The sequence below is a fragment of the Phyllobates terribilis genome, unplaced genomic scaffold, assembly GCF_046119375.1.
Source record: "Phyllobates terribilis strain yellow unplaced genomic scaffold, ASM4611937v1 Scaffold_6__1_contigs__length_29720123, whole genome shotgun sequence".
Taxonomy (NCBI): Eukaryota; Metazoa; Chordata; class Amphibia; order Anura; family Dendrobatidae; genus Phyllobates; species Phyllobates terribilis.
The window spans coordinates 14,089,594-14,161,682 of NW_027362766.1; positions in this window are offsets into that span (position 1 = coordinate 14,089,594).

The window sequence follows — 72,089 nt, forward strand, 5'->3', positions numbered from 1 at the left end:
GTCACACATCTACAGTACCTCTGAAAAAATATTTGGGCTTCTAGCTGTGTGTGGGACTTGTTGTATTAGTCCATCTATACTGACCTCCATCAGGTTGCAAACTGAATATATTTTTTTCTGCATCTACCTCTGAAAAAATATTTGGCCTTCTAGTAGTGTGTCGGACTTTCTCTATTAGTCCATCTATACTGACCTCCATCAGGTTGCAAATTAAAAATAATTTTTATCTGCATCTACAGTACCTCTGAAAAAATATTTGGGCTTCTAGCTGTGTGCGGGACTTGTTGTATTAGTCCATCTATACTGACCTCCATCAGGTTGCAAACTGAATATATTTTTTTCTGCATCTAGCTCTGAAAAAATATTTGGCCTTCTAGCAGTGTGTGGGACTTTCTCTATTAGTCCATCTATACTGACCTCCATCAGGTTGCAAATTAAAAATAATTTATATCTGCATCTAGCTCTGAAAAAATATTTGGCCTTCTAGCAGTGTGTGGGACTTTCTCTATTAGTCCATCTATACTGACCTTCATCAGGTTGCAAATTAAAAATAATTTTTATCTGCATCTACCTCTGAAAAAATATTTGGGCTTCTAGCTGTGTGTGGGACTTGTTCTATTAGTCCATCTATACTGACCTCCATCAGGTTGCAAACTGAATATAATTTTTTTCTGCATCTACCTCTGAAAAAATATTTGGGCTTCTAGCTGTGTGTGGGACTTTCTCTATTAGTCCATCTATACGGACCTCCATCAGGTTGCAAATCAAAAATAATTTTTTGTCTGCATCTAGCTCTGAAAAAATATTTGGCCTTCTAGCAGTGTGTGGGACTTGGTCTATTAGTCCATCTATACAGACCTCCATCAGGTTGCAAACTGAATATATTTTTTTTCTGCATCTACCTCTGAAAAAATATTGGGCTTCTAGCTGTGTGTGGGACTTGTTCTATTAATCCATCTATACAGACCTCCATCAGGTTGCAAACTGAATATATTTTTTTCTGCATCTACCTCTGAAAAAATATTTGGGCTTCTAGCTGTGTGTGGGACTTGTTCTATTAATCCATCTATACTGACCTCCATCAGGTTGCAAACTGAATATAATTTTTTTCTGCATCTAGCTCTGAAAAAATATTTGGCCTTCTAGCAGTGTGTGGGACTTTCTCTATTAGTCCATCTATACTGACCTCCATCAGGTTGCAAATTAAAAATAATTTATATCTGCATCTACCTCTGAAAAATTATTTGGGCTTCTAGCTGTGTGTGGGACTTGTTCTATTAGTCCATCTATACTGACCTCCATCAGGTTGCAAATTGAATATAATTTTTTTCTGCATCTAGCTCTGAAAACATATTTCGGCTACTAGCAGTGTGTGGGACTTGGTCTATTAGTCCATCTATACTGACCTCCATCAGGTTGCAAATTGAATATAATTTTTTTCTGCATCTAGCTCTGAAAAAATATTTGGCCTTCTAGCAGTGTGTGGGACTTTCTCTATTAGTCCATCTATACTGACCTCCATCAGGTTGCAAATTAAAAATAATTTTTATCTGCATCTAGCTCTGAAAAAATATTTGGCCTTCTAGCAGTGTGTGGGATTTTCTCTATTAGTCCATTTATACTGACCTTCATCAGGTTGCAAATTAAAAATAATTTTTATCTGCATCTACCTCTGAAAAAATATTTGGGCTTCTAGCTGTGTGTGGGACTTGTTCTATTAGTCCATCTATACTGACCTCCATCAGGTTGCAAACTGAATATAATTTTTTTCTGCATCTACCTCTGAAAAAATATTTTGGGCTTCTAGATGTGTGTGGGACTTTCTCTATTAGTCCATCTATACGGACCTCCATCAGGTTGCAAATCAAAAATAATTTTTTGTCTGCATCTAGCTCTGAAAAAATATTTGGCCTTCTAGCAGTGTATGGGATTTGTTCTATTAGTCCATCTATACAGACCTCCATCAGGTTGCAAACTGAATATATTTTTTTTCTGCATCTACCTCTGAAAAAATATTGGGCTTCTAGCTGTGTGTGGGACTTGTTCTATTAATCCATCTATACAGACCTCCATCAGGTTGCAAACTGAATATAACTTTTTTCTGCATCTACCTCTGAAAAAATATTTGGGCTTCTAGCAGTGTGTGGGTCTTGTTCTATTAGTCCATCTATACTGACCTCCATCAGGTTGCAAACTGAATATAATTTTTTTCTGCATCTAGCTCTGAAAAAATATTTGGCCTTCTAGCAGTGTGTGGGACTTTCTCTATTAGTCCATCTATACTGACCTCCATCAGGTTGCAAATTAAAAATAATTTTTATCTGCATCTACCTCTGAAAAAATATTTGGGCTTCTAGCTGTGTGTGGGACTTGTTCTATTAGTCCATCTATACTGACCTCCATCAGGTTGCAAACTGAATATAATTTTTTTCTGCATCTACCTCTGAAAATATATTTGGGCTTCTAGCTGTGTGTGGGACTTTCTCTATTAGTCCATCTATACGGACCTCCATCAGGTTGCAAATCAAAAATAATTTTTTGTCTGCATCTAGCTCTGAAAAAATATTTGGCCTTCTAGCAGTGTGTGGGATTTGTTCTATTAGTCCATCTATACAGACCTCCATCAGGTTGCAAACTGAATATATTTTTTTTCTGCATCTACCTCTGAAAAAATATTGGGCTTCTAGCTGTGTGTGGGACTTGTTCTATTAATGCATCTATACAGACCTCCATCAGGTTGCAAACTGAATATAACTTTTTTCTGCATCTACCTCTGAAAAAATATTTGGGCTTCTAGCTGTGTGTGGGACTTGTTCTATTAGTCCATCTATACTGACCTCCATCAGGTTGCAAACTGAATATAATTTTTTTCTGCATCTAGCTCTGAAAAAATATTTGGCCTTCTAGCAGTGTGTGGGACTTTCTCTATTAGTCCATCTATACTGACCTCCATCAGGTTGCAAATTAAAAAAAATTTATATCTGCATCTACCTCTGAAAAATTATTTGGGCTTCTAGCTGTGTGTGGGACTTGTTCTATTAGTCCATCTATACTGACCTCCATCAGGTTGCAAACTGAATATATTTTTTTTCTGCATCTGCCTCTGAAAAAATATTGGGCTTCTAGCTGTGTGTGGGACTTGTTCTATTAATCCATCTATACAGACCTCCATCAGGTTGCAAACTGAATATAATTTTTTTCTGCATCTAGCTCTGAAAAAATATTTGGCCTTCTAGCAGTGTGTGGGACTTTCTCTATTAGTCCATCTATACTGACCTCCATCAGGTTGCAAATTAAAAATAATTTTTATCTGCATCTACCTCTGAAAAAATATTTGGGCTTCTAGCTGTGTGTGGGACTTGTTCTATTAGTCCATCTATACTGACCTCCATCAGGTTGCAAACTGAATATAATTTTTTTCTGCATCTAGCTCTGAAAAAATATTTGGCCTTCTAGCAGTATGTGGGACTTTCTCTATTAGTCCATCTATACTGACCTCCATCAGGTTGCGAATTAAAAATAATTTTTATCTGCATCTACCTCTGAAAAAATATTTGGGCTTCTAGCAGTGTGAGGGACTTGTTCTATTAGTCCATCTATACTGACCTCCATCAGGTTGCAAACTGAATATAATTTTTTTCTGCATCTAGCTCTGAAAAAATATTTGGCCTTCTAGCAGTGTGTGGGACTTGTTCTATTAATCCATCTATACAGACCTCCATCAGGTTGCAAACTGAATATAATTTTTTTCTGCATCTACCTCTGAAAAAATATTTGGGCTTCTAGCTGTGTGTGGCACTTTCTCTATTAGTCCATCTATACTGAGCTCCATCAGGTTGCAAATTAAAAATAATTTTTTGTCTGCATCTAACTCTGAAAAAATATTTGGGCTTCTAGCTGTTTGTGGGACTTGTTCTATTAGTCCATCTATACTGACCTCCATCAGGTTGCAAACTGAATATATTTTTTTTCTGCATCTGCCTCTGAAAAAATATTGGGCTTCTAGCTGTGTGTGGGACTTGTTCTATTAATCCATCTATACAGACCTCCATCAGGTTGCAAACTGAATATAATTTTTTTCTGCATCTAGCTCTGAAAAAATATTTGGCCTTCTAGCAGTGTGTGGGACTTTCTCTATTAGTCCATCTATACTGACCTCCATCAGGTTGCAAATTAAAAATAATTTTTATCTGCATCTACCTCTGAAAAAATATTTGGGCTTCTAGCTGTGTGTGGGACTTGTTCTATTAGTCCATCTATACTGACCTCCATCAGGTTGCAAACTGAATATAATTTTTTTCGGCATCTAGCTCTGAAAAAATATTTGGCCTTCTAGCAGTGTGTGGGACTTTCTCTATTAGTCCATCTATACTGACCTCCATCAGGTTGCAAATTAAAAATAATTTTTATCTGCATCTACCTCTGAAAAAATATTTGGGCTTCTAGCAGTGTGAGGGACTTGTTCTATTAGTCCATCTATACTGACCTCCATCAGGTTGCAAACTGAATATAATTTTTTTCTGCATCTAGCTCTGAAAAAATATTTGGCCTTCTAGCAGTGTGTGGGACTTGTTCTATTAATCCATCTATACAGACCTCCATCAGGTTGCAAACTGAATATTATTTTTTTCTGCATCTAGCTCTGAAAAAATATTTGGCCTTCTAGCAGTGTGTGGGACTTTCTCTATTAGTCCATCTATACTGACCTCCATCAGGTTGCAAATTAAAAATAATTTTTATCTGCATCCAGCTCTGAAAAAATATTTGGCCTTCTAGCAGTGTGTGGGACTTTCTCTATTAGTCCATCTATACTGACCTTCATCAGGTTGCAAATTAAAAATAATTTTTATCTGCATCTACCTCTGAAAAAATATTTGGGCTTCTAGCTGTGTGTGGGACTTGTTCTATTAGTCCATCTATACTGACCTCCATCAGGTTGCAAACTGAATATAATTTTTTTCTGCATCTACCTCTGAAAATATATTTGGGCTTCTAGCTGTGTGTGGGACTTTCTCTATTAGTCCATCTATACGGACCTCCATCAGGTTGCAAATCAAAAATAATTTTTTGTCTGCATCTTGCTCTGAAAAAATATTTGGCCTTCTAGCAGTGTGTGGGATTTGTTCTATTAGTCCATCTATACAGACCTCCATCAGGTTGCAAACTGAATATATTTTTTTTCTGCATCTACCTCTGAAAAAATATTGGGCTTCTAGCTGTGTGTGGGACTTGTTCTATTAATGCATCTATACAGACCTCCATCAGGTTGCAAACTGAATATAACTTTTTTCTGCATCTACCTCTGAAAAAATATTTGGGCTTCTAGCTGTGTGTGGGACTTGTTCTATTAGTCCATCTATACTGACCTCCATCAGGTTGCAAACTGAATATAATTTTTTTCTGCATCTAGCTCTGAAAAAATATTTGGCCTTCTAGCAGTGTGTGGGACTTTCTCTATTAGTCCATCTATACTGACCTCCATCAGGTTGCAAATTAAAAAAAATTTATATCTGCATCTACCTCTGAAAAATTATTTGGGCTTCTAGCTGTGTGTGGGACTTGTTCTATTAGTCCATCTATACTGACCTCCATCAGGTTGCAAACTGAATATATTTTTTTTCTGCATCTGCCTCTGAAAAAATATTGGGCTTCTAGCTGTGTGTGGGACTTGTTCTATTAATCCATCTATACAGACCTCCATCAGGTTGCAAACTGAATATAATTTTTTTCTGCATCTAGCTCTGAAAAAATATTTGGCCTTCTAGCAGTGTGTGGGACTTTCTCTATTAGTCCATCTATACTGACCTCCATCAGGTTGCAAATTAAAAATAATTTTTATCTGCATCTACCTCTGAAAAAATATTTGGGCTTCTAGCTGTGTGTGGGACTTGTTCTATTAGTCCATCTATACTGACCTCCATCAGGTTGCAAACTGAATATAATTTTTTTCTGCATCTAGCTCTGAAAAAATATTTGGCCTTCTAGCAGTGTGTGGGACTTTCTCTATTAGTCCATCTATACTGACCTCCATCAGGTTGCAAATTAAAAATAATTTTTATCTGCATCTACCTCTGAAAAAATATTTGGGCTTCTAGCAGTGTGAGGGACTTGTTCTATTAGTCCATCTATACTGACCTCCATCAGGTTGCAAACTGAATATAATTTTTTTCTGCATCTAGCTCTGAAAAAATATTTGGCCTTCTAGCAGTGTGTGGGACTTGTTCTATTAATCCATCTATACAGACCTCCATCAGGTTGCAAACTGAATATAATTTTTTTCTGCATCTACCTCTGAAAAAATATTTGGGCTTCTAGCTGTGTGTGGGACTTTCTCTATTAGTCCATCTATACTGACCTCCATCAGGTTGCAAATTAAAAATAATTTTTTGTCTGCATCTAACTCTGAAAAAATATTTGGGCTTCTAGCTGTTTGTGGGACTTGTTCTATTAGTCCATCTATACTGACCTCCATCAGGTTGCAAACTGAATATATTTTTTTTCTGCATCTGCCTCTGAAAAAATATTGGGCTTCTAGCTGTGTGTGGGACTTGTTCTATTAATCCATCTATACAGACCTCCATCAGGTTGCAAACTGAATATAATTTTTTTCTGCATCTAGCTCTGAAAAAATATTTGGCCTTCTAGCAGTGTGTGGGCCTTTCTCTATTAGTCCATCTATACTGACCTCCATCAGGTTGCAAATTAAAAATAATTTTTATCTGCATCTACCTCTGAAAAAATATTTGGGCTTCTAGCTGTGTGTGGGACTTGTTCTATTAGTCCATCTATACTGACCTCCATCAGGTTGCAAACTGAATATAATTTTTTTCTGCATCTAGCTCTGAAAAAATATTTGGCCTTCTAGCAGTGTGTGGGACTTTCTCTATTAGTCCATCTATACTGACCTCCATCAGGTTGCAAATTAAAAATAATTTTTATCTGCATCTACCTCTGAAAAAATATTTGGGCTTCTAGCAGTGTGAGGGACTTGTTCTATTAGTCCATCTATACTGACCTCCATCAGGTTGCAAACTGAATATAATTTTTTTCTGCATCTAGCTCTGAAAAAATATTTGGCCTTCTAGCAGTGTGTGGGACTTGTTCTATTAATCCATCTATACAGACCTCCATCAGGTTGCAAACTGAATATAATTTTTTTCTGCATCTTCCTCTGAAAAAATATTTGGGCTTCTAGCTGTGTGTGGGACTTTCTCTATTAGTCCATCTATACTGACCTCCATCAGGTTGCAAATTAAAAATAATTTTTTGTCTGCATCTAACTCTGAAAAAATATTTGGGCTTCTAGCTGTTTGTGGGACTTGTTCTATTAGTCCATCTATACTGACCTCCATCAGGTTGCTAACTGAATATAATTTTTTTCTGCATCTAGCTCTGAAAAAATATTTGGCCTTCTAGCAGTGTGTGGGACTTTCTCTATTAGTCCATCTATACTGACCTCCATCAGGTTGCAAATTAAAAATAATTTTTATCTGCATCCAGCTCTGAAAAAATATTTGGCCTTCTAGCAGTGTGTGGGACTTTCTCTATTAGTCCATCTATACTGACCTCCATCAGGTTGCAAATTAAAAATAATTTTTATCTGCATCCAGCTCTGAAAAAATATTTGGCCTTCTAGCAGTGTGTGGGACTTTCTCTATTAGTCCATCTATACTGACCTCCATCAGGTTGCAAATTAAAAATAATTTTTTGTCTGCATCTAGCTCTGAAAAAATATTTGGCCTTCTAGCAGTGTGTGGGACTTTCTCTATTAGTCCATCTATACTGACCTCCATCAGGTTGCAAACTGAATATAATTTTTTTCTGCATCTACCTCTGAAAAAATAATTGGGCTTCTAGCTGTGTGTGGGACTTGTTCTATTAGTCCATCTATACTGACCTCCATCAGGTTGCAAACTGAATATATTTTTTTTCTGCATCTACCTCTGAAAAATATTGGGCTTCTAGCAGTGTGTGGGACTTGTTCTATTAGTCCATCTATACTGACCTCCATCAGGTTGCAAACTGAATATAATTTTTTTATGCCTCTAGCTCTGAAAAAATATTTGGCCTTCTAGCAGTGTGTGGGACTTTCTCTATTAGTCCATCTATACTGACCTCCATCAGGTTGCAAATTAAAAATAATTTTTATCTGCATTTACCTTTGAAAAAATATTTGGGCTTCTAGCTGTGTGTGGGACTTGTTCTATTAGTCCATCTATACTGACCTCCATCAGGTTGCAAACTGAATATAATTTTTTTCTGCATCTAGCTCTGAAAAAATATTTGGCCTTCTAGCAGTGTGTGGGACTTGTTCTATTAGTCCATCTATACTGACCTCCATCAGGTTGCAAACTGAATATAATTTTTTTCTGCATCTAGCTCTGAAAAAATATTTGGCCTTCTAGCAGTGTGTGGGACTTGGTCTATTAGTTCATCTATACTGACCTCCATCAGGTTGCAAATTAAAAATAATTTTTATCTGCATCTAGCTCTGAAAAAATATTTGGGCTTCTAGCAGTGTGTGGGACTCATTGTATTAGGCCATCTATACCAAGCTCCACCAGCTTTGAAATTAATAATAATTTTTAGCTGCATCTAGCCCTGAAAATAATTTTTCCCAATAGTGGTAGCAATAGAAATATGGGGCGCGCGCCTGGCTAACAAAAATATACGCTTCATAACACAAAACACCAGCCTAGCGCACTGCATTAATAAGATGGCATCATCGTCTCTCCCAGTGCTAGGCCTACTACGCAGGCTAGCATTACTGTGCCTAAAACACAATGTATGGGTCCGCGCTAGCCACTATGCTGAGGGGTATAAAGCTGCTGCTAACGCTTTATAACAATTCAATTGGCAGATTTTCACAGAGCTCTTCCACAACGCCCACCCATCGGGCAACAGTTGCCCACCCTCCCTATGGGATCTAGTGGCGAATAGTTGATGCCATTAATCAGAGCGTCAGTTGCCCCGTCAACGTGGCAAGCATACGGTAAGACAATGGAAGAGTGGACACGACTAGCAGCAGGCAGACGGGTTGACCAATGTGAACAAGCCAGATCACAAGTCACCATAGAATTTCTCCACCAGCTAATGATGAGGGGCATATCAGGGGCGTCAGCGCAGCGGTGTCTGACCGGAGTAGCATTTCACTTCCAACTACTGAATTGGGGAGATGTGACAAAGATTCATCATCAGACAATCCATAAAAGGGTGGAAAAGGGGTCAGTCAAGTCAGGAATGTAGACGTCCCGTCCCGTGTCACTAAAACTGATTTCTCACATCTTATCCCTAACACCATTAACATGACACTCACAATTTGAAGCAACACTAATGTCTACTGCATTTGTGATCGCCTTCTTCGGGGCGCTATGTATAAGCGAATTAGTCCCTCAATCCAAAATTACCACCAGTGGAGGCTTATTACACCAGGACGTAGTCATAGCCAATAATGCAATACGTCTACGCATACACCAATCGAAAACGGTTCCAGCGGGCAGGGGTACTTGGGTACTTCTACAACCCACAAACGGTACACTGAGTCGGGTAACAATAGTAAAAACATATCTAACCATCAGATCACAAAGTAATTTCTTCCTATCACACATTGATGGAACGCCATTATCAAGATACCTGTTCCAAGCTATATTTAATAAATGCATAACATCGGCAGGGAACCACCCCAAAGATTACGGGACACACTCATTCCGCATAGGTGCGGCCACGGAAGCAGCAAGAGCAGGACTGTCAGAAACGGAAGTTCTGAGGATAGGGAGATGGCGATCCACGTGTTTGGCGAGATACATAAGACCGGACTTGTTATCCTAACGTGGTTTGTTTCTTTTACAGGTGACGCTAAGCCAACAGTGTGAGTGATAGGCCACTCGTATATATATTGGGCACAAAAAAGGGCGAAAGTCCGCCCAGGTGGGAGGAAATTAGAGTTTCATAACACATATTTCAACTGGAGAGGTATTAGAGGCCTGCTATGGCCACAGGTACTAATGGAGGTAATCAAGGTAGGGAGAGAGGCAAGAGGTCCGGTCATCTTAGTTATACAGGCCGGGGGAAACAACCTAGGTCATCACAAGAGCGCATAACTAATGGCAATAATGAAACTAGACACTGAGCGCTTCAGAGAATTTTTCACAAAATTAGCTATAGTATGGTCAGAGATTGTGCTGATAGCGGTATGGCAAGGTGCGCGAAACATCACGGCCATCGAATGGACAAGGCGGGTAATAAATATTCGGATGGCAAAATTTAGAAGAGACAGAGGCGGTGTAGTGATACGACACCGACAACTGGAAGGAGATAAAGCAGGCCTCATACGGCCCGACGGTGTTCACTTAATAGATATTGGACTGGACATATTCCTGTCAGGACTCCAGGACGGAGTGGAACAAGCGTTAAGAGTGATGGGTGGGGGTCAGAGTCCTGCATATGAGTACGCTGGATCCTCCGTGGCCTGGAAATAGAAAGGACATGTTGGAGAGTTACACTTGTTGGCCAACTTGCCGGAGTGGGGACCCAGGGCATGCTGCAACAAGCTGAATTATTTTAGAAATAAAATGCCTTTCTAATGGAATGAGTATAAAGAGTTAATAAAGCTGTGACCGATCCTCACCCATCCAGTTGTAAGAGTTACATTATTGTATTGTCCATGAAAGGGGGGCGGTAGGGGGGCTGAGCGTCTGGGTTTGGTTGGGGGTCCCCACAGTCTGCCTAGGCTAGATTCATTTAAAAATTCTTATTAGATACACAGGCGGTGCAGCTTGCTTCGCAGCTGGGCTACTACGCCCAAAGTATTGCCTAGGCTAGAAGCAGTTAAAAATTCTACGCTGACTAGCAGACACTGAAGATTTGGAGCAGACCTCTGAGTAAACAGCTCTTCAGACTCAACCATCTGTGTTACCCCAAGCCATAGTGTATGTAGTTTCTTACAGTTAAAAGGGGGGGGTGCGACCCAACCCACCTGGAATTGACGATGCCAACGTCACGTAAGACACAGCAAGGGGACTCCCAAAATTGTGGCACAGACACCACTTAACCCTAGAACGCATACCTGTGGCCTCGCAGGCCCGCCCAGTTAATTGTTTTCTATTTTCTGCAAGATTACTTTAGTTAGAATTTTGAAACTCTAGGTATTCTTCATGTATATAGTTGTTTGTCATTTGAGTTTGAGTTATTCCATGTTATTTGCACACGGGCCTAAAGGGCCCCAGGTATGTGAAAGTGTAGATTTTTATGGTCATGCGTTCTAGGGTTAAGTGGCATCAATTACCCCACTGTTGCTTAAAACGGTTGGTGAGGTGATTTTACCAAATCCCCAAGCTTTTAGTCTCCCAAGGATGACACAGGGGTAGAAATGTCCTTGCGAATCCATGATTTGTTCATCTTTATGAACGTGAGTCTGTCTACATTCTCAGTGGACAGCCGTGTGCGCTTATCTGTCAGCACACCACCAGCAGCGCTGAACACACGTTCAGACAGAACGCTGGCTGCATGGCATGACAAGATCTCCAAGGCGTGGGTGGCGAGCTCCGGTGATTTTTCCAGATTGAAATACCAAAATGAGCAAGGGTCCAGTGACGCAGTCATGGCTTCGATGTTCACTTGGAGATTCTCCTGTACCATCGTCTCTAGGCATTGACTATGTGTCAGACTTCTTGTCTCCTGTGGCCTTGCAAAGGATGGTCTAAAAAAGTGGTGAAACGATTCCACAAAATTGCTGTTACCAGCAGATACTGTGTTACTGTTGCTGTTTGAGTGATGAAGACTCGACAGTCCCACCGTTGGCAAGTTAGAACTGTGAGATTCACTACGTGCACCACTGGTGTTTTGTGGAAAAGCACATGTAAGATTCTGCAACAGCGTCTGCAGATACTCCTGCATTCGTCAATACCTTTTTATGGCAGGAATTATTTCGGCAAATATACTTTTGTACCGGGGATCTAAGAGTGTGGCAACCCAGTAGTCGGGATTACTTCGAATTCTGACAATCCGGGGGTCATGTTGCAGGTAGTGCAGCAAGAAGGCACTCATGTGTCTTGCGCATCCAGAAGGACCAAGTCCTTGTTGTGTTGGTAGCGAGGTAAGAATCATGCTTCCTTCCTCTGCCCTCTCCCCCCAACCTCGCACAACAGAAATGTGATCAAGGTCTCCCTCATCTGATGAGTCTTCCATGCCCATCGCCAGTTCGTCCTCCACTTCTTCCTCGGCTCCTGCACCTTCCTCAACAGTTTGGCTGCTACCATGCGCCCTGGTTAATCCCTCTCCCCCACCCTCCCATGCCTGCCGCCTTGGTGCTGCCAACCGTCTGGACCTTGTAGATGTTATCCCTTCCACATACGACTCCTCCTCTACTTCCTCCACCTCCTCTTGTCCCACCACCTGACTCTGAATTCTGTTTAATGTGTACTCCAGCATGTAAATCACCGGAATAGTCATGCTGATAATGGCATCGTCGTCAGCACTAAACATCTTCGTCGCCATTTCAAAACTGTGCAGAAGGGTGTGTGGTGCCCCTGAGGGTTCAGTCACCACAGAGTTACTGCATCTCACCCAGAGGTGTGGTATCTCACCCTCAGGTAAGGAAGGCGTATGGCTCGGGACCCTAACTCCTGCATCCAACACATACCTGCAGTGGGGGTAGGGCGAGATTGCTCCTAAGGGAGAGCACAGTCCCAGGTCCCTAGCTGGTTTGAGGGTCCTATGTAGTGGGTGCTTAGGGGAGCAGCTTAGGGGAGCACATGACAAGGAGAGTATAAATAGCAAGCCATCTTAGAAAGAGCAAGCCAGACAGAGGAGGAAAAGTGACAGGAGCAGAGACTAGGCATGAGCTCTGCTCCGGAGGCGGGCCTAGCCTGGGAGGCCCAGGACTGAAGGAGAGAAGAGAGGAGTGGGAGCTGGAAGGCTCCAGGAACCGAAGGGACCCTACGGCTACGGACCATGCAGAAGGCCACCCGTACTCCCGCTGCTACCAGGAGGTAGAGGGGTCAGGCCAGATAAGGGGAACCGGTCCCTCAACTAGCGGAGAAACAGCAAGGCTCAACTAGAAACCGGAGGCTGCTGCATTTCATGTACTGCAGGCCAAAGTCCACACCAGTCTCACTAAGAAGGTAGCCACATAGGACCCAGGGGACAGAACACACGTCACCCGCCAAGGCCCGAGGATACCGGATAGAAGTGTCACTGGGTGTGAGGTGCAGGGAGAAGGCCAGAGAAAGGACACACAGAAGGGGGTCCTGCTAAGTACTCCGGAGCTATCTGGGGGTGGACTGAGCCCCTCACTGAGTATGCACAGCACGACGGGGGAGATTGCTCTGATACCTGTAATCTGGACTACAACAACTGTGAGTAATATCTTGAGACGGCATCACACGGACTCTGTGTTCATTACTGACTCCCTGCACTACAACCACCATCATCCACCCACACTGCCCTGAAGCTACACTCTTCCTGTGGTGAGTAATAATACCGTTGCTGCAAAACCACCAGCTTCAGAGGACTGTTCCGCAGCGGCGGCCCCTTTGGCCGCACTCCACAGGTGACGTAGTCAGACATTATAAAATCCATATATACAAATTACCCTTGGATTGACCGCCCTGGGTCACGGACTGGGTCACCGCCACAGTGACTACAACCCCCAGCGTCTACCGGCCCGGCTCAGGGTACCCCATGGCCCAGGGGGCGCGTCAACTTCATAGGTCCCTGATCTGAGACCACTCCTGCAGCGTGATTTGCCCCACCTCTGGATCTCGTTGGCCCAGGCTATACGTCAGAACGTATTGCACCAGGGCTTGTCGGTGCTGCCACAGTCGCTGCAACATGTGCAGAGTTGAATTCCACCGTGTCGGCACATCGCATTTCAGCCGGTGAACTGGCAGGCCCAACGACTTCTGTAGAGATGTAAGTCATTGAACTGCGGGATGCGAACGGCGGAAGTGAGCACACAGCGACCGTGCCCTCTGCAGAAGGCCATCTAGTCCGGGATAGTGGGCTAAAAATTGCTGGACAATCAGGTTCAACACGTGAGCCATACAAGGCACGTGTGTGACATTGCCCCGGTGAAGGGCCGCACCCATGTTTGCAGCATTGTAGCACAGTGAGCTTCCCAGTGCAACTTATGCTTCATATCCATGTGACGGTACCTGCATGAAGTACTCAAACTATGGATTTTTTGGCCTCTACTTAGCTTTTGCTGACAAATATTACAGATAACACGAGTTGGGTCATCCTTATCGATCTGAATAAATGCCCAGGCTATGCAAGGCTTAGAGCCCATGTGACCTGAAGAGCCACTACGACTTGTGGTCAGAGGCAGAGTTGTGGTTGAGGATGCAGTTGTTGACGTGCTTCCAGTACTCCGTCTCTGTTAAGGAAGGCGCAACCTAACCTCGTCGTCAATAGCATCTGTGATGCCCCGCTGCACTTGGTATCACAGATCCTAGAAGAGTGCATTGATGGAATCCTCCACAAGAGGCCCCCATAAACATTCACACATCTCCACCTTCCACCTCAGACCAGCAGAGGGAGCCCGTTAGGGATATAAATAGGGAAGGTGGAGCTAGGCAGTTCAGTTCCTCTGAAGAGTTCCTGCAGTAGAGAAGCCTAAGAGAGGTCAGTCTGCAGTGGAGCTCAGTCTAGTCTAGAGAACACAGCTAATAGTTCAGCAGTGGAGCACGAGGCTCCTGCTTGCTAGATTCAGGGAGCCCAGATAGAGCTTAAGGTGTGCCGGTGCCGTAAGATCAGTGAAGCGCGGCAAGCTGCCGTTAGTGTGTATAGCCTAGTGAGGGCCCGAGTAGGCCGAAGGCGAGTGGCGAGTTAGTACATAAGGGGCAGAGGAGCTTAACCAGCTCACCCCGAAGCATTTACCGGACACAGGATCCGAGCTTACCGGTATCTCTATGACCCAGTAAGGCATAACCGGAATCCCTGGAGAACTACAAGTCCCAGGATCGCTAAGGTGCTGATATGTAACAGAGCCAGGAGACGCTTAGGCCCCGCATACTGGGAGCGTGAACTCCAAGAGAAGGCCCTACCACAAGGTCAGCCAGCGCAGGACAGAGACAAAGTTAGGCCTAGCTCCAGGCAGGTCAGAAACTTACTACGCAGAGGCAAGAAACAGGAGGCCCTACACCCGCTCATTGGGGAGGATCCTGATATGCACCCTTCACCCTACAGTGCTCCGGGATGTGCCTGAATTTCCACCAGTAAAAGGTACTGAAGTGACTACCGTGTCCGTTCACGTTCTTCCTCTGACCCAGCTGGGTCTCGCCTGTCCTGCATTCCCCCTGCATACGCTGCCCTGAGACCTAGCTCCACCTGTGGGGAGCTATACCATCGAGCTGCCTTATCACCGGCCTCAGTGGACTGCTGCAGCGCTGGTGCTTGTCACCAGATACCACAGGTGGCGTCATGAACTCTTATAAAATTAACAATTATCCACCCTTTTAAAGAAAGACCCCAGGGTACGGGCCAGGGAGCCGACCACCGCGACATCCCCAAGGCCAGGCAAATGCCCGGGTACCGAGTCATCCCCATCCCCAGGGCTAGTCACATCCTCCTCCACCTCCTCTGCTGACCTCATCGACTGGCTGACTGTGGGTTGACAGTAAGTGGGATCTCCAACCTCGTCATCATCACCCTGTGTGTTATCACACCCGTCGTCCTCAGAGCCAACCTCTTCCTGCCCTGACCGAAAAGTCAAGTTGTCCCTCCAATCAGGTATTTGAGTCTCATCATCGTCTTCATCATTATCTCCACCAACAGGAGTTACAGTTTGGGAACAAGGGTCTACATTATGCTCAGAACCTTCTTCATCTGGTCCTGGATCCGACTTATAAAGATTCTGGGCATCAGATCAGATCATTTCCTCATCTGGATTAACAGAAGCTCTGGAGCAGACCTCCGTTTCCCAGGCTATAGTATGAGTAAACAGCTGTGCAGACTCAACCATCTGTGTTACCCCATACTCAGACGGGCAGCTGGAGACTTGGGAGCTGTGAGGAAGCAAGTGCGATTGGGGTGACACCTCTGAGGACTGGAGTATTTGTGATGTTGAAATTGAGGTGATGGAGAGCCCACTTGAAGGAGCGCTTGATATCCGATGAAGCACCTGCTGTTTTTGTGCCTCATCTAGAATTTGTAGCGATGGGCGTGTCCGTAAGAATGGGATCGTATCACATTGTCCACGAAAAGAAGTCGACATCTTAGTTTGGCTGGAAGATGGTCTTTCTTCTGCAGATGTTACTCCCCCCCACCGTGGGGGGCCTCGACCCACCGGCGGACAGGCACCAGTATTGGGATAGGGGGGCTGGCCGTCAGGGTCCACCGCGGCTTTGGCACAAACCCGGCGACACAGAGGTGGCACGGGCAGGAACGGACTGGCCGTGTCGGCTTCTCACTTTTTGGATTTTAGAAGGGCATGACATGCCTATATCTGTGTCTCCCCCTCCTTTTACTCCTCCACCTCTTTTCTTTTTGCATGACTATATGTACTTGTCACTTTTCCATGTGTTAGTTGTGTCTTCTGAGCAGTTTGTCAGCTTTTGGACACCTTTGAAGGTGTTTTCTATGTGTTTCTATGTGTTTTTGTTTGCCTGCCATTGGTTTTAACGGTGTTCGAAGGTGTTCGACGAACAGTTCGACGAACAGTTCGGCGAACACACGGGTGTTCGACGAACCGAACCGAACTCGAACACTACGGGGGTGGCTCAACACTACACGACTATTAAACACAGAGCAGTGTCAAAAGGTTGTTGGTTGGATAGCAGATAATGCTTCCAGTCCCTTTGCCATCACGATCACCACCCTGTCTTCCACACGGTCAAGTCTCAGTAGCTGTGAGTCTGGACCGCATAATTCTCAGCTTGATCCTCCTTCCTCCCACCATGCCGAGTGCCCGAAGACAACTCATCCCACACTTGGACACTCAGAAAAGCTGTTCACTTTTCCATTTATAGATTCGGGCCTCTCGCCCGGCCAGCTTCAAGCGGGTCAAGAGGAGAACGCGAGTAGCGATTCAGAAATATTTGAGCAGCCACGGTCACATGAAGGCAAAGGTGGGAAAGTGCAATTACTTTCTCAAGAGGTGGATGATGATGAGACACATTTGCCAGAAAGTTAGGAGGAGGACCAGGGTGCGGAAATGGAAGACGAGGTGGTGGACTATATAGTAACTGACCCAACCTAGCAGGGAGACATGCAGAGTGAGAACAGCCGCACACAGGGAGAGTGAGGCAGGAAGAAGCAGTGCGTGGCCGCAGACACAAGGCGGGAGAGCGTTCCCTGGAACACCAACACAACTGAATTTGCCAGTTGAACTATTAGGTCTTCCTGAGACTGGTTGCTTTTTAAAGACTATTCAGATAACCCCAAAAAGGCCATTTGCACCACCTGCTAGGCCAGCATCAGCAGGGGTAGCAAAACTAGCAGCCTGACTACCACCAGAATGATCAGGCACATGGCAGCAAAGCACCCGACTAAGTGGGCCGAACCCCAGGGTCCAGAAACAGTGTCTGCGGATAACAACACTGCTTCTTCTGCTGTTTTGCGTGCACGCCAATCCGCTGTCCATGGCGCATGCAAAGATGCCTCCTGACCTGCACCTTTCGTTGCACACTCTCAACTAGCACCATCAGCAAACACTTCCACATCCTTGTCCCAGTGCAGGGTTTTGTTGTCCCTACCCCAGTCCGCGGAACGCAAGCGTAAATATGCAGCCAACACCCTACAGGTCACACTCCTAAATTCACACATTTCGCGAATGCTTGCACTCGAAATGTTGCCTTTTATGCTCATGGAGATGGAAGCTTCCGCAAGCTGAAGGCAGCAGCCGTCCCTCGGTACTCGGTCCCCAGCCGCCACTATTTTGCCCTGTGTGCCTTCCCTGCATTACACAAGCACCTGTCCCTTAACAACGCAGTTACTGGAAAAGTCCTCCTAACCACGGACACGTGGACAAGTGCTTGTGGGTAGGGACGGTACATCTCGGTGACGGCACACTGGGTTAATAAAGTGGAAGCCGGGACCCAGTCGGACCTTGGGACAGAACGCGTCCTCCTGACGCTGAGGATTGCGGGTCCTAGGTCAATCAGGGTTGCCCGCACATTCTACAGCTCCTGCACCTCATTCTCCTCCTCTTCAGCCTCCATCTCCGAAATGACCACATCAGTCACAAGCTGGAAGCACTGCAGCACTGTCTCAGCCAAGCGGCAACAGGCTGTGCTGAAGCTACTATGCTTAGGCGAAAAACCGCACAATGCTGAAAAGTTGTGAACAGCTCTGAAAGAGCAGGCAGATCTGAGGCTGACACCTCTGAACCTACAGCCAAGCATGGTCGTGTGTGACAATGGCAGGATCCTGGTGGTGGTTCTGAAGTGAGGTGACCTCACACACGTACCATGCCTGGCCCATGTGCTTAACCTCGTGGTTCAGCGGTTTCTCAAAACCTACCCGAATCTGCTGGATCTGCTTGTCAAAGTACGGCGCATGTGTGCCCATCTTAGAAAGTCACCTACATCTTCCGCCGCCCTTGCCTTGCTTCAGCAGCGTTTGCAGCTTCCAGCACACCAACTTGTGTGCGATGTCCCTGACGCGCCCCCATGGCCGTGGGGTACTCGGCAGCCGGGCCTCTGGTTGCCGGGGTATATCACTAGAGATGAGCGTTGTTCTACTCGAACTGTTCGCCAATCTCAAATTCGAGCTGTTTTGGGCGGTGTTCGAGCCGGTCGGCGAACACGAACAATTTGAGAAAAATTCGGCTGTTCGAGGTTATGTTCGATAACTGTTCGTGCACCAAAATCATAACTGGATTTTTTCTCAGTAATGATGAAAATTAATGTTAATACGCAGTTTGAGTGTACAGCGGGGCGGGGGGAGGGGCAGGGGATGGATCTCTGCAGGAACAATGAAGATCTCCATTTTTTTTTCTCTTTCCCGCATTTGCAGTGGGGAGGTGCAATCTGTCAGCCTATCAGCAGCGCACACACGGAGCGAAGTGCTTTTTTTCACACAAGCAAGGGCATGTGTGATTGGCAGTGTATGTCACATGTCCTTGCCCTATAAGACCAAGCCATTTTCCCCGTAGCCACCATTTTCTCACTGCTGCAGCTGCGTGTTAGACGGCACCGCTGTTGCTGTGTGCGCTATACCTTGTTAATTTCAAGCCAATTTTCGCACAAATATACAGATAGCTTGGGAGTAGGGAATAGTTGTGATTGCAGTCCTTTTAAGGACTAGGTTACAGCATTTCCTACGACTTTTATCAGGCAGGTCTGTGCTCTTAAATAGATAGATTGTGGGAGTAAAGACTAATTGTAATTGGAGTCCTTTTCAGGACTAGGTTACATCAGTTCCTATCAGTTTTTGCCAGGCAGGTCTGTGCCAGTGCTGTGCAAGTTTTTTTCACAGCATTTGGCTGAATCTAGCAAAGCTAATCCTTTTTGGCCTATTGCAGAGTGTGTTAGTCAGTGGAGTAGCCTATCTGTGTTGCAAGATATACCACCTGTGTATAGAATACCAATTTTTTTACTGCACCTAGTGAAGTAAAATCTTTTGGGCATAGCATCATTCTATTAGTCCATCTATACTGACCTCCATCAGGTTGCAAACTGAATATAATTTTTTTCTGCATCTAGCTCTGAAAAAATATTTGGGCTTCTAGCAGTGTGTGGGACTTGGTCTATTAGTCCATCTATACTGACCTCCATCAGGTTGCAAATTAAAAATAATTTTTTTCTTCATTTAGCTCTGAAAAAATATTTGGGCTTCTAGCAGTGTGTGGGACTTGTTCTATTAGTCCTTCTATACTGACCTCCAGCAGGTTGCAAATTGAATATAATTTTTTTCTTCATTTATCTCTGAAAAAATATTTGGGCTTCTAGCAGCGTGTGGGATTGTTCTATTAGTCCATCTATACTGACCTCCATCAGGTTGCAAATTAAAAATAATTTTTTTCTGCATCTAGCTCTGAAAAAATATTTGGGCTTCTAGCAGTGTGTGGGACTTGGTCTATTAATCCATCTATACTGACCTCCATCAGGTTGCAAATTAAAAATTATTTTTTTCTGCATCTAGCTCTGAAAAAATATTTGGGCTTCTAGCAGTGTGTGGGACTTGGTCTATTAGTCCATCTATACTGACCTCCATCAGGTTGCAAATTGAATAAAAAAATTTTCTGCATCTAGCTCTGAAAAAATATTTGGGCTTCTAGCGGTGTGTGGGACTTGGTCTATTAGTCCATCTATACTGACCTCCATCAGGTTGCAAATTAAAAATAATTTTTTTCTGCATCTAGCTCTGAAAAAATATTTGGGCTTCTAGCAGTGTGTGGGACTTGGTCTATTAGTCCATCTATACTGACCTCCATCAGGTTGCAAATTAAAAATAATTTTTTTCTTCATTTAGCTCTGAAAAAATATTTGGGCTTCTAGCAGTGTGTGGGACTTGTTCTATTAGTCCTTCTATACTGACCTCCAGCAGGTTGCAAATTGAATATAATTTTTTTCTGCATCTAGCTCTGAAAAAATATTTGGGCTTCTAGCGGTGTGTGGGACTTGGTCTATTAGTCCATCTATACTGACCTCCATCAGGTTGCAAATTAAAAATAATTTTTTTCTGCATCTAGCTCTGAAAAAATATTTGGGCTTCTAGCAGTGTGTGGGACTTGGTCTATTAGTCCATCTATACTGACCTCCATCAGGTTGCAAATTGAATAAAAAAATTTTCTGCATCTAGCTCTGAAAAAATATTTGGGCTTCTAGCGGTGTGTGGGACTTGGTCTATTAGTCCATCTATACTGACCTCCATCAGGTTGCAAATTAAAAATAATTTTTTTCTGCATCTAGCTCTGAAAAAATATTTGGGCTTCTAGCAGTGTGTGGGACTTGGTCTATTAGTCCATCTATACTGACCTCCATCAGGTTGCAAATTAAAAATAATTTTTTTCTTCATTTAGCTCTGAAAAAATATTTGGGCTTCTAGCAGTGTGTGGGACTTGTTCTATTAGTCCTTCTATACTGACCTCCAGCAGGTTGCAAATTGAATATAATTTTTTTCTGCATCTAGCTCTGAAAAAATATTTGGGCTTCTAGCGGTGTGTGGGACTTGGTCTATTAGTCCATCTATACTGACCTCCATCAGGTTGCAAATTAAAAATCATTTTTTTCTGCATCTAGCTCTGAAAAAATATTTGGGCTTCTAGCAGTGTGTGGGACTTGGTCTATTAGTCCATCTATACTGACCTCCATCAGGTTGCAAATTGAATAAAAAAATTTTCTGCATCTAGCTCTGAAAAAATATTTGGGCTTCTAGCGGTGTGTGGGACTTGGTCTATTAGTCCATCTATACTGACCTCCATCAGGTTAAAAATTAAAAATAATTTTTTTCTGCATCTAGCTCTGAAAAAATATTTGGGCTTCTAGCAGTGTGTGGGACTTGGTCTATTAGTCCATCTATACTGACCTCCATCAGGTTGCAAATTAAAAATAATTTTTTTCTTCATTTAGCTCTGAAAAAATATTTGGGCTTCTAGCAGTGTGTGGGACTTGTTCTATTAGTCCTTCTATACTGACCTCCAGCAGGTTGCAAATTGAATATAATTTTTTTCTGCATCTAGCTCTGAAAAAATATTTGGGCTTCTAGCGGTGTGTGGGACTTGGTCTATTAGTCCATCTATACTGACCTCCATCAGGTTGCAAATTGAATAAAAAAAATTTCTGCATCTAGCTCTGAAAAAATATTTGGGCTTCTAGCGGTGTGTGGGACTTGGTCTATTAGTCCATCTATACTGACCTCCATCAGGTTGCAAATTAAAAATAATTTTTTTCTGCATCTAACCCAGCCAATAGTTTTGGCCTAATACCACAGTTTGGCCACTCAGCTCTGCTCGGTTACCATCCATTGTTTTTTTGTGCAAACAACTCCAGAGTTGTGAATTAGTTAACCACCAAAATGAGTGGAAAAAGGCCTGCTGCTGGTGGAAAGGGGAATAGGCGTGTTGGGAAGGGGAAAAAAGGTTGTGTCCGTGGGGTAGGTGCAGAAGAAAGACCATCTTCCAGCCAAACTAAAATGTCTACTTCTTTTAGCGGACAATGTGATAAGATCCCTTTCTTACGGCCACGCCAATCGCTACAAATTCCAGATGAGGCACAAAAACAGCAGGTGCTTCAACGGATATCAAGTGCTCCTTTAAGTGGGCTCTCCTCCACATCAACTTCAACATCACAAATACTCCAGTCCTCAAAGGTGTCACCCAAATCGCACTTGCTTCCTCACAGCTCCCAAATCTCCAGCTGCCCGTCTGAGTATGAGGTAGAACAGATGGTTGAGTCTGCAGAGCTGTTTACTCATACTATAGCCTGGGAATCAGAGGTCGACTCCAGCGCTTCTGTGAATCCAGACGAGGAAATGATCTGCACTGATGCCCAGAATCTTTATGAGTCGGATCCAGGACCAGACGCAGAAAGTTCTGACCATAATGTAGACCCTTATTCCCAAACTGTAACTCCTGTTGGTGGAGACAATGAGGAAGACGATGATAAGACTCAAATACCTGATTGGAGCGACAACTTTAGTTTTTTGTCAGGGCAGGAACAGGTTGGCTCTGAGGACGACGGGTGTGATAACGCACAGGGTGATGATGATGAGGTCGGAGATCCCACTTACTGTCAACCCACAGTCAGCCAAGAGATGAGGTCAGCAGAGGAGGTGGAGGAAGATGCTAGTGACGACGAGGTCAGGTTGCGCCTTCCTGGACAGAGACGTAGTACTGGAAGCACGTCAACAACTGCATCCTCAAACACAACTCTGCCTCTCACCACAAGTCGTGGTGGCTCTTCAGGTCGCATGGGTGCTAAGCCTTGCATAGCCTGGGCATTTTTTCAGATCGATAAAGATGACCCAACTCGTGTTATCTGTAACATTTGTCAGCAAAAGCTAAGTAGAGGCCAAAAAATACATAGTTTGAGTACTTCATGCATGAACCGGCACATGGACATGAAGCATAAGTTGCAGTGGGAAGCTCAGTGTGCTACAATGCGGTCTAGCCGGCCGGGCCAACCACCGTCTGCCATATCTTGTGCATCCGCGGCCTCTTCATCCTCTGTGACTGGGGGGACAGCAGTCACACCTGTTTTGGGGCGCAGACCTGCCACCTCTTTACCCGCAACAGCCAGCGTGATTGGCAGGTCATCATTTTCTTTGGAGGTGGTAACACCAGCTGGTCTTGAGCGCTGTCCAACATCGATAGCACCACCTTTGGATCAAGGCAACCTAACATGTCCGCCTGCATCTTCCTCACAGACCGGCAGTTTGCCGGGGACACCCTTATCAACCCCGTCTAAGCACAATAGCCAGCCCTCGGTCCCTCAGATGTGGACAAGTAAAAGACCATTTCCTCCTAGCCATGAGAAAGCTAAGAGGTTGAATTTCACCATCTGCAAGCTCTTGGCTACAGAAATGCTGCCTTTCCGCCTGGTGGACACAGAGGATTTTCGAGACCTTATGTCCGTCGCAGTGCCCCAGTACCAGATGCCCAGTCGGCACTACTTCTCAAAGAAAGGTGTGCCTGCGCTCCACCACCATGTCGCACACAACATCACCGCTTCTTTGAGAAACTCTGTGTGTGACAGGGTGCATTTCACCACAGACACTTGGACGAGTAGGCATGGACAGGGGCGTTACATGTCGCTGACTGGGCACTGGGTAACTATGGTGACAGCAGGACAAGGGACTGCTGTCCAAGTCTTGCCGTCCCCACGAGTTGTGCGTCAATCCTCTTTATGTCATTTTTCCTCCACTGCTTCTGCCTCCTCAACCTCCTCTCGGTCTTCCACCTGCACCCAAAGCCTGTCTGGTCATGCCACAAGCTTTCTAACTGCGCAGAAGGGATCCTGCACACCTCCTTACTATGCTGGCAGTAGGGCTCAACGTCATCAGGCGGTTTTTACATTGAAATGTCTGGGAAATGTGAGTCACACAGCTGAGGAGTTGTGGTCAGCTCTGGAGAACCAATTTCATGAATGGTTGTCTCCACTGGACCTGAAACCAGGGAAGGCCGTGTGCGACAATGCTGCAAACCTGGGTGCGGCCCTTCGCCGGGGCAATGTCACACACATGCCTTCTATGGCTCACGTGTTGAACCTGGTTGTCCAGCAATTTTTAGCCCACTATCCCAGACTAGATGGCCTTCTGCAGAGGGCACGGTCGCTGTGTGCTCACTTCCGCCGTTCGCATCCCGCAGCTCAGCGACTTACATCTCTACAGAAGTCGTTGGGCCTGCCACTTCACCGGCTAAAATGCGATGTGCCTACCCGGTGGAATTCAACTCTGCACATGTTGCAGCGACTGTGGCAGCACCGACAAGCCCTGGTGCAATACGTTCTGACGTATAGCCTGGGCCAACGAGATTCAGAGGTGGGGCAAATCACGCTGGAGGAGTGGTCTCAGATCAGGGACCTATGCACCCTTCTGCACAGTTTTGAAATGGCGACGAAGATGTTTAGTGCTGACGATGCCATTATCAGCATGACTATTCCGGTGATTTACATGCTGGAGCACATGTTAAACAGAATTCGGAGTCAGGTGGTGGCACAAGAGGAGGTGGAGGAAGTAGAGGAGGAGGAGTTGTATGCGGAAGGGCTAACATCTGCAAGGTCCAGACGGTCGGCAGCACCAGGGCGGCAGGCATGTGAGGGTGGGGGAGATGATTTTACCAGGGCGCATGGTAGCAGCCAAACTAGTGAGGAAGGTGCAGGAGCCCAGGAAGAAGTGGAGGACGAACTGATGGAAGACTCATCAGATGAGGGAGACCTTGATCACATTTCTGTTGTGCGAGGTTGGGGGGAGAGGACAGAGGAAGGAAGCATGATTGTTACCTCGCCACCAACACAACAGGGACTTGGTGCTCCTGGATGCGCAACACACATGAGTGCCTTCTTGCTGCACTACCTGCAACATGACCCTCGAATTGTGAGAATTAGAAATAATCCTGACTACTGGGTTGCCACACTGTTAGATCCCCGGTACAAAATTAAATTTGCAGAAATTATTCCTGCCATAGAAAGGGATGCACGCATGCAGGAGTATCAGCAGAGACTGTTGCAGAATCTTACATGTGCTTTTCCACAAAATACCAGTGGTGCACGTAGTGAATCTCACAGTTCCAACTTGCCAACCGTGGGACCGTCAAGTGTTCAGCACTCAAACCGTAACAGAACCACAGTATCTGCTGGTAACATCAATTTTGCGGAATCATTTCACCACTTTTTTAGCCCATCCTTTGCAAGGCCACAGGAGACAAGAAGTCTGACACATAGTCAACGCCTAGAGACGATGGTACAGGAGTATCTCCAAGTAAACATTGAAGCCACGACTGTGTCACTGGACCCTTGCTCTTTTTGGGCTTCCAATCTGGATAAATGGCCGGAGCTAGCCACTTACGCCTTGGAGATCTTGTCATGCCCCGCAGCCAGCGTTCTGTCTGAACGTGTGTTCAGCGCTGCTGGTGGTGTGCTGACAGATAAGCGCACGCGGCTCTCCACTGATAATGTAGACAGACTCACGTTCATAAAGATGAACAAATCATGGATCCGAAATGACTTTTCTACCCCTGTGTCATCCTGGGGAGAGTAAAAGCTTGATGATTGGTTAAAATCACCTTACCAACCGTTTTAAGCTTTCAAATTACTAATCATGTTTATCTGTATCTTGACTGGAAAATAATTTGGGCTTTGTAGCAGTGTGCAGCACTGATCCTATTAGGCCATCTATAATAAGCTTCACCAGATTTAAAATTAAAAATAATTTTTAGCTGCATCTAGCCCGGAAAATAATTTTGGGGCTCCGAGATGCGCAAGACACATAAGTGCCTTCTTGCTGCACTACCTGCAGCATGACCCTCATATTGTCAGAATTCGAAGTAATCATGACTACTGGGTTGCCACACTCTTAGATCCCCCAAACTTTTCGATCAACCTTTTCATTTTAATAAAGACCAAAAAAATGGTCATTTTTGAAATTATAAGCATTAGCAGGTTGTTAGAAACTGAAATCAAACAGTTTTCAACTCAAAACTTTATTCTAGGTGATGTTACATTTTCACATAGGACCCCTTGTTCGAAAGGAGCTTCTGAACTCTCTCGTCCATTGAATTTGTCAGGTTTTGGATGGTTTCTGCTTCAATTGTTTTGCATGAGGACAGAATACCCTCCCAGAGCTGTTGCTTAGATGTGAACTGCCTCCCGCCATCATAGACACTCCTTTTAATGATGCTCCAAAGGTTCTGAATGGGGTAGAGGTCAGGGGAGCATGGGGGTCACACCATAAGTTCGTCCCCTTTTATGCCCATATCAGCCAGAGATGCAGATGTTTTATGTGCAGCATGAGATGGTGCATTATCATGCAGAAAAATGATCTTGCTGTGAAATACATGGTTCTTCTTCTTGAACCATGGCAGGAAGTGCTGTTTGAGAAAATCCACATACATTATGGAGTTCATCTTTAGCGCCTTCAGGGATCCTAAAGGGGCCAACAATCTCTCTCCCCATGATTCCAGCCCAAAACATTACTCCACCTCCTCCTTGTTGGCGCTGTAGCCGTGTTTGCGTGGGGTGTCCATCAACCACCCATCCTCCACTCCATTCATCTGGACCATCGAGCGCTGCACGGCACTCATCCGTGAGCAAAACAGTTTTGAAATCAGTCTTCATGTAATGTTTGGCCCACTGGAGCCGTTTCTGCTTGTGTGAAGTGGATAGAGGAGGTCGACAGGATGGCGTATGCACAGCTGCAAACCTCTGAAGGACCCTGCATCTTGTTGTTCGGGGGACGTTGGAGGCACAAGCAGCTTCAAAAACTTGTCTGCTGCTATGACAAGGCTTTTTTGCCGCTGCTCTTTCAACCTGACGTAATTGCCTGTAGGAAAGAGTCCTCAATTTGCCCTTATCAGCACGCACACGTGTGTACTGTGAATCAGCTACATACTTCTTGATTGCCAAGACACTTCATCCTGATCATCGCACAATGTTGATTGTAGTCATGCCTTGACCTAAACACTCCACAATTTGTTGCTTCTCAGCAGCCGACACATCCTTTTTCTTTCCCATTTTGGCAGAAAATGTAGGCTGCTTAATAATGTGAGAGAGCCTTCTTAAGTAGTCTTGCCTTTCATTGGACACACCTGCCAAACTAATTAGCACAGGTGTCTGCAATTGCTTACAGTGATATAAAGAGCCCTGACACACATCACCATCAATGAGTTTAACTGACAAACAAACAAATTCTTCCCTTATCACTCCTAAACACTTTTTGCATAATAATTTGGAACGCGGTGTACATGTGCTTTTCCACAAAACACCAGTAGTTCACGTAGTGAATCTTACAGTTCTAACTTGCCAACCGTGGTCTGTATGGAATTGTTCAATAAAGGGCCCAAAATTAAGATAACATAGATGGGAGAGGTCTCTATGAATAGGAATGCCTAAGTATTTGATACCCTGTGAGGGCCAGGCAAAGGGAAAGTTGGACTGGATGGAATCCTATATGGATTTAGGGAGGGAGACATCGAGGGCCTCAGACTTCGCTGCATTGATTTTAAAATTTTACCATGTAACAAAGTGATCTATTTCAGCCATAACAGCAGGGATGGATATATGTGATTGAGTGATATATACTAGGACATCATCAGCAAATAGAGAGCACTTGTACTCGGTGCCTCCCACCTCAATCCACCTAATATTGGGGTTATGGCGAATTGATGAGAGCAGGTGCTCCGTCACTAGGATGTATAAGAGAGGGGACAGAGGACATCCCTGCCTTGTCCCATTGGTGATTGTGAAAGGTGATGAAAATGTTCTGACGCACCCCCTGGGCCTTGGGACACCCGGAGCCGGACCCTTCTTGGTGGATGCTGGTGGTTGTAGTCTTCGTGGCGGCGATCCGGTTCCGTGGCTCAGGGCGGTCAAACCAGTGGCGGAACTATTTATGTGGTTTTGATGTTTAAATGTCCGACTACGCCACCCGTGGATTGCGGTCAGAGTGAACCGCCGCTACAGGGCAGACCGCTAAGGCTGGTGTTGTGGGTGCAGCAGAGCGTAGCATAACTCCCCACGGGAGGAGTATAGCCTCAGGGCAGTGTATGCGGAGGATGGGGGTGATGGTGCAGGGCAGCAGCAGTAACGACACGGAGTCAGTGATGCAGTTCAGGGCCTTTACTCACAGTTCTTATTATCCAGACCACGTCTGCAGGTAACGGCTGCCCACGTCGTACTGTGCTCACCAGGTGAGGGGCTCAGACAACTCCCAGATAACTTTGGAGCGCTTCACAGGACCCCCTTTGTGTGTCCTTTGTCTGGCCTTTCTTACCAACACTTCTGTCCGGCTGCCTCGGGCCTCCTCTTGGTAAACTTGGCGCCAGTTTCCCTGACCCTATGTGGTGCCTTCCTAGCGGGTGGAGCAAGGGGCTGCGCCACATAAAATGTCAGAGCCTCCGGTTTCTAGCTGAGGGTCGTTTCCTGCCTCCACTAGTTCGGGGACCGGTCTCCCCCTTTGGCCTGACCCCTCCACGCAGGTGGATTCGGGCGTGCGGTGGCGACTCGCCCGTCCGCACCCCTGGGATCCCTTCATTCCTCGTTCCTGGAGCCTTCTCCGCTCCTCTTCCTTCCTTCTCCCTCTTGCAGGCCTGGGCCTCTGTTACTAGGCCCGCCTCCGGAGCAGAGCTCATGCAGAGCCCCTGCTCCCTGCCACTTCTGCTCAGACTTCTCTGCACTGAACTAAGATGGTGCCCACCTTTTATACTCCCTTCTCAATGCACCCAGGAACTGCTTCCTCCCTGCTCCTGCACTGCAGGGTTCCCCTTCCTCAGTGTTCCCTCCCCCCACTCCAGCCAGGGACAGGGACTGTCGTGCCCATCTCAGGGGCATATTGGTCGCCCTGCCCCACGGCAATGTGGTGTAATGCATGCAGGTGTCGGGTCCTGATCCACACTCCATCCTTATCTGAGAGTGAGATATCACACCTCTGGGTGAGGTGCAATACGTCTGTAGCAACCGAGCCCTCGGTGCTACAGTTCCATTTATCTTCAGCCTAGGTGACGTATTGTGATACAGGGCCGTGATTTTGGCTATAAAAGGGTCCCCTAGACCCCTACCCCAAGCTTTTTAAGAGAATCATATATGGCGTGCCAGGAGACTCTATGGAATGCTTTCTCAGCATCCAACGAGAGTATCTACTTACAAATTTTTAACTGCATCTAGCCCAGGAAATACTTTGTGCCTAGTAGCAGTGTCTGCTAGTCAGCGGATTATCCCGGCTGTTAAGCAAGCTACACCACCTGTAGTTTGGACACTTAATTTTTTCAAAGGAAATGCTTCGGGACCACGGGATACTTAGTGAAGAGCATCAGGAGGCACCCCAAGGCATAGGGGCTGGGACTGGCACTAGGATGCCTTGCGGTGGACAGCCGAGCTCGATCCTTATAAAAGCTTTTTAACTGCAGCAGCTTTAGTGGACGCTACTGGAGCTGGAATTACGCGGCTGCTGGCATGAGACTTGCCCTCCAATAGATCCTTGTAAATGGATTTAAAGTGTATTCATTCAAATTAGAGGGACAATTTAAATTAAAAAGCTTAGAGCTGCCTCCACCACAGGGGGGCTCTCTCGACCCACCAGCGGACAGGCACCAGTATTGGGAGAGGGGGGCTGGCCGTCAGGGTTCACCGCGGCTCTGGCACAAACCCGGCGACACGGAGGTGGCACGGGCAGGAGCGGACTGGCCGTCTCGGCTTCTCACTTTTTGGATTTTAGAAGGGCATGACATGCCTATATCTGTGTCTCCCCCTCCTTTTACTCATCCACCTCTTTTCTTTTCACATGACTATATGTACTTGTCACTTTTCCATGTGTTAGTTGTGTCTTCTGAGCAGTTTGTCAGCTTTTGGACACCTTTGAAGGTGTTTTCTATGTGTTTCTATGTGTTTTTGTTTGCCTGCCATTGGTTTTAACGGTGTTCGAAGGTGTTCGACGAACAGTTCGACGAACAGTTCGGCGAACACACGGGTGTTCGACGAACCGAACCGAACTCGAACACTACGGGGGTGGTTCAACACTATATATCACGGTGGCTGGCCCGGTCCGTGACCCAGGGCGGTCAGTGAAATGAGGAAACTTCTATTATTTGGGGTTTTTGGAATTATTTGTGACGCCACCTGTGTTGTCTGGTGAGGATCACCAGCGCTGCAACAGTCATCTGAGGCAGATGTTAGGGCAGCAAATGATGGGACAGCTCCCACAGGTGGAGCAGGCCTCAGGGAAGTGTAGGGGATGTACTGGATGGTGGTGCAGGGGAGAGACGGCAGGGCGGTCCCGGAGGAAGGATGGACACTCACACAGGGGTAAGCTTCTGTACCTTTACTGGTGATGCTGCAGGCACGGTCCAGGGTACTCCAGGTGAAGGGCACACTTCTGGACTCTCCCCAGTGAGCAGGTATAGGGCCTCCTGATCCGTTGCTTTACTCTCTAGGCTTCTGGCCTGCCTGGAGCTGGGCCTAGCTTGGTTATTGTCTCTCTCTGCACCTGCTGACCTGGTGGTAGGGCGTTCTCTTTGGAGATCACTCTCCCTGGACACTGGGACCTCTGTGACTCATAGCCCTGGTACTTTAGTCAGTGTTTGGTGAACCTGGGACCTGTAGTCCTCCAGGAGTTCCGGTGGTTCCTACTGGGTGTAAAGGGTACCTGTATGCGCGGACCCGGTGTCCGGTATATATATCGGGGTGAGATTACTATGCTCCTCTGCCCCCTAAGTTCCACTCTCCTTTTTTCCTCTTCTCCTTGCCGTCGACCACACTCGGGGCCCTCACTACTTGTCAGCTGGTGTGCTGCGTCTTCACCGCTCTCTGAGCTTTGGCACACTCTCCGCTCACTCTGAGCTGTGTTCCTCTCTGAACACTGAACTGAAACTAAGACTAGACTGAGCTGCCTGGCTCCACCCTCCCTATATATGTCCCTAATGGGCTCCCTCTGCTGGTCTGAGGTGAAAGGTGGAGGTGTGTGAATGTGTGAGGGCCTCTTGTGGAGAAGTCCATCCATGCACCCTTCTGGGTTCTGTGGAAGCAATGCGCAGCAGGGCGCCACATCCCCACGCGGTGGAACTCTACATTGCAGATGTTGGGAAGGATTTGTGAGCAGAAGAGGGCAGTTGTTGACTACCTGCATCAGCACAGCCATCAGTAGTCAGGTCAGACTCCACACATAAGACCTCAGGAGTGGACATGGATGTCAGACATCTGCACCATCCTCCAAAACTTTGGGGACTCCACCAAGATGGTGAGCGACGATGATGCCATAATTAGCATCACTATCCCACATCTCTGTCTTCCGAAACCCTCTCTGCTCACAATTAAAGAGGATGCATTGTAGGCGGAGCTTGACGAGATGGAGCATGGAACCATACAGGGTGATTCCACACAGCCCAGCCTCATTGCATCCCAATGTGGATTGGGTGACAATGAGGAAGAGGAGGAGGAGGAAGAGCAGGAGCTAGTTTCTTGCACTATAGACGGCACTACCTGCACAACTGTCATACCGTTTGTTCAGCGTGGATGGCCAAAGGACAGGGAGGAGGAGAAGGAGAAGGAGGAGGAGGCTGAGGAGGAGAACATGGTCAGTCATCCTCTAGCTGAGGACACAGAAGTCTTGCCTGTTAACAGTCTGGCACACATGGCTGAGTATATGTTACGCTGCTTTTCCCGTGAATCTCTCTTTGTCGAAATTTTGGGTGACAGTCATTACTGGTTGGTGACACTTCTAGACCCACGCTTCAAGGAGAACTTTATATCTCTTATTCCTGTGGATAAAATGGGGCAGTACCACAAGGCCCTTGTTGTGGAATTATTAAAAAAAATCCCATCTAAAAATGCTGGCGGCAGAGGTCACAGTTCATTGGGCAACCAAGGAGTACAGGCGAGATAGACACAAATCCAATCCAGCAGAGGCAAGGAAACATTGTCAAAGTTCTTGAACAGTTTTCTCAGACCTTCTCATCGCACAGGCCCTGAGGTGCGGGGTACTCTCCCAAGGAGGGAAAAGTTTGGGAAGATGCTGAGGGAGTACCTTGCCGATTGTACCAACGTCCTCCGTGATTCCTCTTTGCCTTATAATTATTGGGAATCCAAGCTGGATACGTGGCATGAACTGGCTCTATACGCCTTGGAGGTCCTGGCCTGCCCTGCCGCCAGCGTTTTGTCAGAGCCGCTGCTTCAGACCAATCACAACGGACACCAACTTATAAGTGCAATGACACTCTATGTGTTTGTAATCCCTGACGAAGGAGGTCATATCCTCAGAAATGCGTCGGATAGCGCTAGAGGCATCCTTTTGCAGAGAAGAAAGCCCATAGTCCCAGTGACGTTACTCAGACACAGAGCACTTAGCACTTTATCATTGGACCAGCGTAGGTATGACCGGCCTGCACACCGTCTCTGCACCACGTGGACTGTTCTGTTATTCACCGCTGCAGCCTGCTCATCTACCTCATGCACCTGAGAAGAAAGCGGGACATATCCATTTTTGACTTCCAACAGCTTTTCATACTCAGCGCTGCAGACTGCTCATTCATCTTCTGCACCAGAGAAGAAAACGGGACATATCCACCCTGGATTTTCAGCAACATATCCACCTTGGATATCATTTACGGGATTTTGGTTGTGTTGGACTCTCCATATAGCTACACCAACTCCAGGTAGGACTTTCTATTCTTTCCTGTTACGTTGCAGCCCGTACGGTATCTACCATTTTTTTTGCATTGTATTCAGCACATGGGCAATCAGTGCTTCTGGAATGCAGCTCATCTTCAACTGATCATCACCTTAAACAGTAGCGCTATTTCATATACCTTTTTGTATCTAAAGTAATAAACAATTGTCTACAGTACCTTGAAAAATTATTCTTCCCCTGTTAACTTTTCCACATTTTGTCACTTTACACCCACAAACTTAAATGTATTTATTAGGATTTCTAATTATTTTAAAAATATAAACCTGAGAATTGTGACGTGCATTTGTATTCAGCCCCATGTGGTCTCATACCCCTAAAAAAATCCTGAGTGACCAATTGCCTTCAAAAGTTACATAATTAGTAAATCGAGTCCACTAATTTATTCTCAGTTTAACTACAGCTGTTCTGATAAGGCCTAGGAGGTTTGAATAAGAATATTAGGGATCAAACAACATCATGAAAACCAAGGAACACACCAGACAGGTCAGGGATAAAGTTGTAGAGAAGAGTAAAGCAGGGTAAGGTTTAAAAAAAAATAGCCCAAGCTCTGAGCATCTCACAGAGCACTGTTCAATCCATCATCCAAAAATGGAAGGAGTATGGCACAAGTGAAAGCCTACCAAGACATGGCCATCCACCTAAACTGACATCCCAAGCAAGGAGAGCACTAATTAGAGAAGCATCAAAGAGGCCCAAACTCACTCTGGAGGAGCTTCAGATCTGCAGCCCAGGTGATAAAATCTGTCCACAGGACGATTATTCGCATATTCCACAAATCTGGCCTCTATGGGAGAGTGGCAAGAAGAAAGTTATTTTTGAAAGCAAGTCATAAGAATTCCCATTTACAGTTTGAAAAAAAGCCATGTAGGGGACCGAGCCAGCTTGTGGAGGAATGTGCTCTGGTCAGATTAGACCAATGTAGAACGTTAGGTGTGGTAGAAAACAAAAACTGCACATCCCCCTGAAAACACCATCCCCACCGTCAAGCATAGTGAAGGCAACATCATGCTATGGGAATGCTCTTCTTCAGCAGGGACAGGGAAGCTGGTCAGAGTTGATGAGAAGATGGAAGGAGTAAATACAGGGCGATCCTGGAGGAATACCTGTTAGAGGCTGCAAAAGACCTGAGACTGGGCCTAGTTGTTTCATCTTCCAGCAGGACAATGACCCTAAGACTCCTGCCAGAGCTACAATGGAGGGTTTAGATGAAACCATATTCATGCGTGTGAATGGCCCATTCACAGTCCAGACCTAAACCCCATTAGGAATCTGTGACAAGACTTAAACATTACTGTTCACAGACACCTCCACCCAACCTCACACATCTCCACCCAGTCCCCCCGGAAATGTAAAGTGCTAAAAATAAAAATTATCATTATTAATATATTTTTTTAAGTGAAATGAGTCAGAATTGAAAGGTAAAACCAATAAACGTATAAAATGAACATTTTTTTCAATGAACCTGGTGCCTAGCAATAGTGGAAGAGTGTGACTACACCAATTTCTTTAGTTATAATATCACATGACATTAATAACAATGTAAATGAAACCATGACAACATCAATAATAGATACAAAGTCAAGGCTCTAAGGGTGCAGGTAATGTTTTTGCCCTAAGTCACATGTAAATTATGGACATTGGTCCTTCATCTGACACATGGACTGAATTCTGCATTCAAATTCCATCAAACTATCCAAATGTGGAAATAGATTTACATTTCCTATATCCAATGGGATACTTTGCATCTTTCCATGTCAGCTATATAGTATGTTTCTCCGTTACAGCAGAACACGAGCATTTCTTCAAGACGAGTAGTCATCGAGGTCTTTACTGACTTCTAGGCAGCTGATTTACACTATAAAAATATCAAGATGGCAACAATTAACGATATCACCCCATTGGTTGTAGGCTTGATGTCCATAGCCATAACATTCCCCGGATACACGTTCATATTAGTGGTGAATATTTTGGACTGGATGAAGAATAGAAGACTTGAAATAAGTGATAAACTCCTCTCTGGAATTAGTCTATGTATCCTTATTCACCGATTTCTTCACGCAAGTGTTGACTTCATTCAATTCTCGATAGGATTCTTTGTCATTAAACAGACCGCGCTGTGGACAAATCTACTATATCTGTCATCAGTATTCTGCACTTTGCTCTTCTCCATGTGGCTCGCCATTTACTTTTGCCTGAAGATCGTGAGTATTAACAACCAACTCTACATCAATATTCAGCGTGGATTCCCCAAGATGTTTCCATGGATCTTCCTTTCTTCGGTCTTGGCTTCTATTCTTATAAGTGTTCCTGCTTCACTGGGTTTAACACAAAGTCACTTTACAAACTCAACAGATGTTTTACTGATTTCAGGACAATCAATATTACAACTTGCATGTTATTTCATACCTTATATTGTTTTTTCGTTTTTATGTATCTTGTTGTTTTTCGGTTCGGCTGTGAATATCATTTTTTCTCTTCGTAGACACGTTAGACACATACATGATAACGATGCAGGATTTGGAGCTGAGGTTGTTGAGGCTCATGTTGCTGCCATGAAAACAGTCATCTCTTTACTCGCTTTTAACATATTTTATTACTCTTTAATTACCTCTTTAGTTGCAATGAATTTAATGAAAGCTTGGACTCCCGTCTTTTCTTACCTGTATCCTTTGTGCCATATTCTCGGTGTGCCAATATTAATACGAGGAAGCAGCAAATTGTGGAAAAAGGTTCATTCTATTTGGCTTTATTGCTGGTAATTCTATTGCATAATATGGCAAGAGAGTAGACAAATGTAGTCATGGTTTACCTCTACATTTTGGATGCCTGTGATTTGGTTGTGCGTTTAAAGGGAACCGGTCAGGTCCCCCGTGCCCTCCAACCCAGCGGCATTCACCTATGTATGAGTAAATTCCCTGCCTAACCAGCACTCTATAACGTTATTGCGTGAAAGCAAGGTATAAAAAAGCATCTACAATGCTGGCCAAAAGTATTGGCACCCCTGCAATTCTGTCAGATAATACTCAGTTTCTTCCTGTAAATGATTGCAATCACAAATTCTTTGTTCTTATTCTCTTCATTTAATTTGCTTGCAAGGAAAAAACACAAAAGAGAATGAAGCAAAAATCAAATCATTGATTATTTCACACAAAACTCCAAAACTGGGCCGGACAAAAGTATTGGCACCCTCAGCCTAATACTTGGTTGCACAACCTTTAGCCCAAATAACTGCAAACAACCGCTTCCGGTAACCATCAATGAGTTTCTTACAATGCTCTGCTGGAATTGTAGACCATTCTTCTTTGGCAAACTGCTCCAGGTCCCTGATATTTGAAGGGTGCCTTCTCCAAACTGCCATTTTGAGATCTCTCCACAGGTGTTCTATGGGATTCAGGTCTGGACTCATTGCTGGCCACCTTAGAAGTCTCCAGTGCTTTCTCTCAAACCATTTTATAGTGCTTTTGGAAGTGTGTTTTGGGTCATTGTCCTGCTGGAAGACCCATGACCTTTGAGGGAGACCCAGCTTTCTCACACTGGGCCCTACATTATGCTGCAAAATTTGTTGGCAGTCTTCAGACTTCATAATGCCATGCACACGGTGAAGCAGTCCAGTGACAGAGGCAGCAAAGCAACCCCAAAACATCAGGGAACCTCCGCCATGTTTGACTGTAGGGACTGTGTTCTTTTCTTTGAATGCCTCTTTTTTTTTCCTGTACACTCTATGTTGATGCTTTTTCCCAAAAAGCTCTACTTTTGTCTCATCTGACCAGAGAACATTCTTCCAAAACGTTTTAGGCTTTCTCAGGTAAGTTTTGGCAAACTCCAGCCTGGCTTTTTTATGTCTCGGGGTAAGAAGTGGGGTCTTCCTGGGTATCCTACCATACAGTCCCTTTTCATTCAGACGCCAACGGATAGTATGGGTTGACACTGTTGTACCCTCGGACTGCAGGGCAGCTTGAACTTGTTTGGATGTTAGTCGAGGTTCTTTATCCACCATCCGCACAATCTTGCGTTGAAATCTCTCATCAATTTTTCTTTTCCGTCCACATCTAGGGAGGTTAGCCACAGTGCCATGGGCTTTACACTTCTTGATGACACTGCGCACAGAAGACACAGGAACATTCAGGTCTTTGGAGATGGACTTGTAGCCTTGAGATTGCTCATGCTTGCACATAATTTGGTTTCTCAAGTCCTCAGACAGTTCTTTGGTCTTCTTTCTTTTCTCCATGCTCAATGTGGTACGCACAAGGACACAGGACAGATGTTGAGTCAACTTTAATCCATGTTAACTGGCTGCAAGTGTGATTTAGTTATTGCCAGCACCTGTTAGGTGCCACAGGTAAGTTACAGGTGCTGTTAATTACACAAATTACAGAAGCATCACATGATTTTTCAAACAGTGCCAATACTTTGTCCACCCCCTTTTTTAGGTTTGGTGTGGAATTGTATCCAATTTGGCTTTACTACAATTATTTTTGTGTTTTTTCATTGAAGTCAAATTAAATGAAGAGAATAATACCAAAGAATTTGTGATTGCAATCATTTTCAGGAAGAAACTGAGTATTATCTGACAGAATTGCAGGGGTGCCAATACTTTTGGCCACCACTGTATAGTGTCCCTGTTTCCTATTGTTGTGCCCCTGAGGATTCAGTTGCCGCAGAGGTACTGCACCTCACCCAGAGGTGTGGTGTCCCCTTCTCTCAGGTAAGGAGGGAGTGCTGCCCGGAACCCCAACACCTGCATCCAACACTGCACTGCTCCAGGCCGGCTGGAAGGGCAAGACGCAATGTATGTTTCTGCTGAGCCCTGACCCTGGCTGGAGTGGGGTGAACCCAAAGGTAGGGGGAACCAGTAGTGGGTGTGGGTGGAGGAAGCACTATGAGGGAGCACCATAGTAGTAGGTATATAAATAGGGAAGCCATCTTAAGGTGGCAGTTCAGACAGTGAGGACAGTTCAGAAGAACAGGCTGGGAGCAGAGTCTCAGTAGGAGCTCTGCTCCACAAGTAGGGCCTAGTGTCAGAGGCCCAGTAGGGGATCAGGGAGTAGGCTATGTTCTAAGAAGTGATCCTAGGGGGTACGGCGAGTGCAGGAAGGCACCCGTACGCCCCACACCTGTCAGAAGACAGAGGGATCATAAGCTGCATTCTAATCCCCAGGAGGGTCAAGTAGGTACATGATCCGACGCACAGGAGGGACTTCAGAGCACCCGAGCAGGATTCAGAGTGGGCAGCGCAGAGCAGGAGGGAGAAAGACCCAGTGTGAAGTTGGTCTAGAGAGGAACACAGGAAAGTGGGGTTCTGTCAGGTATTCCCAAATTACCTGAGGAAGAACTGAACCCCTGCCAGGTGAACGCAGTGCGACGCGGGAGGCTGTAAGCTGACAGGTCACACTGAGGAACTAAAGAACTGTGAGTAAAGACACGGATGACTGCACCGCACCGCCTCTGTCCATTATTTCATCCGTGACATCTTTCCCCCTGCACTACAACGCCCAGCGCACCTTACACATTCTACACTGCCCTGGAGCAAGCTCTTCCTGTGGAGAGCCACACCATCCCTGCTGCCGCAACACCAGCTCCAGAGGACTGCTCCGCAGCGGCGGCTCTCTGTAGCCGCAATCCACGGGTGGCGAACACTTTAAATCCCTTATAAATATTCCCCCTTTTTACTGACCGCCCTGGGTCATGGACCGGGCAAGCTACCGTGATATCCTCCGGCAACCAGAGGCCCGGCTGCAAGTACCCCACGGCCCAGGGGGCGCGTCATCTTCTGGCGTCACGAACAGGATGTGTGACCAGCCCGTACTGGCGGGTGAAGTGTGCCTAGAGAACTGTGTTATGTTACTGAATGTGGCACATGCCCCAGAAGAACGGGCGCCATTATGTGGTTGATCAAAGACAACAATATGGTACCTCCCATCGTGGGCCGGGTCCCAGAATGGCGACAAAAGCATACCCTGCCCCTTGCAACTGTGATTGTCCGCATCGATGTGTCCATCAATACAGGGAGGATGTCGCAAGGAGTGACCGACAGCAGATTGCCATGGGACCGCCCCCGAAAGGGGAGGGGAGGAAGAGAGAAGGAATGGAGACAGGGTGTGGTCTTAACCAGGCTAGACAAACCGCACCTGCCAGCTGGCCTGCAGCGACAAGAGACCCCCCTCACCCTGGGGGGAGAAATATTTAAACTGTCCCCCGAGGATGCCGAGTTCCTCCAAGCTGAGGTGCAGGAGCTGAGCCGCAATGTCAAGGAGGAAGAGGACATGCCCCTGCAGCCTGAGGCTGATGACCCGGCTGGGTCAGCCAACAAAAGTCAGCCATACCCCTGGCGGGGACCCCACTATTAGTCCAGCAGGTGGGACTAGCTGTAAATAGTCGCCCGGAAGGGTGCAATAGCTAGAGTTTGCAATAATGTTTTCTTAGAGTGTGTATTTCTATGGCTTGCAGTGTGTGTTTATAGGATTAACCGCCAGGGTATATAGAGTCCAGGCTGGGGACTGTGAACAGCCAGAGACTGACTTTGTAAATAGTTCTGCACTTCTTAAAGTGCTTCCTATTGGTTTTATATTAGTAACCATGACCACAGAACAAAAACCAGTTTGGTGTGACGGAAGCCGTGGTCCTGCACCAGGATCGTCTATGCCCTGCAGCCACGTCCAGGGCCTACGTTGGGGGTTTGCGGACGGGTCCCTCATGCTGCTACTTGTTGCACCTGTTCAAAGTAAAATGGACACCCGGTTACAGTATGAACTGTAACCTATTATAAGAGACGTTTATGAAAAATGTTTTATAATGTGTGATAAATGTTACCTGTTACGTTAAAGTTAAGTGCCTCCCATAAAGGGAAGAAATGTTTTATAATCTTATATGCGAATGCATTCTTAAAATTTTGCATGTCAATTTATCCTGTTTTACTCTGTTCCAGCCCGCGGACGTGCTGTGTTTTATCAGTGGGGAGTGTGGCGCCCCTGAAGGTTCAGTCGCCACAGAGGTACTGCATCTCACCCAGAGGTGTGGTGTCTCCTTCTCTCAGGTAAGGAGGGAGTGCTGCCCGGAACCTCAACACCTGCATCCAACACTACACTGCTCCAGGCCGGCTGGAAGGGCAAGACGCAATGTATGTTTCTCCTGAGCCCTGACCCTGGCTGGAGTGGGGGGAACCCAAAGGTAGGGGAAAACAGTAGTGGGTGTGGGTGGAGGAAGCAGTTTGAGGGAGCATCATAGTAGTAGGTATATAAATAGGGAAGCCATCTTAGGGTGGCAGTTCAGACAGTGAGGACAGTTCAGAAGAACAGGCTGGGAGCAGGGTCTCAGTAGGAGCTCTGCTCCACAAGTAGGGCCTAGTGTCAGAGGCCCAGGAGGGGAGCAGGGAGTAGGCTCCGTTCTAAGAAGGGATCCTAGGGGGTATGACGAGTGCAGGAAGGCACCCGTACGCCCTGCACCTGTCAGAAGACAGGGGGATTGTAAGCCACATTCTAATCCCCAGGAGGGTCAAGTAGGTCCTTGATCCGACGCACAGGAGGGACTTCAGAGTACCCGAGCAGGATTGAGAGTGGGCAGCGCAGAGCAGGAGGGAGAAAGACCCAGTGTGAAGTCGGTCTAGAGAGGAACACAGGAAAGTGGGGTTCTGTCAGGCATTCCCAAATTACCTGAGGAAGAACTGAACCCCTGGCGGGTGAACGCAGCGCGACGCGGGAGGCTGTAAGCTGACAGTGCACCCTGAGGAACTAATGAACTGTGAGTAAAGACACGGATGACTGCACCGCACCGCCTCTCTCCATTATTTCGTCCGCGACATCTTTCCCCCTGCACTACAATGCCCAGCGCACCTTACACATTCTACACTGCCCTGGAGCAAGCTCTTCCTGTGGAGAGCCACAACATCCCTGCTGCCGCAACACCAGCTCCAGAGGACTGCTCCGCAGCGGCGGCTCCCTCTAGCCGCAATCCACGGGTGGCGAACACTTTAAATCCCTTATAAATATTCCCCCTTTTTACTGACCGCCCTGGGTCACGGACCGGGCCAGCTACCGTGATATCCCCCGGCAACCAGAGGCCCGGCTGCAAGTACCCCACGGCCCAGGGGGCGCGTCAATATGCTAATGAGGGATTTGACTAGTCGATGGGGAATGCATTATGTCATATTTTTGCTGTACCAATATTAATACGAGGAAGCAGCAAATTACAGAAAAAGACACATTTTATTTGGCTTGATTTACCCCTAAGTCTCTTGCAGATCGGTCCGAGGATGGACTGTAATGCACGGACTGGTGACAGCTCTCCAGTCCCGAGTGTCACAACCTTATAGACATGTATGAAGATGTGACCCTTGGGTCAGGAGGACAGCGGCCAGTTCATGCATTGTGCTCTGAAATATAAACTTTTGTTTTTATTTATTATTATGCTTTGCTTATAAAGAGTCCATATTCTGCAGCGCCTTACAGATATTAAAAGGGACTGTCCCCATTGGGATTCACAATCTATCATTATGTCTTTGGAGTGTGGGAGGAAACCGGAGAACCCGGACGAAACCTACGCAAACACGGGGAGAACATACAAGCTCCTTGTAGATGTTGTCCTTGATGGGATTTTAACTTAGGATAGTGCTAACCACTGAGGCACCATGCCACCCAAGCATGAATATTTTGCATTTGGGGCAAAAATAAAACTATGAGATATAGAAAAATTTAGTTTAAACCTAATGTTGCCCATCCAAAGCTGATGGGTAAATAAATAAAATACTTTGACTTGAGGTCTTGTTACATTTCAAGTTTAGCTATTAAACCATTAATTCTATGGTGCTGTACATGTAAAAAGGGTTTACATATAAAATACATATATAAAATATAGTCAACGAACTAACAGTTTGCCTTGAAAAATGACCATTAAACATACCAGTTGAAAATGCTTAGGCCAGTGCTGTTTTTTTAGGATATCCTGTGTTTTTTTATGTTTATGGTTTCTTTTTTTCTGTTTTTATCTTCTCCACAATTTAACAGTGACACGATGGGACTAAGGCTATACGCTCAAACGGATAGGTCCATTACTCTTCTGTGTGGACGATGCATAAGTAATGCTGTTTTTTACTAGTCTACAATAAATGTGAAGTTTTATGGCTTTAAGTAGTTTTTCAACTCTGGACTTTCCTGACATAAATGCCAGTAACAAGCGACATAGGGGGAGAGAGCTACCCCTCAAGGGCTTAAAATCTATAGGATAATAGGGAAGTTAACAGTAGGTTGTGGGGGGGCTTGCAGCAGTTCCGGTGGTAGCGAGTGACATGCAAGGTGTAGGAAAGACTGAGTGAAACACGAAGGGAAGGGGAAAAGGGAGCCCAGAAAGTAGGGAAATGGGGAAGTGGAGACCTCCTAGGCTGATCTGAATCACCATGTCTCCACTAATATCCCTAAATTGGTTCCTCACCAATCGCCGCACAGGAACCATTCCCTGTATATCCTTAGCGCTTGGCCCTAGATAGGGAAGGGGGATGAGCGCTAGTCAGTCCCCACTAAACACTAGAGACAGAAAGGGAAGACAGACACGGGGAAGTAGCTTAGCTTGAGTTGACTTCAGAGAGATTGAAACACGTCCTCTCAGGTCCAGGAGGAAGTAAGCAGACTGCAACAGCTCAAAGCCTTTACAAGGGGTCACATGTGAATATCACCGGCACCTCCCTCTGGCAACTGCCAGTATTTAAACACCCAGCCAGGGTGTCAATTAGCCAGAGAGAGGTAGCCACTGGGTCCTAGAGTAAGACAGCTAAGAAAATGTCTGTAATGACAAACGAAGAGATCTTCTGCAACCAACTGCAGGGAGACTATCACTTCTGACACAGCCGGGACACTACCCCCTTTCTACAAGTGGCTTCTGGACACTCAGGACCAGGTTTATCAGGATAAGAGGCATCAAATGAACGAACCAACCTGGGAGCGTTCACGTCTGATGCTGAAACCCACATCCTCTCTTCTGGACTATAACCCTTCCAGTGCATCAAGTATTGTTGGGAACAACTTTGGAGATGAGAATCTACAACTCAAGAAGTTCCACATATTTATTGAGTAAGGACCTGTGGAAAACATTGTAGACCTGAGGAAGTTCAAGACGACACGCTGCTGGGTTAATGACGGCGGTTATTTTATAGGGACCAATAAACCTAGGTCCCAGCTTCCAAGAAGGAACTTTCAATCTTATATTCCTGGTAGACAACAACACAAAGTTATTCACATTCAGGTCTGGACCTGGCAAGCGTTTTGTCAGCCATATGTTTATACCTGTCTCCCATGATCTTTAAATTACTTAGGACCCCCCACCACACACAGGAGAGCGACGAAAGCAAAACGTTTCTCCTCAGAAACTCCCGAAGCTCCTCCCCCACTAAAGGTACTAAATTGCGGGTGGTAACCATATGCACCAAAAAAAGTGACCTGCCAGTGGATTCTTGGCGATGATTATTAATGGCGAATTCTGCCAGCAGTAAGTAGAATGCCCAATCCTCCTGATTTTCAGAGACAAAACACCTGAGGTAGGTCTCCAAATTCTGATTCACACGCTCGGTCTGTCCATTCGACTGAGGGTGGAAGGCAGAGGAAAAGGACAGCTGCACCCCTAGACAAGAACAGAATGCCTTCCAGAACTTGGAAACAAACTGGGTCCCCCGATCTGACACCACATCGGAGGGAACCCCATGAATCTTCACAATCTCATTTATGAACACCTGAGCAAGTGTCTTGGCGTTTGGAAGTGCACATAATGTGACAAAGTTAACCATTTTACTGAACCTATCTACTACCACCAAAACCACCAGTAGGTCAGTAATAAAATCCATGGACAAGTGTGTCCATCGCCTACTAGGGATAGGTAGCAGAAGAAGAGTACTAGACAGACGGACCCCGAGGCAACACAGCCCCAACCCCCACATTTGACACATCAACTTCCACAATAAAGGGTTGGGAAACATTGGGCTGACACAGTATAGGTGCAGTGGCAAAATAATTATTTAAGGCAAAAAAAGCCAGGAGGGAGGCATCCGATCATTTGGAAAAATCAGACCCCTTCTTAGTCATGTCAGTAAGGAGTTTCACTACCACCGAGTAATTTTGGATGAAATTCCTGTAAAAATTAGTAAAGCCCAGAAAACGTTGTAGGGCCTTCAGGTTCTCGGGACGTTCCCAGTCAAGGACTGCACGGATCTTCTCAGGATCTATCTGAAAACCAGAAGATGACAACAAGTACCCCAAAAACTGCACCTCCTGAACGATGAAAACACATTTTTTCTGTTTGGCAAAAAGTTTGTTATCCCTTAATATCTGGAGCCCCTGTTTAACATGCCCCCGATGGGTCTCAAAATCAGGTGAGTAAACCAAAATATCGCCCAGATAGACCACCACAAACCTGCCCACCAAATGATGGAAAATATAATTTATGAAATGCTGGAACACCGCAGGTGCATTGCTCAAACCAAAAGGCATAACCTGTAGTGCTAAGATGTTAATGGCCATCAGGAATCCATATTGGTAGCCTGTCTTTAAAGAACCTTTTAAGATAATTCACAGTAACAATTATATTAGACAGTAATAGCTTAGTTTATACTAGCTTTGCATTTTCTGTAGTTTCCCCAGCACCTGGATCAATGTTTAGTGGGAAAGTGCATATTTATGTTATCATCCAATTGGTGCATAGTTTCGGCATCCATGTTTGGTGAGAAATTATGATGAGTACGGTTCCTGGTGAAGTTTTCTTTCTTCCTGTGTAGTGTGCAGTGTAAGTACTTTACCTTTGTGATTTTATTATGCAAAAGTGTACTCAATATCACACTATTTCCTATTTTCTGTAATCATTTAATTATAATAAAAATTAATCGCCTTTTTTAAAGCCGTTTCCGAGCCCTTTAAAAACTTGGCAAAACAAACCAAACTCTCGAAATGCCCTTCAGGGGTATTGAACGCTATTTTCCATTCGTCCCCTTCTCTGATTCTAACCAGATTGTAGGCTTCCCTTAAATCCAACTTGGAGAACACCTTAGCTCCTACAACCTGGCTGAACAAATCAGGAATCAGAGGAAGAGGGTATGGATCACGGATGGTAATTTGATTTAATTTCCAGAAATCTAAACAGGGACGTAGACCACCATCTTTTTTCTTCACAAAGAAGAACCCTGCCGCCACAGGCGAAGATGAGGGCCTGATGTGTCCGTTCTCCAGACTTTCGTAATTAAATCCTTCATGGCTTGTGACTCGCCCCCTGGGCCGCGTTTTGCGCACGTGTGTGGGCTACCCGGAACCAGGTCTCTGGGGAGTTGTAGTCTCCGTGGGGGCGACCCGGTCCCGTGGCTCAGGGTGGTCAAACCAGTGGCAGTCTTTTATGGGTTTTAGGTTAATTGTCCGACTACGCCAACCATGGATTGCGGTCAGTGCGGACCGCCGCTGCAAGGCAGACCGCTGGGGCTGATGGTGTATGCAGCTGAGGTAATGTGACTCCCCACGGGAAGAGTGCAGCCCCAGGGCAGAGAATGTGGATGATGGGAGTGATGGTGCACGGGCGTCCCAGCACTAGTAGTGCTGGTGCGGCGATGAAGCTCAGAGACGTGGGGTTGCAGTTCAAGTTCTTTACTCACAGTTCTTTATGTCCCAAGTCATTCCGCGGGCAATGACTGCCCAAGCCGTGCTGCGTCCACCAGGTGGGGGGGGCTCGGTCAGCCCCCAGGTAATTCCAGAGTGTGACACAGGACTCCCTTCTACTCCTTTCTCTGGCCATGCCCCACCAGTGACACTACGTCTGTCCAGCTCCCGCGGGCCTTCTCTTGGGAGGGCTTCGTGCTCACGTCCCTGACCCTATGTGGTATGCCTTTCTAGTAGGTGTAGTGAGGGGTCGCACCAAGATATGATCGCGACCGCCGGTCCTTGGGTGAGGATTAGTTGCCTCCACCAACTTGGGATCCGGTACCCTGTTCTGCCAACCCGTCACCCGCAATCTCCTGGGCCTTTGGGGTTCCCTCTGCCTTCTTGTCTCTGGGCCTCTCTTGGTGTTCTGTTCCTTTCTTCCTTTCCTTTCTGTTCCCGTTCCTTGCTGTTTCTGTTCCTCTCCTCTGGCTCTGGTCTTCACTCTAGGCCTGCCTCGTGGAGCTGGGCCCAGACTGAGCTGCAGCTCCCTGTCAGCCCTCTATGGCTGAACTCCTCTCCTCTCCGCACTGACTGTCTGAACTTCTCTTCTTTCAGTGCTGGCTAGCCTCACAGGCTAGGCCTGCCTCCGGAGCAGAGCTCCACAGAGGCCCTGCTCTGTCACTTCCTCTCTCAGACTGAACTCTCTTCTAAGATGGTGAACACCTTATATGCCTCCCTCTCTGTGCATGAGCCGAGGTGACTTGCAACCAATGGGCTCCTACCTATGCCCAGAAACCCAACCCCTATCTGCTCCTACATCACTGGGTTTTCCTCCCCCCTCCCCACTCCAGCCACGGACAGATGCTGTCGTGCCTGCACTTCTGTCTAGTGGGAGCACCGTTGAGCTGTGCCTCGGAAATGGGGTGTGTGTGATGCATGCAGCCTACCGAGTCTCGGTCCACACTCCATCCTTACCCGGGAGTGGGATATCACACCTCTGGTTTGAGGTGCAATACCCCTGTAGCAGCCGAACCCTCGGGGCGCTACACTTGTCTCTCAGGGCCAGAAAGATTATACAGTCTGGACTTTGGTAGTTTAGCTCTGGGGGTCAGGTTAATAGAATAGTCATAAGCACGATGAGGAGGCAAATCCTGACACCCCTGCTCAGAAAAAACGTCCTCAAAACCAGACAGAAAAGGAGGTAATATTTCCGGAGCGACAGTAGCAAGGGGAATATCTAAACAGTTCTCAAGCAGTAATCTCCCCATTCAATAATCTCCCCGGCTTCCCAATCCACCAACGGATTATGTTTCACCAGCCAGGGAAGACCCAAAACAATCGGGGTAGGAAGATTGTCCAGAACATAGCAAGGGATTATCTCACAATGAACCGACCCCACCCTCAGTTTTACATCATGTACAATGTGAGTAAATGCTTTCTGTGTAAGTGGCGCCAAGTCGATGGCGAAGATGGAAATAAAGTAAAGCAAGCAAGATCATGAGTTTTCACAAACTTAGCATCAACCATTCTGACTCCGGCTCCACTGTCAACAAACACAGACATTTTCTCGGTTTTGCACTTAGCACCACCTCTGCTGCCAGGACAAACTGGGAACTGCAGGTTGCCAACAAATGTACCCCTTGTTTATCCAACTCCAGACTACCAAGCATTAATCGAGTCTCCTTTTGTTTAGGAATTGAAAGACAGGTCCGAATAAAATGTCCCTTTTTCCCACAAAAAAAATACGCCTTGTTTCTTACGAATCTCTGGGGAGATGTATGATGCAGAGACACCCCCTAACTCCATGGGTTCCTCCACCTCCCCCAACACTGGTTCACAGCCAGACCGCTCCCCCGGCAGAGGTACACAACCCCAACAAGAAGACCCCGGAGAAGGTGGTCTCACTAGTCTATCCCGAAGGCTTCTATCAAGACGTATGGTCAATGAAATGGCAGTCTCCAAGGACTGAGGGGTTTCATACACTGCCAAGGCATCTTTCAAACTTTCAGTAAGACCCTCACAAGATTGACTTTTAAGGGCTGAGTCATTCCATTTGGAATCCGTTGTCCATCTACGGAATTCAGAACTGTACGTCTCCACTGACCTATTCCCCTGCTGAAGGCGACGTAGCCTAGACTCAATTAAGTCGACTCGGTCAGAGTCATCATAGATGAGGGCCAGAGCCCTGAAAAAACCCTCTACAGACTGGAAAAAAACTGAATCCTGTGGTAACGAGAATGCCCACGAGATCACAATTCCAACCCGTTACTAATCATTTCCGGAGGAGTAAGGATGAAGTTTAAAATACAGTTTACAGGCCTCCTTTAATACAAAAAACTTGTCCCTACCTCCTGAAAACCTGTCCGGGAGGGCAACTTTGGGTTCAGGTTGGACAGGCCTACCTGCAGAGACCCCTGCATTAGCAACCTGTAGCCGCTGATGCTGCTGCTGAACCTCACAATGGAGGCCAGTCACTTCCAGAGACAGACTGCGCAGCTGCTCTGTGAGCTCTGCAACTGAACCCATACCCAAGGGAGAAAGGAAAAAAAACAACTGCACAAGAAAAAAAAACCACACAATTAAACACAAGTGTCAGGTTTTTTTTCTTCATGTGCATGGCGGGTGATAATGTTACTAGTGATGAGCGAGCACTAAAATGCTCGGGTACTCGTTGTTTGAGTCGAGCAAATTGGAATGGCGGCTCCCCCCGGCGGTCTGTAGAGGACCTAAAAATTGCCCAAATCGATCAGGGCTCAAATGACATGGGAACACCATGGGGAAGACCCCTGGAAGCATTTTTGACTCCCAGGTAACTGCTGCAAACAATGTTGTCAGAGTATTACTCCACTTTTCCGGACTCACAATAAAACATACCAAAACTAAACCAAAATGGATTTTCCTGGGAAATATATTATGGAACATCCTTTCCAGGGTAATGACTTGTATAGAAGGCAAAATAAATAACTAAAACCAAAAATGCTCCTCCACACCTTGGGCTATGTTCACACGTAGCATTTTTGAATAGACAATTTCTGTTTCTTTTATGAAGGAGGGATTGTGAAAGTCACAAACACTATTTTTACAGCCTTACTATTCTTAAAGGGTCAGCAGTCGGCTATGCTTTGTTGTTCCCATTATTAACGAGCGGGTCTCCCATACTGTTCTTGCGTATGCAGTGACTGGAATGGCTGCCAAAAATTTGGAGGAACTCCAATGTCCCTTGCAAGAGACTTAGAGGTCGGAGGGCCTCCTGAAAACAATGTTCCCATTATTAGTAAGTGTGTCTCCAATACGGTTTGCCTATGCAGTGAAGCAACGGTTGCCAAAAATTTGGAGGAACTCCAATGCCCCTTGCAAGAGACGCAGATATGTTGATATGGTACATATGGTGGTGATATGGTGGTGGAGGATGAGGATGCGAAAAAGGAGGGCAAGAGCAAATTGACAAAATCAGGAAGCGTATACCCATTGTAACATACCTGGCGGCGTCCTTGCATGGTGGTCCATCTCCCACTGTGCAAGAGCGCGCACTTGATCTCCAGTCCAGAATGTCTCTCTGGCTTCCCTCCTTGCTGTCTGTTTGTCTGTTTTGGCTGCATAGGGCGACGCCCGCTGAACTTCCTGTTTCTTGTACCTGCTGCGGACACGCCCCTGTTGCAACTTCAGCCTATTGCTGTCCATCTTTGGGTATTTATACCACCTTCTTCCTCAAGATGGCGCCTGAGCATTGTGTCCTGTCAGTCGGCTTTTTGTCTCTGACATGCCAGGTCCTATCCTGTTTTCCTGCCTGTTTTCCAGTTCTGTGTCTGAACTGTGGTCTGTTCTTGTGAACACGCTTCTTGCCTGTTCTTTCGCCTTCTAAGGGCCGTATTCCTAGATCTGCCTGTCTGTGCCTTGCGGTATCTGTTCCCGTCTGAACAGAGTCCTGTTTGTGTCTCTGCCTTGCGGTATCTGTTCCCGTCTGAACAGAGTCCTGTTTGTGTCCCTGCCTTGCGGTATCTGTTCCTGTCTGAACTGAGTCTTGTCTATGTCTCCTGCCTTGCGGTGTCAGTTCCCGTGTCTGAACTGAGTCCTGTCTGTGTACTCTTGCCTGCTGCCTTTCCTGGAGGCTGTATTTCCAGGCCTGTCTGAACACGCTCCTAGCCTGTTCCTCCCGCCTTCTAGGGGCCGATTACCTAGATCCGTTCCTGTATCTTGTCTGTCCTGTCTGAACACGCTCCTTGCCTGTTCGTCCCGCCTCTCTGGGGGCCGTATTCCCAGACCCGCTCCTGTATCCCGCTGCAGTGTCGGTCTCTTTCGTACACTCAGTTCCAGTCTGAACTCTCTACTATCCTTTACCTGTTTTGCCTCTATGTCCGTTCCTTTCCTTTTTCTGCAGAGTCTGAACTCGTACCTAACTCCTGCTTGTTGTCTCTGTACTCCCGTTTGTGAGTTTGTGGTCCACTTGCTACTTCACTGCAAATACCCTGTGGGTATCTGGCTCTGCCTTTCCCTTCCTGTCTGTTCCGTGTGAACAGAGCCCTGTCCGTCCTGCTCTGACTCCTTGCTCACTGCTCCGGCAGCCTTGCTCCGCTCTGACCCTTTTGCTCACTGCTCCGGCAGCCTTGCTCCGCTCTGACCCTTTTGTTCACTGCTCCGGCAGTCCTGTCCTGCCCTGCTTCTGCCCACTGCTCCGGCAGTCCTGTCCTGCCCTGCTTCTGCCCGCTGCTCCGGCAGTCCTGTCCTGCCCTGCTTCTGCCCGCTGCTCCGGCAGTCCTGTCCTGCCCTGCTTCTGCCCGCTGCTCCGGCAGTCCTGTCCTGCCCTGCTTCTGCCCGCTGCTCCGGCAGTCCTGTCCTGCCCTGCTTCTGCCCGCTGCTCCGGCAGTCCTGTCCTGCCCTGCTTCTGCCCGCTGCTCCGGCAGTCCTGTCCTGCCCTGCTTCTGCCCGCTGCTCCGGCAGTCCTGTCCTGCCCTGCTTCTGCCCGCTGCTCCGGCAGTCCTGTCCTGCCCTGCTTGTGCTCGCTGCTCCTGCAGCCCCGTCCTGCTCTGTTCTTGCCCACCGCTTTGGGCGTTCCCTCTCTGCTGTGGTTGTCTACCGCATCTGCGGTTCTGTGACCCAGTCTGTACTGGGTCTTAACCTTTCTGTGCTCCAGCCCGTCCTTTCGGCCAGTACCTCCCTGCCTGCATACTCGCCTGTATCCACCCATCTGCATACCTGCCGTGTTTGCTTACATCCACCAGTCTGTGCCAGCCTAACCTGCCTGTTCCAGTAATCCCAGTGTGGGTCAACCCCCGTGTCCGGAGTTTGACCTGGAGTAGCACCTGGTCCCTCTGCCCGGTTTCTCCCTGGTGCACTGGCGTCGTATGCCGTCGTGCCACCTTGGTCGGATCGGGCAGATACTTAGTCACGCCCCTCCAGGCACTCTCCGGTCCATGGTCCAGTGGAACCACAACACCCGCACACGCCAGTCAGTTCGGGCGTGTGCATAACAGCATGCTCAGGCCATGGTTCCCGTTGAGCCCCACGGCCTTCGCTCTCTGAGAAGTTTTCCAGCGAATACATGCATTAAAAATAAATAAATAAAATTTATTTATTTTTTCTCAGCTGAGTTCCAGGCGAATTACGCACCCGTCCAGATGGATCTATATGCTCTCGTTCCTGCGGATCCGCCATGTTACTATGGGGATCCAAGACAAAGTCGTGCATTTGTGGAGCAATGCATGCTACACTTCAAGTTCTACCCTCTATGTTTTCCCACCGATCGGGTTAAGGTGGCATTCATTATGTCTTACCTGGCGGGTGATGCCTTGGAATGGATCAACCCCCTATATGAAACACAGGATCCGATCCTCCTGGACCTAATGGCCTTCCTGGTGGCCTTTCTAATGGTCTTCGATGATCCTAACCCGGAGGCTCCTGCTGAAGCTTCACCTCCAAATATCCCGGAGCAGCCCCGATGGGTAATGTGTGTGGGTAGCGCAATAGTCCTCCAGCCCAATGAGACTACTGCCCACCCAGAATCCTCACAGGGTGACTACGCTTTCCGGAATACTTCTCCCAACCTCAAGAGGCAGTCCAGACGTGCTAGACGTAGAGGCAAGCCGTCACGCCAGGGTCTGTCCTCCCTGAGACCTCCTGACCCCAACCTTGAAGTCCCTACTGAAGCTTTATCTCCCTGTATCCCGGAGAAGCCCCAACGGGTAATGTGCGTGGGTAGTGCTCCGGTTCTCCTGCCCGAAGAGACTTCTGCCCATCCAGACTCCACACAGGAGAACTTCCTGCACCCGGCATCAGATGCTTCACCCACTTTAACCGGTGTGCATGTCCAAGGATGCTCCAAAGCTGTGGTTACCTCTGAGTTTGTGCACCTCTACTACCTGGCGGAGGACCCCCTGTTGCCTCCTGAATCCTGCGGGATACCACTCGATGACAAATGGAGAGAGACTTCTCTACACTCGGTACTCGATACTTTGTCCGCTTCGTCCTGTGAGCCTGACAATGGGTACCCCAAAGTGGTAGTTACCCCCGAGTCTCTACACCCCTCCGACCAGGCGGAGGACCTCCAGTTGTCTCCAGAACCCTTCGGGGTGCTACCTGGTAGCGAAAGGACAGAGACTCTCCTATACTCTGTACCTGATACCTCGCTCGCTTCGTCCAGTGAGTCCAACCTAGTGTACTCCGAAGCAGAGGTTACTCCCGAGTCTCTACACCCCTCCGACCAGGCGGAGGACCTCCAGTTGTCTCCAGAACCCTTCGGGGTGCCACCTGGTGGTGAATGGACAGAGACTTTCCTATATCCTGGATCTGATACCTCGCTTGCTTCGTCCAGTGAGTCCGACCTTGTGTACTCTGAAGCAGAGGTTACCCTTGAGTCTCTACACCCCTCTGACCAGGCGGAGGACCTCCAGTTGTCTCCAGAACCCTTCGGGGTGCCACCTGGTGGTGAATGGACAGAGACTTTCCTATACTCGGTACCCGATACCTCGCCTGCTTCCTCCAGTGAGTCCGACCTAGTGTACTCTGAAGCAGATGTTTTCTCTGAGCCTCTGCACTCTTCTGACCCGGCGGAGGACCTCCAGTTGTTTCCTGAATTCTCCGGGGTACCACCAGATAATAAAGAGACAGTGACTTTTCCTCATTATGTACCTGATAACCCGTCTATTTCTTCCTGTGAGCTTGACAAGATGTACCTCGAAGCAGAGATTACCCCCAAGTCTCTGTCCCCCTCCAACCCGGTGAGGGACTTCCAGTTGTCTCCTGTACCCTCTGGGGTGCCACCTGAAAATATGTGGAGAGAGACTTCCTTGTGTGCTGTTCCTGGTACTCCACCCGTTTCGTCTGTTGCTAAGGATGGCTGGATAGGAGGTAGCATCCTAGCTAACCAGATGAGATCAATTTTTCCTGTGGACAGTGGAAGTGATCTCCTTGAAGTAAACGACTGGTCCTCGAATTCCCTGCGGAAGATTCTGGCAGGCCTGAAGAAGAGGGGGCGTAAGGGGGGGGGTACTGTAACATACCTGGCGGCGTCCTTGCATGGTGGTCCATCTCCCACTGTGCAAGAGCGCGCACTTGATCTCCAGTCCAGAATGTCTCTCTGGCTTCCCTCCTTGCTGTCTGTTTGTCTGTTTTGGCTGCATAGGGCGACGCCCGCTGAACTTCCTGTTTCTTGTACCTGCTGCGGACACGCCCCTGTTGCACCTTCAGTCTATTGCTGTCCATCTTTTGGTATTTATACCACCTTCTTCCTCAAGATGGCGCCTGAGCATTGTGTCCTGTCAGTCGGCTTTTTGTCTCTGACATGCCAGGTCCTATCCTGTTTTCCTGCCTGTTTTCCAGTTCTGTGTCTGAACTGTGGTCTGTTCTTGTGAACACGCTTCTTGCCTGTTCTTTCGCCTTCTAAGGGCCGTATTCCTAGATCTGCCTCTCTGTGCCTTGCGGTATCTGTTCCCGTCTGAACAGAGTCCTGTTTGTGTCTCTGCCTTGCGGTATCTGTTCCCGTCTGAACAGAGTCCTGTTTGTGTCCCTGCCTTGCGGTATCTGTTCCTGTCTGAACTGAGTCCTGTCTATGTCTCCTGCCTTGCGGTGTCAGTTCCCGTGTCTGAACTGAGTCCTGTCTGTGTACTCTTGCCTGCTGCCTTTCCTGGAGGCTGTATTTCCAGGCCTGTCTGAACACGCTCCTAGCCTGTTCCTCCCGCCTTCTAGGGGCCGATTACCTAGATCCGTTCCTGTATCTTGTCTGTCCTGTCTGAACACGCTCCTTGCCTGTTCGTCCCGCCTCTCTGGGGGCCGTATTCCCAGACCCGCTCCTGTATCCCGCTGCAGTGTCGGTCTCTTTCGTACACTCAGTTCCAGTCTGAACTCTCTGCTATCCTTTACCTGTTTTGCCTCTATGTCCGTTCCTTTCCTTTTTCTGCAGAGTCTGAACTCATACCTAACTCCTGCTTGTTGTCTCTGTACTCCCGTTTGTGAGTTTGTGGTCCACTTGCTACTTCACTGCAAATACCCTGTGGGTATCTGGCTCTGCCTTTCCCTTCCTGTCTGTTCCGTGTGAACAGAGCCCTGTCCGTCCTGCTCTGACTCCTTGCTCACTGCTCCGGCAGCCTTGCTCCGCTCTGACCCTTTTGCTCACTGCTCCGGCAGCCTTGCTCCGCTCTGACCCTTTTGTTCACTGCTCCGGCAGTCCTGTCCTGCCCTGCTTCTGCCCACTGCTCCGGCAGTCCTGTCCTGCCCTGCTTCTGCCCGCTGCTCCGGCAGTCCTGTCCTGCCCTGCTTCTGCCCGCTGCTCCGGCAGTCCTGTCCTGCCCTGCTTCTGCCCGCTGCTCCGGCAGTCCTGTCCTGCCCTGCTTCTGCCCGCTGCTCCGGCAGTCCTGTCCTGCCCTGCTTCTGCCCGCTGCTCCGGCAGTCCTGTCCTGCCCTGCTTCTGCCCGCTGCTCCGGCAGTCCTGTCCTGCCCTGCTTCTGCCCACTGCTCCGGCAGTCCTGTCCTGCCCTGCTTCTGCCCGCTGCTCCGGCAGTCCTGTCCTGCTTGTGCTCGTTGCTCCTGCAGCCCCGTCCTGCTCTGTTCTTGCCCACCGCTTTGGGCGTTCCCTCTCTGCTGTGGTTGTCTACCGCATCTGCGGTTCTGTGACCCAGTCTGTACTGGGTCTTAACCTTTCTGTGCTCCAGCCCGTCCTTTCGGCCAGTACCTCCCTGCCTGCATACTCGCCTGTATCCACCCATCTGCATACCTGCCGTGTTTGCTTACATCCACCAGTCTGTGCCAGCCTAACCTGCCTGTTCCAGTAATCCCAGTGTGGGTCAACCCCCGTGTCCGGAGTTTGACCTGGAGTAGCACCTGGTCCCTCTGCCCGGTTTCTCCCTGGTGCACTGGCGTCGTATGCCGTCGTGCCACCTTGGTCGGATCGGGCAGATACTTAGTCACGCCCCTCCAGGCACTCTCCGGTCCATGGTCCAGTGGAACCACAACACCCGCACACGCCAGTCAGTCCGGGCGTGTGCATAACACCCATGTCTGGGTGTGAAGTAATAGGTGCATGAGAATAGAGTTAGACCTCCCAAAAAAAAGACACTGTATTTGAGTTTATGTTACGCTGTTATCATTTGGTGGTGTTGAGAAGTCTGGCCCAATCCAGCCCTTGTTCATTTTTATAAGAGTCAGCCTGTCAGCATTTTCAGTTGACAGGCTGATGGGCCTATCATTATAATTCCACTGGCGGCACTAAAAACCCGCTCTGACAAAACCCAAGTGGCAGGGCAGGCCAGGACCTCCAAGGCATAGAGAGCCAGTTCATCCCACGTGTCCAGCTTGGATACCCAATAATTATAAGGCACAGACGAATCATGAAGGACGTTAGTACGATTGGCAAGGTATTCCCTCAGCATCTTCTGCAACTTTTCCCTCCTTGAGAGATTACCACGCGCATCAGGGCTTGTAGGATGGGAGGGTCTGAGAAAACTGTCCTAGAACTTTGACAGTGTTCCTCTGCCTCTGCTCGATTGCATTTGTGTCTCTCTCGCCTGTACTCCTTGGTTGTCCAACGAATTGTGACCTCTGCTGCCAGCATTTTCAGATGAGAATTTTTTAAATAATTCTGCAACAAAGGCCTTCTCGTACTGCACCATTTTATTAAGCTTGTTCTGCAAGGGATTAAGAGACAGAAAGTTCTTGTGGCGTGGGTCTAGAATTGTCACCAACCAATAATGACTATCACCTAAAATTTGGACAACGTGAGGGTCACGGGAAAGGCAGCGTAACATAAACTCAGCCATGTGTGCCAGACTGCAAAGAGGCAAGACTTTCATGTTCTCACCAAGAGGATGACTGACCATGCTCTCTACCTCCTCCTCCTCCTCTTTCTCCTCCTCCCTGTCCTCAGGCCATCCATGCTGAACAGACGGTATGACAGTTATGCAGGTAGTACCGTCTATAGAGCAGGAAACTAGCTCCTGTTTTTCCTCCTCCTCCTCTTCCTCATTGTCACCCAATCCACATTGGGATGTGATGAGGCTGGGCTGTGTGGAATCACCCTGTATGGTTCCTTGCTCTATCTTATCGTGCTCCTCCTGCAATGCATCCTCTTTATTTGTGAGTTGAGAGCATTTGAGAATACAGAGAAGCGGGATGGTGACGCTAATAATGGCATCATCGCCGCTCACCATTTTGGTGGAGTCCTCAACGTTTTGGAGGATGGTACATATGTCTGACATCCACGTCCACTCCTGAGGTCTTATGTGTGGAGTATGACCTGAATACCAACGGCCTTGTTGGTAGTCAAAACTGCCCTCTTCTGCTCACAAATCCTTCTCAACATGTGCAATGTACATTTCCAACGCGTGGGGACATCACAGATCAGTCGGTGAGCTGGAAGCTGCAAATGCTGCTGAAGCACGGCAAGGGTGGCGGAAGCTGTAGCTGACTTTCTAAAATGGGCACACAGGCGGCGTACTTTGACAAGCAGATCCGACAGATCCGGGTAGGTTTTGATAAACCGCTGAACCATGAGGTTAAGCACATGGGCCAGGCATGGTAAGTGTGTGAGCTCACCTCGCCTCAGAGCTGCCACCAGGTTCCGGCTATTGTCACATACGACCATGCCCGGCTGAAGGATCAGAGGTGTCAGCCACAGATCTGCCAGCTCTTTCAGAGCTGTCCAAAACTATTCAGCGTTGTGCAGTTTGTCACTTAAGCAAATTAGCTTCAGCACAGCCTGTTGCCGCTTGGCCGAGGCAGTGCTGCAGTGCTTCCAGCTTGTGACTGATGTGGTCATTTCGAAGATGGAGGCTGAAGAGGAGGAGGTGCAGGAGCTGTAGAATGAGGGGACAACCCTGAATGACCCAGGGCCCACAATCCTCAATGTCGGGGGGACGTGTTCCGTCTCAAGGTCCGACTGGGTCCCGGCTTCCACTATATTAACCCAGTGTGCCGTCAGCGAGATGTTCTGTCCCTGCCCACAAGCACTTGTCCACGTGTCCGTGGTTAGGTGGACTTTCCCAGTAACTGCGTTGTTGAGTGCACGTCTAATGTTGTGGGACACATGATTGTGTAATGCGCAGATGGCACACCGGGAGAAATAGTAGCGGCTGGGAACTGAGTACCAAGGGACGGCCGTCGCCATCAGGTTGTGGAAATCTTCCATCTCCATGAGCCTAAATGGCAACATTTCAAGCACAAGCATTCGCAAAATGTGTGAATTTAGTGGTGTGGCCTATGAGGCGTTGACTGCGTATTTGCGCTTGCGTTCCAAGGACTGGGGTAGGGACAACTGAACACTACACTGGGACAAGGACGTGGAAGTACATCCTTTTGGTGCCAGTTGAGAGTGTTCAACGACAGGTGCAGGGTGGGAGGCATTTTGGCATGCGCCATGGACAGGTGATTGGCGTACATGCACAACAGCGGAACAAGCAGTGTTGTCACCCGCATACACTGTTGCTGGACCCTGGGGTTCAGCCCACTTAGCCGGGTGCTTTGCTGCCATGTGCCTGATCATGCTAGTGGTGGTCAGGCTACTAGTTTTGCTACCCCTGCTGATGCTGGCCTGGCAGGTGGTGCAAATGGCCTTTTTGGAGTTATCTGCAGAGTCTTTGAAAAATAACCAGACTCGGGAAGACCTAACAGTTGTACTGGCAAATTCCGTCGTGTTGGCGTTACGAGTAACGCTTTCCCGCCTTGTGTCTGCGGCCAACACACTGCTTGTTCCTGCCTGTTGTGGTGCTATGCCTCCCTCCCCCTGTGGCTGCTGTCCTCGCTCTGTATGTCCCCCTGCCAGGTTGGGTCAATTACTATATAATCCACTACCTCGTCTTCCACTTCCGCACCCTGGTCCTCCTCCTGACTTTCTGGCAATTGTGTCTCATCATCATCATCATCCACCTCTTGCGACAGTAATTGCACTTTCCCATCATTGCTGCCTTCATGTGACCGTGGCTGCTCCAATATTTTGGCATCGCTACAAGCGTTCTCCTCTTGACTCGGTGGAAGCTGGCCAGGCGAGAGACCTGAATCTTCAATTGGAAAAGTGAACAGCTCTTCTGAGTGTCCAAGTGTGTGGGATCAGTTGTCTCCGGGCACTGGGCATGGTGGGAGGAAGGAGGATCAGGGTGAGAAAAATGCTTTCCAGACTCACGGCTACTAAGATTTGACCATGTGGAAGACAAGGTGATGTTGGTGGTGGCAAAGTGATGGGAAGCATTATCTGCTATGCAACCAACAACCTTTTGACACTGCTCTCATTTCAATAGTGGTGTACTGCGGTCCCCTAGGTACAGGAAGGTCGAGTGACAAGATGTAGGTGTTTGTTGTGGCACAATTTCAGCTTGCCCACACCCACATCCTCGGCCTCTGCATGTACCATCACCATCACGTCCACTTTCCCATCCCTTGCTACGCACCTTCCCCATTTTTAATGGAGGACAATATTTTCCACGTTCACGAGAAATTTTGGAACGCTGTTATATGTGATACGTCTGACAGAGAACCACAATTTGAAATAGCAGGCTTGTAATTTGTTAATATTATTCTACACAGAGACCTAGTGTGAATAGCTTCACCGACACACTGCAACGAAATGAAAATGGAAGAAAGCTGATTTTTGAACAGTCTTATAGGTGATATGACTGACAGAGAACCACGGTTTTAAATAGCAGGCCTGTAATTTACTAATATTATTTTACACAGAGACCTAGTGTGAATAGCTTAATCGACACACTGCAACAGAAAGGAAAAGGAGGCCTATGTTTTCCATGTTCAGTTCAAATTTTTTGATTTTTATCGCTGAAATATGGAACAGATCTGGCTGTATTCTGCAGTGAGAACAAGCAAATGGAGCAGACAAATGATGTAATCTGGATTGCTTTTTAAGCAAATAGCCAGGATTAAGATAAAAAGAAATTTGCCCTGGCCCCTGATATCTGGGGCTATGTCTAAAAATATCTGTAATTATTACAGGAGCAGCAGATAGGAAGTTCAATGAACCCTTTTGAGCTATATGCACTGCAGTCTGCCACTGTCACGGGTGTGTCGCCACGAAGATCGTCACGATTACACAGCCTGACTTCTCGCAGCTGAGTTTTTGGTGTTTTGTGTTTTTCGGCAGTGAGGGAGTTAACTCTCTCTCTCTGTGCTAGACGAGGTCCAGCCTCGCCCAGCTGCAATCAATGCTGCAGTAGTGGGACTCCTTCAAATGCCTGCCGGTCTGTTAGGGAAGTGTCGGTGAAAGCATTTCATACAGACAAACAGAGCGGATCGTGGTATTTTGGAGTTCTGAGCTACGTGTATTTGGTGTGGTTTTTCCCTTCCTCGCTTTATCATTTATCTCCTTTCCCGTTGGTGTTCCCTCTGTAGTTGTGGTGTAGTTTTTGTATGCAAGGTGGTTTTTGGTTTTACCCTTGTACTGTCTCGTTCGTCTAAGTACTGAGTGTTGGCATATTATTTCCTGTCCCCTATTGTTGTGATCGGGGTCCTTCTCAGGACTAGATTACTGAGGTGCAGGGATCCTCAGGAGCTAGGGGTTACGCTGGTGGCCTGGACCTCTGTACCTTTAACAGTACCTCCAGGTAGAGGGATTAGTCAGGGCCCCAGCTTAGGGTCAGCTTAGGCCCCTGACCTCCTGTACGCAGAGGCAGTGTGACAGCCACATACACTACTTGCCTGCCTAACTCCTGGCTAACATTGATTATATGCAGCTGGATTAGTCCTCAGAAGGACTGTTAGTTCAGATGGATATATACAGTACAGACCAAAAGTTTGGACACACCTTCTCATTTAAAGATTTTTCTGTATTTTCATGACTGTGAAGATTGTACATTCACACTGAAGGCATCAAAACTATGAATTAACACATGTGGAATTATATACTTAACAAAAAAGTGTGAAACAACTGAAAATATGTCTTATATTCTAGGTTCTTCAAAGTAGCCACCTTTTTGCTTTGATGACTGCTTTGCACACTCTTGGCATTCTCTTGATGATCTTCAAGAGGTAGTCACCAGAAATGGTCTTCCAACAATCTTGAAGGAGTTCCCAGAGATGCTTAGCACTTGTTGGCCCTTTTGCCTTCACTCTGCGGTCCAGCTCACCCCAAACCATCTCGATTGGGTTCAGGTCTGGTGACTGTGGAGGCCAGGTCATCTGGCGTAGCACCCCATCACTCTCCTTCTTGGTCAAATAGCCCTTACACAGCCTGGAGGTGTGTTTGGGGTCATTGTCCTGTTGAAAAATAAATGATGGTCCAACTAAACTCAAACCGGATGGAATAGCATGCCGCTGCAAGATGCTGTGGGAGCCATGCTGGTTCAGTATGCCTTCAATTTTGAATAAATCCCCAACAGTGTCACCAGCAAAGCACCCCCACACCATCACACCACCTCCTCCATGCTTCACCGTGGGAACCAGGCATGTAGAGTCCATCCATTCACCTTTTCTGCATCGCACAAAGACACGGTGGTTGGAACCAAAGATCTCAAATTTGGACTCATCAGACCAAAGCACAGATTTCCACTGGTCTAATGTCCATTCCTTGTGTTCTTTAGCCCAAACAAGTCCCTTCTGCTTGTTGCCTGTCCTTAGCAGTGGTTTCCTAGCAGCTATTTTACCATGAAGGCCTGCTGCACAAAGTCTCCTCTTAACAGTTGTTGTAGAGATGTGTCTGCTGCTAGAACTCTGTGTGGCATTGACCTGGTCTCTAATCTGAGCTGCTGTTAACCTGCGATTTCTGAGGCTGGTGACTCGGATAAACTTATCCTCAGAAGCAGAGGTGACTCTTGGTCTTCCTTTTCTGGGACGGTCCTCATGTGAACCAGTTTCTTTGTAGCGCTTGATGGTTTTTGCAACTGCACTTGGGGACACTTTCAAAGTTTGCCAATTTTTTGCACTGACTGACCTTCATTCCTTAAAGTAATGATGGCCACTCATTTTTCTTTACTTAGAATTTGTATTATGGCAAGAAAAAGCAGCTAACAGTCTATTCAGTAGGACTATCAGCTGTGTAACCACCTGACTTCTGCACAGCACAACTGATGGTCCCAACCCCATTCATAAGGCAAGAAATCTCACTTATTAAACCTGACAGGGCACACCTGTCACGTGAAAACCATTTCCGGTGACTACCTCTTGAAGCTCATCAAGAGAATGCCAAGAGTGTGCAAAGCAGTCATCAAAAGGTGGCTACTTTGAAGAACCTAGAATATAAGACATATTTTCAGTTGTTTCACACTTTTTTGTTAAGTATATAATTCCACATGTGTTAATTCATAGTTTTGATGCCTTCAGTGTGAATATACAATCTTCATAGTCATGAAAATACAGAAAAATAAGAAGGTGTGTCCAAACTTTTGGTCTGTACTGTATATATATATATGTTGTGGAATGCTTATACTAACTATAAACAAGCAAATCTCTCCCTGACTCAGCAGTACCTCTCCCTATTCTGCCTGTTTCCGGGGTAGACTGTGACGAGCATGGCGGCACCAGATTTTATATAGACCTGATGACGCTGTGCGGCCAGCCAGTCACTGTAATGCCCACAAAAAACATGGCTACAGCATTACAGTGTGTGGCAGGCAATCCCTGCATGTACATTGGCTCTCTAAAGAGCTCCAAACATGCAGGGAGGGGACCTGAGTACCTGCCCGAGCAACCCGGAAATACTCGCCGAGTTTGTCGAGCACTGTGATGCTCGGGCGAATACCGACAAGTGGCGAGCACGTTTGCTTATCACTAGTCCTTACTTAAAAAATATGTGGAAACTCTTGAGCCCTCGCCTCTACCACTGCCCCCAGTAATGGTTGATGGTAATCTGGAGATTTTCATCTCCAACGTCATTCTCTACAATACTTGGTGCACTGGAAAGGATAGGATAGTCCAGAGGATAGGATGTGGGTTTCAGCATCAGAGGTGAACGCTCCTAGATTGGTTCGCTCATTTCACACCACTTTTCCTGAGAAACCCGGTCCTGAGTGTCTGAAGGCCACTAGTAGAAGGGGGGTACTGTCATGGGTGTGTCAGAGGTGACAGACTATCACCCTGCAGTTGGTTGCAGGAGATCTCTATGTTTGGCATTACAGACATCTTCTTAGAAGCTGGCTGTCTCTATGACCCAGCGGCTACCTCCCTCTGGCTAATTAGCTCCCTGGTCTGAGTGTATAAATACCTGGTGTGTCTGAGAGGGAGGTGACAGCGATATTCATTACTACTTGTGAGGCTTTAGCAAGAGCAGTACTTTGTCCTCTCTGGAGCTTGAGGCCATGAGCACATTTGGCTGGAGTTGTCTAAAGCTAAGCAATCCACCCCTGTTTGTCTACCCTTGTTGTCTATAGAGTTTAGTGGAGATCGACTAGCGCCCATCTCCTCCTTTCCCTAGCCTTAGCCATACACCAGGGAATGTCAGGGTGAGGCACGTATGCGGCGATTGGTGAAGAGCCAATATAGGGTTGGTAGTTGAGACAGGGCGATACTAGACCAGACTAAGAGGGCTCCACTCTCCCATTTCCCTAGTGTCTGGGCTCTATTTCCCTCGTCCCTCTGTGTTGCACTCAGTCTTTCCCACACCCTATGTGACAACTGCATCCTTAGCCATAACTGTGGCTGTGGCCAGCAGGGGTCGCGGGTCTGCTGCTTGCAGGGGCGGCAAGGGTTGCCAAGTCTGAGCTTTTTTTGAGACCACAAAGGATGAGCCAACTCACGTTATCTGCAAACTTTGTGAGAAAAACCTCAGTAGAGGGAAAAAGTGCAGTAATTTAACTGAACCTTCACATGCGCAATCAACATGCTTTACTCTAGCAATCTCACTGTTATAAAATGCGGACCTCAATAACCATGAGCCCCATCCTCATCTGTTGTTTCTTCCTCCTCCTCTGTTACCGTGCTAAGTTTTGTCACACAGGTCTGCCACCGCAGAACCTCTGGTTCTTTACCCGCTCCAGTAAGGTTGAGTGAGAGCCCGTCAGCTGTAACAAAAGCGGACATACCTGCTGTTTTTGACCGATCTTATCAAACGAGCACACCACAACCTTATTAATCCATCTCCGCCTGCACCTCACTCACGGTCCAGCAGTTTGTCCAGTTCACCATACTCCTCCCTCTCTCAGCACAGCAGCCAGCCCTTGGTCCCATAGTTATGGTCACGTAAAAGGTTTTTTCCTCCTACACATGACAAAGCTAAGAGGTTGGACTCCACCATCTCCAATCTGTGGTGTCAGGCCCTAATTTTTTGAACTGTGAACACTCCTGTATGGCTGCTTTTTTACTGAGGAGGAAACTGAAGAACCTGGAAGAAACCCTGGCAAACTTGGGGAATACATACACACAACTTGCAGATGTTGTTCTTGGTGGGATTTGAACCCAGGACTCCAGCGCTGCAAGGCTGCAGTGATAACCACTGAGCCACTGTGCCTCTCTCTGTTCTCCTGGCTCTGATATCTAACATGCTGGAGAAACTTTCACCTACTGCCACTCAGTGTCTTCAGCTCCTTTGTGAGAAACTAATGTTTGAGCAGCCACTCAGTCTACCAAATAAGGTGTCAGGGGTTTACTGTGACAGAGAGGAGCCAGAAGACCGCAACGTCTGATTCCTCACACTCCTGCAGTCATTAGATGCCTTTCGCCTTCATATTAATCGGTGCAGGGGTTAATCTGCTCAGTTGTGAGCTCCTGGAACCTTACCGTGATTTAGGCTCTCAGCAGATTTGTCACGTGCATCTCTACCAACTGTGATAACGTTGTAGACTGTCACCTACTGTGGAACCTTGAAAAGGAAGCTGAAGACCCACTTCTTGTGACAAGCATACAATCTGCGGTAAGCCTCGCTCCAGCATACTGCTGCCCGACTAGCTGTACTCTGACCTACTGTATCCTCACCCATCCCTTGTAGATTGTTTGTGCACCCTCGTGGGCAGGGTCCTCTTTTCTCTTGTACCAGTCGGTGACCCCTTTTGACATGTAAAGCGCCACGGAATAAATGTCGCTGTAATAATAATTATAGTACTTGTACTCTGGGTCAATTGATGGCACTTTCCTGGTGTCTACCCCTAATTTGATGTGTTTTGGCAGCTTTTGGGCCCATATGAAGGTGTTGTATATGTGTTTTTTGCCCACCATTGAATCCTATGGCGTTCGACGAATATTCGATGAATAAATCTGCGAATACTGCAGATTCGCCTATTGGAACCCGAACATCAAAACATTCGCTCATCTCTAATAACGAGCACCCAAGCATTTTAGTGCTCGCTGATCACTATACTGTTTATCAGTTCAACTTTGAATATAATTTTATCTATCCAACATATTAAGAGAATGCATAACACCGGAGAATTTAGCGGTCAGATTGTTAAGGCTCCTGTCACTTCGCTAAAAGCCTTTATCGCCTTACTTGCCTTTAATCTTCTCTATGATGCTTTCCTTTCTTTTATCTCAATCGTGGAATCGAGCCTTGCTTTCCATTTATGTACTGTGTCATATTCTCAGTATTCCAATGCTAATATGAGGAAGCAGAAGATACAGAAGAAAATTCTTTTTTTTGGACTAATTGCTATCACTTAGAATAAGCAATGGTTTGAAAATATATTGTATAAGTTGACAACTAAATACAATAATTTTGAAATTTGCCATATGATTTTTGGGAGAGGGATTTGTCTGTGAAATGGCCATATTGTGAACCTGCGTATTGGAAGACAACATGGACAATATCTACGATATGTGTTATATGAACTCACAATTTGATCACCAAACTCTGGATAGCCAAAAAGTCATCAATGTGCTGTGGGGGTGGTCATCAAACCTTAAAACCTGTGAGACAGACCTCTCCTAATGAAGCTGCACCTCAGTGATTATGCGCAGGGTTATACCTTTTCGGCGATTAAGTGTGGACTGCGACTGCAGCACCTGAAATACTGCAGCCTCCGGATTGCTAGCTGAGACCTAGAGTACTCCACTAGGCTGGGGCCGGTCCCCTACTGCGGCCTGATCCCTCCACGTCAGCGTGAATTCGGACACACGGGTGGCATCCGCACTCTCCGTGCCCCTGGGATCCCCTCTGTCTCTCTCTGGAGCCCTCCTCACTGCTCCCGTCTTCTTTCCTCTCTTTCCTTCTCCCGAGCAGAGCTCCTCCTGAGCTCACTGCTCAACTCTCAACTCCTTCTGCAATCCTGCTCCAAGCACTGGAACAGGAGACTAGCTCCACTCTGAACTCCAACTCTAAACTCCTTCTAGAACTTTCTACCCCTTCTTTTATACTCCTACTCTCTGTGCTCCACTGATCTACTTCCTCCACCCACCTCCTCTACCTAGTTCCACCCTACAGCTAGGGACCAGGGACTGTGCTCTCTCTTAGGAGCAATCTCGCCCTTCCCTACTGAAGTGGAGTGTATTGGATGTGGGTGTCTGGGCCCCAGGTAGTGCTCCCTCCTTACCTGAGAGTGGGGTACCACACCACAGAGCACAGGGGCTCCACATATACCACCAAGGATCTTGGTATCTTGGAACACATCATATGGTTTCTTTCTTTTGGTGTCTCCATAATCTATCTTGTTTCATTTAGCCATTTAAAAGGCTATTGGACTAAGTAGATTGTGGTTCAATCTCTTTGCCCTATGGTATATTCTTCATCCTTTTGGGGACGCCCATTGATGGATATTATTCTCAGTTTATGAGGGACACAGGTGATTTAAGAGGCTATTAGCCGTATAGCAGTTGGTCATATGTTATATCTTTATGTCGGATAATCTCAACATTTATTGGGGATATTCCCCCTCCCCCAGATCCTCAGAGTGGGTTACACATACACATTGATTATATTGGATAACATTGTAAATTCAACTGTTATTCTATTTATTGTACTAATAACGTCAAACAACACAATTTAATGGTGTATTATTATCCGCATGGTTGTCCTATTTCTTGTGCATGCAGGGGTGAGACTACATTACACTCTATATGGTTTTAAATGGTTTTAGATTTTTCTATTTTGTCCATCAGTGTTAATAAAAGCCTATTTTTATTGATTATCCAGGTGTGCACATCCCATAGGTATTGGTCTTTTCCCGTACACAATGTAGCACCCTTATATTTATTATATCTATGATCTAGATTGATAGACAATGCTCCCTATGCTCACTCATACAGATTCACCAGCCAACGAGACAATGACCCAAAGCATACTGCTAAAGCAACACTCCAGTGACTTAAGGGGAAAAGTGTAAATGTTCTGGAGTGGCCGAATCACAGCCTAGACTTTAATCCAATGGAGAATCTGTGGTCAGAATTGAAGATTAGTGTTGAGCCACCCCCGTAGTGTTCGAGTTCGGTTCGGTTCGTCGAACACCCGTGTGTTCGCCGAACTGTTCGTCGAACTGTTCGTCGAACACCTTCGAACACCGTTAAAACCAATGGCAGGCAAACAAAAACACATAGAAACACATAGAAACACCTTCAAAGGTGTCCAAAAGCTGACAAACTGCTCAGAAGACACAACTAACACATGGAAAAGTGACAAGTACATATAGTCATGCGAAAAGAAAAGAGGTGGAGGAGTAAAAGGAGGGGGAGACACAGATATAGGCATGTCATGCCCTTCTAAAATCCAAAAAGTGAGAAGCCGACACGTTCAGTCCGCTCCTGCCCGTGCCACCTCCGTGTCGCCGGGTTTGTGCCAGAGCCGCGGTGAACTCTGACGGCCAGCCCCCCTCTCCCAATACTGGTGCCTGTCCGCTGGTGGGTCGAGCGAGCCCCCCTGTGGTGGAGGCAGCTCTAAGCTTTTTAATTTAAATTGTCCCTCTAATTTGAATGAATACACTTTAAATCCATTTACAAGGATCTATTGGAGGGCAAGTCTCATGCCAGCAGCCGCGTAATTCCAGCTCCAGTAGCGTCCACTAAAGCTGCTGCAGTTAAAAAGCTTTTATAAGGATCGAGCTCGGCTGTCCACCGCAAGGCATCCTAGTGCCAGTCCCAGCCCCTATGCCTTGGGGTGCCTCCTGATGCTCTTCACTGAGTATCCCGTGGTCCCGAAGCATTTCCTTTGAAAAAATTAAGTGTCCAAACTACAGGTGGTGTAGCTTGCTTAACAGCCGGGATAATCCGCTGACTAGCAGACACTGCTACTAGGCACAAAGTATTTCCTGGGCTAGATGCAGTTAAAAATTTGTAATTAGATACTCTCGTTGGATGCTGAGAAAACATTCCATAGAGTCTCCTGGCACGCCATATATGATTCTCTTAAAAAGCTTGGGGTAGGGGTCTAGGGGACCCTTTTATAGCCAAAATCACGGCCCTGTATCACAATACGTCACCTAGGCTGAAGATAAATGGAACTGTAGCACCCTGAGGGCTCGGTTGCTACAGAGATATTGCACCTCACCCAGAGGTGTGATATCTCACTCTCAGGTAAAGATGTAATGTGGATCAGGACCCGACACCTGCATGCATTACACCACATTGCCGTGGGGCAGGGCGACCAATATGCCCCTGAGATGGGCACGACAGTCCCTGTCCCTGGCTGGAGTGGGGGGAGGGAACACTGAGGAAGGGGAACCCTGTATTGCAGGAGCAGGGAGGAAGCAGTTCCTGGGTGCATTGAGAAGGGAGCATAAAAGGTGGGCACCATCTTAGTTCAGTGCAGAGAAGTCTGAGCAGAAGTGGCAGGGAGCAGGGGCTCTGCATGAGCTCTGCTCCGGAGGCGGGCCTAGTAACAGAGGCCCAGGCCTGGAAGAGGGAGAAGGAAGGAAGAGGAGCGGAGAAGGCTCCAGGAATGAGGAACGAAGGGATCCCAGGGGTGTGGACGGGCGAGTCGCCACCGCACGCCCGAATCCACCTGCGTGGAGGGGTCAGGCCAAAGGGGGAGACCGGTCCCCGAAACTAGTGGAGGCAGGAAACGACCCTCAGCTAGAAACAGGAGGCTGTGACATTTTATGTGGTGCAGCCCCTCGCTACACCCGCTAGGAAGGCACCACATAGGGTCAGGGAAACTGGCGCCAAGTTTACCAAGAGGAGGCCCGAGGCAGCCGGACAGAAGGGTTGGTAAGAAAGGCCAGACAAAGGACACACAAAGGGGGTCCTGTGAAGCGCTCCAAAGTTATCTGGGAGTTGTCTGAGCCCCTCACCTGGTGAGCACAGTACGACGTGGGCAGCCGTTACCTGCAGACGTGGTCTGGATAATAAGAACTGTGAGTAAAGGCCCTGGACTGCATCACTGACTCCGTGTCGTTACTGCTGCTGCCCTGCACCATCACCCCCATCCTCCGCATACACTGCCCTGAGGCTATACTCCTCCCGTGGGGAGTTATGCTACGCTCTGCTGCACCCACAACACCAGCCTCAGCGGTCTGCCCTGGAGCGGCGGTTCACTCTGACCGCAATCCACGGGTGGCGTAGTCGGACATTTAAACATCAAAACCACATAAATAGTTCCGCCACTGGTTTGACCGCCCTGAGCCACGGAACCGGGTCGCCGCCACGGAGACTACAACCACCAGCATCCACCAAAAAGGGTCCGGCTCCGGGTGTCCCAAGGCCAAGGGGGCGCGTCAGAACATTTTCATCACCTTTCACAATCACCAATGGGACAAGGCAGGGATGTTCTCTGTCCCCTCTCTTATACATCCTAGTGACGGAGCACCTGCTCTCATCAATTCGCCATAACAGCAATATTAGGTGGATTGAGGTGGGAGGCACCGAGTACAAGTGCTCTCTATTTGCTGATGATGTCCTAGTATATATCACTCAATCACATATATTCATCCATGCTGTTATGGCTGAAATAGATCACTTTGTTACATGGTCAAATTTTAAAATCAATGCAGCGAAGTCTGAGGCCCTCGATGTCTCCCTCCCCAAATCCATATAGGATTCCATCCAGTCCAACTTTCCCTTTGCCTGGCCCTCACAGGGTATCAAATACTTAGGAATTCCTATTCATAGAGACCTCTCCCATCTATGTTATCTTAATTTTGGGCCCTTTATTGAACAACTCCATACAGACCACGGTTGGCAAGTTAGAACTGTAAGATTCACTACGTGAACCACTGGTGTTTTGTGGAAAAGCACATGTACACTGTGTTCCAAATTATTATACAAAAAGTGTTTAGGAGTGATAAGGGAAGAATTTGTTTGTTTGTCAGTTAAACTCATTGATGGTGATGTGTGTCAGGGCTCTTTATATCACTGTAAGCAATTGCAGACACCTGTGCTAATTAGTTTGGCAGGTGTGTCCAATGAAAGGCAAGACTACTTAAGAAGGCTGTCTCACATTATTAAGCAGCCTACATTTTCTGCCAAAATGGGAAAGAAAAAGGATGTGTCGGCTGCTGAGAAGCAACAAATTGTGGAGTGTTGAGGTCAAGGCATGACTACAATCAACATTGTGCGATGATCAGGATGAAGTGTCTTGGCAATCAAGAAGCATGTAGCTGATTCACAGTACACACGTGTGCGTGCTGATAAGGGCAAATTGAGGACTCTTTCCTACAGGCAATTACGTCAGGTTGAAAGAGCAGCGGCAAAAAAGCCTTGTCATAGCAGCAGACAAGTTTTTGAAGCTGCTGGTGCCTCCAACGTCCCCCGAACAACAAGATGCAGGGTCCTTCAGAGGTTTGCAGCTGTGCATACGCCATCCTGTCGACCTCCTCTATCCACTTCACACAAGCAGAAACGGCTCCAGTGGGCCAAACATTACATGAAGACTGATTTCAAAACTGTTTTGTTCACGGATGAGTGCCGTGCAGCGCTTGATGGTCCAGATGGATGGAGTGGAGGATGGCTGGTTGATGGACACCCCACGCAAACACGGCTACAGCGCCAACAAGGAGGAGGTGGAGTAATGTTTTGGGCTGGAATCATGGGGAGAGAGATTGTCGGCCCCTTTAGGATCCCTGAAGGCGCTAAAGATGAACTCCATAATGTATGTGGATTTTCTCAAACAGCACTTCCTGCCATGGTTCAAGAAGAAGAACCGTGTATTTCACAGCAAGATCATTTTTTTGCATGATAATGCACCATCTCATGCTGCACATAAAACATCTGCATCTCTGGCTGATATGGGCATAAAAGGGGACAAACTTATGGTGTGACCCCCATGCTCCCCTAAATCAAAAAAATCACTGCACACCCTAGAGTGGTGCTCAAGAAGGGACCGTGCCCTGTCACATGTGAAAATAACCTTGGCACTCGAAAAAATTCTGCTTAAGAAAATTTATTACAGTCCATATAAATATACAGTAAACATACGTTAACGTTTCGGTCTACACGACCTTCTTCAGTTGACTGAAAAATGGACAAATAAAGAAAACATCAACTAAAGAATACAGAAAATCACTGTTCAAAATAACCGTATATAAATATATGCAAAAATCATACAATGTTATAAAACAACGGAGGACAGGGCAATGGGGTATAGGGGAATAGGGAGACAGATAAAGGGCAACACAAGAGGAGGGAGGAAGAGGGAAAGGCCATGTAAAGTGTAGGACCTACCCGTACGCTCGTGTCAATGGTAAAAAGGAAAATAAGCTGAAGGAGTCAACAAGGACAGCCTAGGGGGAGAAAGGTGTGTAATATTAGGGTAAACACCATGTAGGAAGCAGCGCAACCAACACATGTGTGGACAAAGAAAATAAATAAATAAATCCAATGGCCAGTTTAGGGAGAAAAGACTCGGGCATGTACCTGCTAGGGAGCTCGTAGGGGACTCAGGACCGGCAGCGCGGCATCCACCGCTAGATGCTGTGGCTTAGAGCGGGAAAGAGGGCATTTAAATAAGAAGGAGGATGATTGGAAAGCCAATCATCTGTGGGAGCGTTTCGTTCTGCGATTGCGCATGTCCGGAAGTGAACAGAGACACGTGACCGGGAGGGCCGGGAAATACGTCATGTGTGCGTTCCATTTGGCTAAAGCTTGCGTTACACAATGGAGATGAGCGGCGCGAGGCTAGTGACAGTGTGTAAACCGCTCGGATCGATGCTGGAGGGGTGCAGGAGCAGGAGGGGAAGACGGGGGAGGACCAGGCAAATAGGCAAATCTGTAAAAAAGGAAACGATATATGTCAATAAGGTGGACAGGCATAAGCATGATAGCACAACAATAAAATGAGTTGAATTATAGATAAAATACAATGCAACAATATCTCCTGAATGAGTAACAGAATAAGTATAGATGACAAAGTATTGGAAAAGAAACACCACATATAGATCATGGTAGGGTACTATGGGGTGAGACATTAGATAAAGGACATTAAGTCATAATCCCTATTTAAGCCCCTTGGGGAAAGGGAATCCAACCTATGGATCCAAAACGCCTCACGTTGCTTGAGGAGGCGGATCCGATCGCCACCCCGTCGGGGTGGTGGAATCTGTTCAAGCACCTGAAACCTAAGTTGGGAGATGTTGTGGCCTGTTGATATGAAGTGGTGGGGTATTGGCAAGAGAAGGTTCTTACAATGGATTGTGGACTTATGTTTGGAAATTCTGTCACGTATAGGTTGAGTAGTTTCGCCCACATAAAGGAGTCCACATGGGCATTTAATTAAATATACCACATACGAGCTCTCGCAGGTGAAGAAACCTTTGATGTGGTATTTTCGTCCAGAATGGGGATGGTGTATAAGGTTACCTTTCAATACATTGTTACACTGTCTACACTGTAGACACGGGAAAGTACCCATTTTGGGGTTCTGAAGAAAACGTTGTGTGGATGTGGGTCGATTTGTGCCAATATCAGCTCGGATGAGTGAATCTCTAAGGTTAGGGGCTCGTTTGAAGCAGGGCATGAATGGATAACGGAAGCTAGTGATGGATGGGTAGCCTGTCCGTAAGATGTTCCAGTGTTTACGGATAGTCTTGTGCAGTATGTAAGCAAACGGGTGGAAGGTGTGTACAAAGGGGATACGATTTGAATTGTCGGGACGTGTATCATGAGAGGCAGCCTTCGAGGGCTGAAGGGAGGGGGAAGGGTAGCCCCTTTCAGTGAATTTCCGATGCATTTCTTGTAGCCTTAGTTTACGGGTGTCGGGGTTGGATACAATCCGCTCGACCCTCTTGAATTGGGACCGGGGAACGGATTTTTTAATGTGTACAGGATGATTACTGGAATAGTGAAGGAGACTATTCCGATCCGTGGGTTTGGTATACAGATCTGTGGAGAGAGAGCCAGTATTGTTCTTGATGACTGCTGTATCTAGGTAACTGATCTGGTATAGATCATGGGTCATGGTAAATTTCAAGTCAGGCCATGCAATATTGAGATCAGCAAAGA